Raw genomic sequence first — 69,584 nt, forward strand, 5'->3', positions numbered from 1 at the left:
AGCGTCGCTGCTGCTACGGGGTCTCAGGCTTGAAAGGAGAGGGCGCTGCTAGGGAGTTGAACCTTCCTGACGCATTCGTCAGCCATTTTTTTAAAAAAATATTTTTTAGGGGTTTTGTTTGTTTGATAAAGGGTCTCAGGTAGCGCGGCTGCCTTCGAGCTCACTTTATAGAGGAGGATGACCTTGAATTTCTGATTCTGCAGCTTCCACTTCCCAAACGCTTGGGTCGCAGGCCTGCGTTACACCTGGTTTTAGAAGGGCTGGGGGTGGTTTAGAAGGACCCCGAGCTTTTGGCCTGCTATGCAAGCTCTACTAAGGGAGCCACATCCCTAGCGTCGCATCTTTTCCCTCTCGCAATTAAATATTCATGATATTTATTATGCACCTATTCTGTAGAACTGCTAGGTGCTGGAGATGGTAACATTCCCAAAGAAGCAAGAGTCTGTTCTCCAGGGCTTACATTCTAGTTGCACAGAGAAGTAAACAAACGTTTTCCCTATGAAGGGGCAGCAGGGAACAATTAGGAAAGGCCTCCTTTGTCGATCTCGTTTCAACACAGACTTGAATATGCAAAGGTCTTAGAGACACGCATCTGCATACACTGTAAACCCATCCCGAAGCCAACTTTGCTGTGAAGTCCTAAGTGAATGTGGAAACCAAGGTTGAGAAAGGTGAAGTAGCCGGCTCCAGGTCGCACTGCTAAGCGCCTGGAGAGGGACAAGGAAGCCGGAAACCCTCACCAGAAGGTCCCATTGGTCACCTGTTGGGTGTTAACATCCCCACTGCATTCCCACTTGAGGAAGTATGTGGTCAGCTCAGGATTATCATCCAGTGCAGAAAACAGACGTGTGTACACCAGACTAAAAGGAGTCTGTTATAGTTCCTCCAGAACACAGAGGGACCAGTCTCTAGGCAAACTGGGAAGGATGACTACACAACGTACAAAGCTCTGCTCCCAGGGTTGGGCCGATGCTTGCTGCTCATGAGGCGTGTCTGTGGCATCGTACGGCGGCTTTCCCTGTCCCAATGCTGTACTTGCTTACTGAGGTGTGTCTCCAGGTTTCCATCCACCATACCACACCAGCCTCACGCTAGCCTTGACCTTACATATGCTGGACACATGCATCACCTCCCTAGTGTGGCACTGGTTCTTTCCAAGGCTGCTGGAGCCAGGCGGTGATGGCACACACCTTTAATCCCAGCACTTGGGAGGCAGAGCCAGGCAGATCTCTGAGTTTGAGGCCAGCCTGGGCTACAGAGCGAGATCCAGGACAGGCACCAAAACTACATCGAGAAACCCTGTCGTGAAAAACAAAAACCAAAAACAAATAAACAAACAACAAAGAAAGGGCTGCTGGACCCTCTCTCGTGTGGTCTCTCTCTCTTCAGAGCCTTCTTCTATCTCTCCTCTTGTTCCCACCAGTCAATCTGTCACTCCCTTGGGAAAGACTCCCCAGACTTCTCCAACCAGAGCCCTTCGGCTATAACTTTCAGAATGCCAAGTTTTCCAGCTATATGCCATGCCATTTGCCTTTGCTTCGCGTATCACATGACACAAATCGGCCTTTGGAAGCACAGACAGTATTTACTCTGCACTTCAGGCCACCGAAAAGCAATTTAGCTCTTGAGGCTGACTCACTTCAGAAGTGAGAATCTTTGGGTCTGAGTCTGCACTGTTTACCTTTTTGGGTGGCTTCTGCTAACAGGTTTGTAAAGACAGCTGGACATGGTACACCCCTGTAGTTCCAGCAGTAGGGAGGCTGAGGCAGGAGGATAGAGAGTTAGGGCCAGCTTGGGCTACATAGTTGAGATCCTGTCTCAAACAACAAGGAGTACCCCAGAGGTCTGAAACACCTAGCATCTGCCTCCCCGTTCTGAAAAGGGAATGCAGAATCACCCTTCATGCTTTGATGAAACCCCTTGACCATGAGAGGATGAAGGCACACCAGGAAAGCTGGCATTCACTAAGCCACGTACAAATCCCAGGCACTCCTAAGAATAGTCCTATTTTACAGTCGAGGAAAGGGAGGCTGGAGAGATGGCTCAACCGTTACGAGTATTTGCTGCTCTTGCCAAGGACCTGGGTTCCATTCCCAGCACCTACACAGCAGCTCACAACTGTCAGAAACTCCGAGTCCTTTTCTGACCGCTTAGGCATCAGACATGCATGCGTGTGGTGTATACACATGCATGCATACAGAAAATATTCGTAAGCAAAAGCAGCAAAAAAAATTATTTTAAAATAAGGGTTCAATAGGAAGTTCCAGGCCAGTCCGCCAGGGCTACAGAAGGATCCTGTTTCGGAAAAGAAAGATGAGAAAACGGAGACTCAGAGTCAGTAGGTGAAGTGAAGGCTAAAACACAGCCCTTTATCCCCTACGCTCACAAATGCTCTGCCAGCAGACACATCTTGCAAGCGAAAGTGAGCATGCAAATTCCCACGAGAAGAACGACGCAAGAGGAAGAGGTTAAAATTCACGCCCCGGGGCATACTGGTTATTGTAGTTCAGCGATGGCCTGCTGGGAGTTGTAGTACTCAGGGCACACGTTCCCGCGGGAAAACTCCGCCCCTTTCCTGACGTCACAGCGAGTCCCCAGAGAGGGAGTCCTCCTGCCACTCACCCAGGCTCAGTGCGTTTGAGCTCAGCTGATGAGAGAATGAGAGAATCCTGTTTATCGGATTGGTGGGAAGATTAAAGTTGTTAACTACCGAATTTAGACGAGTGCTCGGCACTAAGTGCTCTCCAAGTATTATTTAATCCTCAATGACCCTAGCAAAGAAGCTTCGCAGAGCAGCGCTTAATGTCTACATTTGTCAGATAAAGACACTTGAGGCGGGAGCAGTTAGTTTTTCCTGGGTCACACATCGAGGAGTGAAATCAGGTTTTGTACTTAATTTTAAAAAGTTTATTTATGGGGGTTGGGGATTTAGCTCAGTGGTAGAATGCTTGCCTAGCAAGCGCAAGGCCCTGGGTTCGGTCCTCAGCTCAGGGGGGGGGGAGTTTATTTATATATATGGATGTTTTTATCTGCATATATGTCTGTGCACACATTTGTGTGCCCAGTGCCTATGAAGGTTAGGAGAGGGCATCAGATCCCCTGGCACAGATAGTTGTGAGCTGCCAAGTGGGAAGTGGGTGATGCGAACAGAACCTGGGCCTCTGGAAGAGCAGCCAATGCTCTTAACCAATGAGCCGTCTCTCCAGCCCCTTATGTCTATTAATTTATTGTGTGTGTGTCCATATATGTGTGCAAGTGTGAAAAGATCATCCCAACCCTGGAGCAAGACTTCAGCAAGCTATCATCAGTCTCCTCCCCTGAGCAGTTGGGGCGGGGTGTGAACCTTGTCAGTTTCAGGAAATTTTGTAAATTGTTGAATGTCGGAGCCTTAAAAATTACATTTAAACCAGGAGGTGATGGTGCACACCCTTAACCGAGCACTTGGGAGGCAGAGGCAGGTGGATTTCAGTGAGTTCGAGGCCAGCCTGGTCTACAAAGTGAGATCCAGGACAGCAGCCAGTCAGGTTGAGCACACCTTTAATCTCAGTGTGGGGAGGCAGAGATAGGTGGATCTCTGTGAGGCCATCCTCATCTACAGAGAGAGTTCCAGGACAGTCAGAGCTACATTAATAGACCTGTCTCAAAAAACGAAAAATAAAAGTTACTTTGAGTTCCCCAACCAAAAGAAAAAAAAATAATATCACTTTTCCAGGCAGTGGTAGCACACACCTTTAATCCCAGCACTCAGGAGACAGAGGCAGGTGGATCTCCGAGTTCCAGGCCAGCCAAGGTTACACAGGGAAATCCTGTCTCGAAAAACAAAAAACACAGGCTGGAGAGATGCCTCAGAGGTTAAGAGCACTGGCTGCTCTACCAGAGGTCCTGAGTTCAATTCCCAGCAACCACAAGGTGGCTCACAACCATCTGTAATGAGATCTGGTGCCTTCTTCTGGCCTGCAGGCATACATGCGGGCAGAATACTGTATACATAATAAGTAAATAAATCTTTAAAAAATATTTTTAAAAAACCCAAAGGAGGAAAGAAAGGACAGAAACCAACCAAACGGGGAGAGACAGCTCAGCTGTTGAGAGCACATACGGCAGGGGACCTGGATTCAAGTCCCCCTATCCTCATGGCAGCTCACAGTTATCCACAGCTCCAGTTCCAGGGGACCCAAGGCCTTCTGGCTTCCATGGGCACCAGGCACTCACATGGTACACATATACACATGCAAACAAAAACTCATAAAAAAATTCAAAAAATAAAAATAAACAAAGGAAGACCACTAAGATGGTTTAACATGTCCCCTACAATCATGACACTAAACAAAAGGTTGCATTTTAAATGAGAGGCTAGAGAGATGGCTCAGTGGTTAAGAAAGCTTCCCACTCTTCCAGAGGACCCAATATTCATTCCCAGCATGCACTCATTCAAGTTAGGAGACTCGAGATCCAGGAAAACTGACTTATCTGGTTGTGGGCACCAGCACACACATGGCAGACAACATTCACACAGACATAAATAAAAGATAGAATTTTTAATAAAGGAAAAACAGGTTGGGCATATGTCACATGCCTTTAATACTAATGCTCGGGAGGCCAAGGCAGGCAGGGCTCTATGAGTTTCAGCCCAGCCTGGTCTACACAGCAAGCTCCAGGCCAGTCTGGTCTCCATATCTAGCCGGAGACCAGCCAAAGCCACATAGTGAGACCCTGTCTTAAAAAGGGGAAAAATAAAATAAATTCTGTTCTACCGAAGTGGGAAAACATGGGAGTCCAGGGGACTCTCTGGACAGGAAAGGCACATGTCACTTAAAATCAACTCAAGAAGTGATAACAAAGCTTATGTCGATAGCCACCACCTCATGCCCCAGCTTCTGCACACGAACTCCAGACAGGAAATCGAGCAGGCTATTTACAGACAGGCCATGGACACTAAGGAGAAGGAACGGGACCCTGCAAGAGGTTTGTGGTTAACAGCACATGTGACAAACCCTTAATGGCTTCAGATCCTCCCCGGGGGCTGGCTGAGAGTGTCTGGAAGACATTTTAGTGAGTGATGTCATTGGTCCACAGCCCTGCAGGAGTGGGAGAGGGTGGGTGGGGTGGGTCATGGAGCCATCCATCCACATCTCCACTGATGAGCATTCGGGGCTTTTCCTAGTTATTTCCTGGGGCCGGATTGAGCCCCAGCTCAACGCTGCTGCAGAGGCACACCCCGAGGCCCAGCCTGTGTGTGATTGTTGGTGTAAATCGTTCTGTGCAGTGTCTGGGTTTTGTGTGTGTCATTTTTGTGGCTGGAGGATAAGGAATGGCAGTCGAGGGGTCTAGAGCTGTGGTTGTAGAGCGCTGTAGAGCCTCTGTCTCATACGTATGATAGTGTGTGTGTGTGTGTGTGTGTGTGTGTGTGTGTGTGTGTGTGTGTGTGTGTAGAGAGTGTGTGAGAGAGAGGAAAGAAGGAAGGAAGGAAGGGCTGGAGAGGTGGCTTGGCAGTTAAGAGCACTGGCTGCTTTTCCAGGCAACCCTGGTTCACTTCCCAGCACCCAGATGGTGGCTCACAACCACCTGTAACTCTGGCTCAAGGAGCTCCAGTGCCCTCTTAAGGCCTCTGTGGGCATGGGATATGCACATGGTCGACATATGTGCAGACAGAACACTCACAACAAAAAACAAAATTTAAAAAGAAAAGAAAGAAGGAAAGCAGAAAAAGAAAGAAGAAAGTCGGGTGTCTGAGGTGCGGGACGGGAGAGCAGAAAGTGGGCTGGGTGGCTGCATTTTCCAGTAGGGTTCACTGAAGAGACAGGGCCGGGGGATCCCGAGTGGGAGGTCAGCCTGGTCCACTCCTGGGCTGGTCAGATGGCTCAGCAGGTAAAAGCCTTTGCCTGACAAATGGATCTGAATTCTACCCTGAAGCTGTGGTGGAACGGAGAAGACCACTCCCTTAAGCCGTCACTCAGTGACTGAGACCCGAGTCAAAGCCTGTGAGCAGTGGAGCCGTGACTCGAACCCCCAACCCCCCTTCTCTCTTCCCTCTCCCAGTCCCTCCCCTCCCCTCCTCTGTCTCTCCCTCCCCCATCTCTCTTTCTCTCTCTCTTTTATCTGCGAAACAGCCCAAGCTGGTCTCGAACTCATGGCAGAAAAGCATGTCGTGCGCCCAACAAAACTCAAGCTCGGTTGGCGTCCTGGTCTCACTGCTGGCCATCTTCCTTCCCTCTTCTGTTCACTCAGGCTGCAGGCCATGGGATGGTGCTGTGTACTCAGGGTGGCAGCCCTTAGCTAGCCATCCCCAGAAACGCTCTCTCTCTCACACACAGAGGTGCAGTTTACTAATATCCAATGTGCTTCCAGGATATGGTCAAGTTGACAATCGAGGAGGCATATGTCAATCATGCTTCCAGGATATGGTCAAGTTGACAATCGAGAAGGCATATGTCAATCATGCTTCCAGGATATGGTCAAGCTGACAATCAATTACACAGGGTATAGTGGCTCACACCCCAACACTCAGGAGGCTGAGGCAGGAGGATCATAGTGAATCTGAGGCTAACCTGCCCTACCCTGAGTTCCAGGCCAGCCTGGGCTATGTAGCTACAAAGTAAGACTTTCTCAAGACCTTCCCCACCCCCCAAAAGGATTAACCACTACCACACTACTGTTGCACTGTCTTCCGGGAAAACAGAAACGGTCACAAGGAATTGGAACACTTCATAATTCAGAGACCCATGCATCTATTTCTGGGACTCTAAAATGCATATTTTACACAGGGGCATCTGGGAAATCAGACATCTCTCAGGACCCAGGACATACCAGACTCAGAGAAACAGAGCAGGGGAAATGCAGATTTGAGCACCTATCAGATGGGCAGAGAACCGAACAGCTGATAACACTCTGAGCTGGCAGGGGTGTGGGGAGACAGGCAGCCGAGATACCGCACAGCCTGGGAGGAGGGCTTTTTGCTGACAGCAATTAAAATGGAGAGCACAGACACCCCTTGACCTTTTTTCCTGGGAACTGATCCTGCATGCCCTTTTCTGGGAACTGATCCTGCATGTCCACGGCACTCAAGAGCAAAGCCAAGGTCCTTTGCTGCACTGGAATATAGTTTATAGTTCCTGGGCCTGAACTGACCTCATCCCAAGACAGCTGGGTCTGAAGAATGGGGTGGGATCTGCGGAGATGGCTCGTTCAGAAAGTGCTGACTGTGCAAACAAGGGCCTGAGTGGGGATGGTCCCCAGCACCCCCCACAAAGCCAGCATGCCTGTAATTCCAGCGCTGGGGGACAGAGAGAGGGGCATCCTTGGGGCTAGCTGGGCAGTCAGTCTGCCATGTTCAGTGAGAAATCCTATCTCAAAAAATAATACAATGTCGGCCGGTAATGGCTTACGCATTTAATCCCAGCACTCGCAGGCAGAAGCAGGTGGATCTCTGTGAGTTTGGGGCCAGCCTGGTCTACAGAGTGAGTTCCAGGACAGCCAAGGCTACACAGAGAAACCTTGACTCTAAAAACAAAACAAAACAAAACAAACAAAAAAATCAGACAGGAAGACACCTGACATTGACACACACACACACACACACACACACACACACACACGAGTACCCTCCTGACATACACATAGAACTATAAAGATGGCCTGCCTGTGTGGTAACATATCCTGTCATCCCAGCACTTGGGAGGCAGATGAATAAGGATTGCTATGAATTCAAGACCAGCCTGGACTGTCTCAAAAACAAGATTGGTCCATTCTCTAACTGCACCCCCCATACACTCTATTTTTATTCTGTATGCGTTGGTGTTCGCCTACATGTATGTTTACGAACCATGTGCATACCGTGCTTGTGGAGGCCAGGAGAGGCACAGGATCACTGCTGAGAAAGGGCAGAGAGGGCGCCAGATTCCCTGGGAGCCACCATGTGGTGCTGGGAATCAAAGGCAGGAAGAGCAGCTAGTGCTTTTAACTGCTGAGCCATCTCCCCAGCCCCCAAGATGGGTCCTTTCTAGAACTGGAATATTATACAGCTCTAAATAGAAGAAAGAAACCTTTCTGATCACCAAACATAATATTTTCTAAAACAGGTCCTGTGAGGAAGGGGAGGGTAGAAATTCATTTTGTGTGTGTGTGTGTGAGTGTGTGTGTGTGTGTGTGTGTGTGTGTGTGTGTTTGTTTTGTTGTTGGTGTTGGAGACAGGGTTTCTCTGTGTATCCCTGGCTGTCCTGGGAACTCACTATGTAGACCAGGCTAGCCTTGAACTTGGAGATTTGCCTGCCTCTGCCTCCCAAGTGCTGGGATTAAAGGCCACCACTGCCTGGCAAGTTGTTCATTTGTAATGTCTTTCTAGAGACGGGGGAAGGTGTGGGGGTAGGCAGACTTCTATGCTCATACACCAGACTCCAAAGTCTTGTCAAAGTGATTGCCCTTGCTTTCAGAGGAACCAGTTTGGTTCCCAGCACCCACACCGGGCACTGCAGTCACCCACTCCACCCCACCCCACCCCGCCCGCCCTGCCACACACACACACAAAAAAAAAAACACACACAAACACAATGGGCAGGTAGGGTAGTTAGTGCACACCTTTAACCCAGCACTTTGCAAAGTCGGGCAGGTTTCTCTAAATTTGAGGCCAGCCAGGGCTGCAGAATGGGATGTTATGTCAAAACAAAACCAAGCTGGGTGGTGGTAGTGGTGGTGGTGGTGGTGGCGGCGGCGGCCGCACACACCTTTAATCTCAACATTCGGGATATAGAGGTAGATGGATCTGAGTCTGAGGCTAGTCTGGTCTACAAAGCGAGTTCCAGGTACACACACACACACACACCCTGGGCATGTGTGCCTTGGGAGAGAAACTGAGGGCTTGGGAAACTCAAATCTCAGGCTACAAAGGGTTCAAAGCCTTTTCTTAAAGGGCCACAGAGCAGCAATGGCATCTGGCCTTCTGGTCTCTGCTGCACACACCCACTTGAAGCTGGGAGGGTGTGGGGATGAACAGCATGGTGGGCGATGGTGGGCGATGGCTGCACTTCACAGTGGCTAGTGACGTGTGAACACTGTGTTGTGAAATATGCCCCCTCCTCACCCGCTACCATTTAGGGTGCTCTTGCGCCTTAGAAACCAGGCGGACTGGACGGGGCCCTCAGCTGAGGTCAGCTGACCCTGCTGGCCTTCCTACCTCCAGCTCATGGTCTTCACCATCCCAAGGGGAGGCCTGGGAAGTCTGGGTTCCACCTAAGGTGGTGCGAGTTACAGGTGGAAAGCAGCACATACCTAGATCTTCCTCAAGAGGTGGGCACAGATGCCTACCCTCCTGAGTCATGCTTGACCTGCACGTCACCAACCCGGCTCTGCCACCAGAGGGCAGCACAAGCCGCCTAAACCCAGGCTGCCCTCCACCCACCACCTAGGCACATGCTGCTATTTCATTTCAACGGAGCGTATTTCCAGCCACTTTTTACTTCTGAGACATTTGATAAATTACCAGGCTAGACTTGAACTCCTTCTGTCCAGAACTTGAAACCCTCTGCCGTGGCCTCTAGAATAGCTAGTGAGGTCCGTGCCACCATTTACTATCGTTCACGCAATGACAAATACTAACACCCCTTCCCGTGGATGTAGTGGCCAGTGGTGGGCAAACGTTAGGGACAGTGGCAAGATGGGTCACATCTGACGAATAAATGCTGGCCCAGCAGTTAAAATCACTCACTGAGCGGTCATTAACAAACTGGGTGTCCCACGAATGCCTATAACCCCAGGTCCGAGACAGGGAAGACACAAAAGATTGTTGGGGCCTGTTGGGATATAGCCCAGCCAAGAACATTAGTCCTAGATTCAGGAAATGCCCTGCCTCAAAGGACTAGGTGGACACCTAGTGCCCTCTTCTGGCCTACAGGTGCAAATTTACACAAATGTTTTCCAGAAAACTGTCATTTTGTGTCCTCAACTGGCCCCTTTTCTCCTCGTTAATATTGCAGAAATTACCCTGGGGCATTTTTTAAAGACAGGCTCTTTTATAGGCCAGGCTGGCCTCAAACTTGCTATGTAGCCAAAGATGATTTTCCTGCCTTCACCTCCTGAATTCTGGAATTACAGGCTTGGACGACCATGCCTGGAGCCACACAGCAGCCCGACTACATACACACTGTTGTGGGATAATCTTTTTGTACACTGTGAAGATGTGTCTCTGTGTAAGGCGCCTTTTGATTGTTTTAATAAAGAGTAGAATGGCCAATAGGTGTAGAGGATAGGCAGAACTTCCGGGGAGAGGACTCTGGGGAGAATCTGAAGCCCGCAGGATTAAGCCAGTGAGAGGAGGTCGGACGTACAGTATGGAGGAGAGGTAATGAGCCACGAGGTAGAAAGCAGATTAATATAAATGGGCTAATTTAATTTATAAGAGCTAGTTGTGAACAAGCCTAAGCTCAAGTCAAGCATTCATAACAAGAAGTCTCCATGTTATCTGAGAACTGGGGGTACAAAGACCGACCAACTACAACAGACCATAATATACATTCACTCCTGTATTCCGGAGGCTTGGGAGTGCTTGTTCAAAGGACAAATGGCTGACATGTTCACTGGTGGCATGAGGCTGTGTGACAGCCTCAGGACCACACCTCTCCCTTGTCCAAGGGCCAGCCTCAGCATCTCCTAACCTCAAGCTCATCCTGTCTCAGGGCCTTTGCACTGCTGTCCCCGAGGACTTTTCTGTTCAGCCCAGGTTGCCTCTGCCCCTCCTGCAGCTCTCAAAATGGCCTCCTTCCCCAGCAGCCTCCACTCTGCTTCTCCTGGGCCGCTTCAGCTGGTTGCTTTTCACAGATGACAGGAAACTTCACTGTGAGCAGGGAATGTTGGCGCACACCTTTGATCCCAGCACTGAGGACACAGAGGCGGATTTCTGAGTGCCGGCCTGAGCTCCACAACAGCCAGGGCTACATAGTGAGACCCTGCCTCTCAGAAAAACAAAAAACCCAAACAAATAAAAATTAAAAATAAAATAATAAAGCTGTGTGGTGGTGGCACACGCCTTTAATCCCAGCACTCGGGAGGCAGAGGCAGGTGGATCTCTGTGAGTTTGAGGCCAGCCTGGTCTACAGAGAGAGTTCTAGGACAGCCAGAGCTGTTACACAGATAAACTGTCTTAAAAAACCAAAATAAATAAATAATAATAAAGAAACTGCACTGTGTTCCTTTGCATTTATTCTCTTTTTCCAGGAGGTCAGCTCCCACCACAATGGTCCAGTCCTTGTTGGCCTGGTCCAGGCCATCGTCAAGACATACATTAGGTTGTTATGACCCCTAAAGGGGTCTGGGATGGGTTAGCCAGCACTGCTCTAGCATGACCTTGGTGACAGGTCACTGCCTTGTGAATGGTGGCACACACCTGTAACCCCAGCACTTGTGAGGTGAGGGTAGGGAGATCAAGAATTCAAGGCCACCTTGGTTGCATAAGAAGTTTGAGGTTGCCGGGGCGGTGGTGGCGCACGCCTTTAATCCCAGCACTGGGAGGCAGAGGCAGGTGGATCTCTGTGAGTTCAAGGCCAGCCTGGGCTACAGAGCGAGATCCAGGAAAGGCACAAAGCTACACAGAGAAACCCTGTCTCGAAAAAAAAAAAGTGTGAGGTCACCTTGAGTATATGACACATTACCTTAAAAAAAATCAGGCTGGAGCGGTGGCTCCACGGTTGAGAACATTCAGAGGACCTGGTTCAGTTCCCAGCACCCATGGGTGCCTCACAACCGTCACTACCCCCAGTTCCAGGAATCCAATGCCCTCTGTGACCTCTGTGGGCACCAGGCACACATGTGGTACACATACACCATGCAGGCAAAACACATAAAATATATGAATCTAAACAAACCGTCACTGTGACAGGGGACCAAGACCCCTCCCTGAGGCCAGAGCTAACCCCCTCTGTGCAGCCATTTGGAAACATCACGAGGCAGCCAGGGTTAAGGAGACTCTTCCTTTGTTATAAATATATTATATACATCCAAAACATGACATTAAAATATTACTCCATGTTACAGAAAGGTATTAAGGCTTTCTATTATTTACATGACAAGCAAGCACCTTTAAAAAAAAAAACCCAAAATAAAAAAGCCCTAATCTTCCTTCCTCCTCCGACACACTGGCCAGAGGGACAGTGTCCCTCCCCAGACCACCAAGCCCTTCACAAGAGCTGCGCCCTGTGAAGATGTCTTCGTACTGAAGACCTCGGATGTGGCTGGACACGTGGACAGAACTGGAGTGTGTGTGGTGGGGGAGTATCCGTATGTGGGCAGGGGATTCTGGCCTCTCCCTGCCAGCAGCCCTCTGACCAGTGCCCAGCTCTGCCTCCCCTGGATGGCAGCTGGAGTGGTCTGCCCACCTAGGCCCCCGGGGGTCGGTCTGCAGGGCTGAGGGAGGACCGTGATGCAGGGACATTTAAATGTCCTGGAGGCTCTCTGGATTACCGGGGCCAGACCAAGGGAGTCAGCGACCCCCATACCAGTGAGGGCCATGGCAGGGGGTGGGCATGCAGGGCAGGTGTGCAGGGCGGGGCTGGCCACCAGGCTGGGGCTCCCCTTCTGCAGTCAGGCTTGGCCTTGGGGCAGCTCAATGGCCAGGAAGGCCCAAGGGAAGAAAAGAGGAGGAAATGAAAACTCGGTGTCTCAAGTATTCTGTGGGGTGCCTGGGCCCAGCCCAGGGGACTCTTCTTCACTGGAGGGGCAGCGCAAAGAGGCTGGAATTTGGCAGATGGCTTCAGTTCAGGCTGGGAAAGGCTGGCGACCAGGCAGCTGGACACACTACTTGACCTTCTGGGCCCACTTCATGTCGTCCGCCCGAGGCTTCTCACCCGTCAGGCCCTGGATGAGGTCCTCCAAGCGACGCCAGAAGCCTACCACCTCTAGGGGGTAGTTGAGCCAGCCTGCAGCAGACACAGGGGGTTAAGTGAGGAGAGAGCCGGCCTGCCTGGGGTGGGGTCCTCAGGAGACAGGTGAAGAAGGTGGGGTACAGGGACCTCCCACGAGAGGGGCCCAGGGCACTCCCCCAACCACTGTTTTGTTTTGTTTTCTGAGACAGGGTTTCTCTGTGTAGCCCTGGATGTCCTAGAGCTCATTCTGTAGACCAGGCTGGCCTCAAAATCAGAGATCCACCTGCCTCTGTGCTGGGATTAAAGGTGTGCTCCACCTGGCAGTCACAAGGGCAGTCTGTTTTGTTCACTGCTGCTAGATCCTAAGCCCGGGGCAGAAAATAAGCCCGAGGAAATTGTCTGCTGGCTGGGTGAGAATCTGCTGTCACAACAGCCTGAAGTAAGGAAGGGACTTTGGTGTGTTCATGACCCCATCCTCAGCACCTAGAGCTCCCGGGACACAGCAGGTACTCAATAAATGTGCATTCTCAGAATACTGGTCAGGCCAAGGTTGCATGCCCCCTACCCTCCTGACTCTGGGGATGGTACCACGAACCTGTGGTGATACAGAAGTAGGTCTCATGGGGCGCCACATGGTGGATGCGATGGTGTTTCCGTGGCAGAATCACGTGCCAGTCCTGCAGGACGGTGACCCAGTAGGGCAGCCCCAAATACGTGTGTGACCATTTGTGGATCTGGTTGGTGAAGGTGCCAAAGATGATCAGGCAGAAAACGAAGCATTCCCAGGGGTACAGCTGCTCCAGGGTCTCTGCAGGGTGAGGGCGAGGGCATGGGCAACGGGCATGGCTCAGGCCAGTGCAGCTGCCCCACTGGCCAGCCAGCTCCTGTACCAGGTGGCACCCAGCCCCCACCCCCTCAGACTCCAACTGGGGCTGGGTTCTGATGCCTGCTGACACTTGTGGGTTGTGTGAGCTTGGGGCAGGGCTCTGGGTCAGGTTCCCTGAAGTAGGACCTGAGGACACGCATGTATTCAAGGGAGTGTCTCTTGAGGAAAGACTCCTTCAGAGCCAGGGACGCAGGGCAGAGTCTGGAACAGGGATTTCGTCTCCCTTGGGCCCTGTGGGCTTCTAGGGCGTCAACGGCTCCACAAAGTTCACTTTGGAAAGAAGCAAAGTCGGGGACCTTCTGAAGGCCTTCACTTGCTGGCTTCCGGCTCATGGGATGGGGGGGGGGGGAGTGGTTCTCTGGAGAAGGGGCTGCCGGGGAGACTGTCAGCAGGGGTGGGGCCCCGCAGCTCCTCAGCCCTGCCTGTGGGCAGACTCTCCGCCCTCTCAAAGGGGAGTGTCACCAGCTCTCAGACAGATGTGGCCTTGCCTTCCCTGATGCCCAGCGGTGAGCTGGCCAGCTTTGGGATTCCTTCAGAAAAGGGCATCGCTTGGCCTCAGCTCCCGGTCCCTACTTTTGTCTTTTTATTTGGGTGCCGGGCTCGAACCCAGGGTCTGGGCATGGCAGGCTAACTCTCGGCTGTTGGTCCCACCCCAGTGCTCACAGTGCACACTTTTCTTTAAATAATACAACGGGGGGGGGGGGGGGGGCGCGGCTAGCAGTGACTCATGGGAGTGTGTCGAATGAGCAGCTCCATGGGGAGGTGGGAAGGAGGCCCGGGGGCCACATTACCAGAGAGTGCTCCGAGAGAAGTCGGGAATGTGGTCTTATGCTAAATACCCAACTTTTACAGGCACCCTACTAACAGAGAATGCCTTCAATGACGCAGGTGACCACACATCCCCTGGAGGCTCCCAGGAGCCTCTGCCCCTGATGCCTCCTCTAAGAAACCCCGGCTCCAAGTCTCACCTGGGCTCTGGGTTTGGAACTTGTAGGCCATGTTCAGCAGCGGCAGGAGCGTCACCAGGCAGTTGTCACCATTGGTCTCAATGAAGTCATGCCTCGTGATGGCTGTGGGGTCGATGTGGTGCTCCCGGAATGGCCGGATGAAGGCCTGGGGTGGACAGAGGATAGGTGGTCTCCTGTCAGTCAAAGGCAGCCCGTGCCCTGAAGACCCCAGACACACTGCCAGGCTGGCTTGTCCCTGGCACAGACCTGCCTGGGCCGAGGTCTGGAGGGCTGTAGTGCAAGATGGCTTCCAACACTGGTGGAAACCTTCCCCAATCCTTCTGGGCCTCAGTCTCCGCACCCATACTGTGAGGGCCTTGGAGACAATATACACCCTGGAGCCGGTGAAGAGGCCTTACATAAACAAAGGGGACCCTGTCTACCTGTTGCTCAAGCCTCTGCTTCTGGAAGCAGCCTTCCGTATCTCAGTTCATTCTGCTAAATGGAGCCTGCTTTGAGTGAGCACAGACGGCCCAATTGACAGCTTAAAATCCGAACATGGGAGACTAAGCCAGGTCCCGGCTCAGGGCAGACTCCCTGAGTTCCCTGACCACCCATCTGACATCTGTGCTGCCACCAACCACAGGGACCCTCAGACCAGTCTAGGAGGGCATGAAGCACTGGCTCAGGCAACCCAGGCTCTGACAGGAAGGGGACTAACTCATGGTCACACAACCTGGCATACGCACCTTCCCCACAATGGGCAGATCCACAGAGCCCCATGTATCGGCACCCCAATGTACCAGGCCGGACAGGAAGTCAGCAACGAGAGCCCCGGCAACTGTGGGCAACAAGAGTGTGAGCCAGCGCAGGGACATGCAGAGACATCCCGACCCTCCCATCAGCGGCCAGTCCTCCACTCACTCTCTCGCTTACTCATTCATTCATTTATACGGGAGGGACATGTTGTAGAATATTATTTTAAGGTGTGTTACTTTTATTTATGTTGCATTTGTTTAACTCTGTGAAGCTGTGTGACTGTGCCTGTCTAAAACACCTGATGGTCTAATAAAGAGCTGAACGACCAATAGCAAGGCAGGAGAGAGAAGAAATAGAAGGAGAAATCTGGGAAGGGGTATTGAAAAGGAGGAGGACCCTAGGGGCCAGTCACCCAGTTACACAGCAAGCCACGGAGTAAGTAAGATTACAGAACAGAAAAAGCCCAGAGGCGAAAAGATAAGACAGGATAATTTAAAGTTAAGGAAAGCGTCAAGAAACTAAGCCAAGCTAAGGCCAGGCATTCACAATTAATAAGCCTCGGTGTGTGATTTATTTGGGAGCTGGGTGTCAGGTCCCCCAACCAAAGAGTAAAATACTAACAACAGGGAAGCATCCGCACCCCTTCCCAGTGGACAGAGAGACTCAGCATTAACACTCCTGGCCCTGGTCACACAGAGCAGACTCACCCGCTGAGAGTCTAGAGAGACTACACTGGGCATGCTCAGAGCAGACTATTTCTGTAGGGGAGGTGGGCGGTGGGTCTCTCTCCACCCACTGCAGCTCACTGGGCTGTGATGAGCTGCATAAACACCTTCCAGCTGAGCTGCCTAGAATCCCAGCACTTGGGAGGCTGAGGCAGGAGGATCCAGAGTTTAAGGCTAGCCTGGGCTACACCAAACAAAAGTAATACCTCACTGGCAAACAGGTATCTGTCCCACCTTCCCCACCTAGCTTTTATCAGCAGTGGACTCCATCCTTTGGGATTTTCCTCTGTTTGCTCTCAATCTGCTCAGAACCAGCCTGGGGTATCCGGTGAGACCAACGACATCACCACAGGCCTTAGATCTGGAACGCACTCCCACCTCCATCACGCATGAGCTGTGACATCATACATGCTGCTTAACATCTGTGTCCCAGCTGCCTCTTGTAAGGCGGGAGTGGGGAGGGCGATAAAGAATGCAGTGGTGACTGTTTACCGAGCACAGTCACAGCAGGACCCTGTCTGCGGGTCTCAGTGAATCCTTTCCCTGTTAGCTGGAGAAGCAACGGGCCCAGGTCAAACACACAGCAAGTGGTACAGCTCTTAGCCTGCCTTGAGAGCCAAATCTGGATCCATGTACATATGGGGAAACTGAGGCAGCAGAGTGACCAGCCGTGCCCCCCACCATTCTCCCCTCGCTTCCTGCAGCTTCTTGTCCTCTGAGCCTTTGCCCCATTGCTCCTCTCTGCCTGGAACATTCTCCTTTTCTAGGACGCAACGCAGCGGCTCGCTCTCCTCCTCACTGCTTAGAGTCCCCCCTCCGTCCCCTCCCTAAGACCCAGACTCACTGGGACATCATCTCCTGCCTCCATCCAGCTCTCATCACGCTCCTCCACGCACACCTGTCCTCTGCCATTTTTTATGGTCAGCTCTGGGCTGGCGCTGTGGGCTCTGGGCTGGATCTTGGCTCTGAGACAGCCAAGGGCTCAAGGATGCACGAGGTGCGGTGCTTTGGCTGAGGTACACACTGTGGTCCACACACAGCCCACTGAGACAGTCTTTGAAAACCCGCTGGGCACCAAGCTCAAAGGCCAGAGCTGCACGGACCCACAATGGCAGCTGGGAATGCGGATCTGTGCAGGCTTGTGCCCTCCCCTCCGCCTCCCTGTACTCAGTTTCTCACTGTGGACTGCTTGTCTGAGGCACCGTTGCAATGGTGTCCTCAGACTCTTTCTTGTTAACAAGGACCAAGGCCTTGGGGTACTGTGCAGACTGCAGGAAAACCCCTGGATACCTCCATGGAGAGTGAGGCCATGACCCAGGGGACAGAAGTAAGGGTGCAGGTCACTGTGGGAATGGAATTCTAATGTCTGAATCTGTTTAAAGGCAGCAGCTAAGGGTAGGTCTTCAGAAGCTAGGGGTATCTGTCCATCTACCTATCGCTCTATCCACAAATCCACCTACCCATCTCCCCACCCATGTATCCATCCACCTACCTGCCTAATGTCTATTCACTGTCCATTATCACCCCATTTACCCATCTATTGCTCATCTATCTACTCACCCATCTAAGCACAGGGCGGTGTGTGTGTGTGTGTGGGGGGGGACATTGTGCATGTGGCGGCAGGGGGTGTGGGGGGGGGGGGGGGTGGTTAGCACAAAGTCACACAGGCATTTGCAAGTTCCTGTGGCAGAGTGTATGGGAGGCCAAGGATGTGCAGAGCAGCTGTGCGGGCTGGCATGGAGAAGCCAGAGGAAAGAAAGGTGCCATTGCCCGGTGCTAGTGGTCTTGCTGCTCGGTGGAGGCATGGTGGCAGGCGGAGGACCTGCTGCTCCCCTGCATCCCTGTCAGCCTGGGGCAATACTGAAGCACCTACTGTGTACTATGAACGGTGTCTTAGAGTTCCACATCAGGACCCACAGGAAGAGGGTGCCTCAGAGGGCGTGGCTTGAACATCTGAGACCTCAAAGCCCACTCCCTAGTGACACACCTCCTCCAACAAAGCCACACCTAACAGTGCCACTTCCTCCGGGCTTGTGGAGGCCATTTTTATTCAAACCACCACATTCTACCCCCGGGCCCCCATAAGCTTGTAACAATATCATAATGCAAAATGCTTTTAGTCCAACTTCAACAGTCCCCATAGTCTGTCTCAACCCTGTTTTAAAGTCCAAAGTCTCTTCTGAGATTCATGCAATCAATCTCTTAACTGTAATCCCCTGAAAAATCAAAATAAAAAGGCAGATCACATACTTCCAACATACAATGGCACAGGATATACATTACCATTCCACAAGGGTGGAAAGGGAGCATAGTGAGGAAATACTGGACAAAAACAAGACCAAAAACCAGCTGGGCAAACTCCAAACTACATCTCCATGTCTGACTTCAAAGCACATGTCAGATCTCCAACTCCTTTCAACTCTGCTGACTGCAACACACTTCTTTCTTGGGTGTTCCACTCCCTGTTAGCAGCCCTCCTCAGCAGATTCTTCTTCCATCTCCAACATCTTGGGGTCTCCAAGGCAATCCAGGCTTCACCTTTACAGCTTCACACAATGGCCTCTCTAGGCCTCCATTCAGGGACATCCCTGATGTTTGCCTGGCCTCAGCAGCTTTCCTTAGTCTCAGAGGAAGATTCCACAACCACTTTATTGTATCCTTATGGCCGAAGCTGCCAAGTTCTGCAGCTTGCTGGGGCTGGAACATGGCCTCCTTGTTCAGCTACATGTTCACCAGCTTTCTGTTTCCGCTGGTTTCCTTCACTGCCTAAGCCTGGCTGCTTGGGAACTCGCTCTGTAGACCAGACTGGCCTCAAGCTCAGAGATGCACCTGCCTGTCACTAGAGTGCTGGGATAAAGATGTGCACGGCCACACCCAGCCCCAAGCTTTTCTTTAACCCCTTTTCAGAAGTGGAAGTTTAGCTGGGTGAGATCTTGTCCTGGGTCACCACTCCCTGTATTTCATTTAGTAATCTGTTAATCTCCTTGAACACAGGATTCAGCTCCATTCCACTTCCTGGTCCCCCTTTCTCCTTGAACCATACATTTTGTGTTTTTCCTTGCTCAGCTTGATCCTTTTCATTATAAATCTTCATTAGAGTTGACACTAGTAACCACACCACAGAGTCAATACTAGGCTGTTTTGAGATTTCCTCTGCCAAGGGAATTAATCCAAAACTCTTCATTTTTAGCCTTAGGCAGACTTTTTAGATGGCAAAAAGCAGCCACACTCTTCACTGAAATATCACAAGAATGGCCTCTAGGCCACATAAAACCTCTTGAGCCAGGTCCTCACCGTTCAAATCACCCCCAGCACCACTGTCTTGCAGGCTCCTACTAGGATGGTCCATTAAGCAGCGCTTAAAGCAGTCCACTGCTTTCCTAACCTAAAGTCCCAAAGTCCATATTCCTTCAAAGAAAAGCACGGTCCGGCCTATCACAGCAATACCCGAGTCCCTGGTACCAACTTCTGCCTTAGGGTTCTATCACTGTGAATACATCATGACCACAGCAACTCTTATAAAGGAAAACATGTAATTGGGGCTGGCTTACAGAACAGAGGTTTAGTCCACTATCATCATGGCGGGAAGCATGGAGGCAGAGATGGTGCTGGAGAGGTCGCTGAGACGTCTACATCTGGATCCACAGGCAACAGGAAGAGCCTGCCATACTGGGTGTGGCTTGAGCAGTTGAGACATCAAAACCGGCCCCTAGTAACAAACCTCCTCCAACAAGGCCACACCTCCCAAGAGTGCCACTCCCCGTGGACCTACGGGGCCATTTTTATTCAAACCACCACAACCGGTGTGGACACATTGCCTCTGAGCAAGAGAAGGTTGGCGGGAGGGGGGTGGGTGTGCTGTGCCTCTAACCCGTTTGCCGCGCCTCTTGCCTCCTTTGGGCTCAGCATCCTTACTTGCTTCGTGACAGCGACTGTGGTGTCGCTCCAGAGGCCTGTCTCGGTGTCATTAGTCAAAGAAGATTTAAACACTGTCTTCATGACAAACTGTTGTGGAGAACACTGGATGCTTGTGGGTGTAGCATGGTAGGGAGCCAGAGTGCAGATACGACAACTTCTTCCCTCCCCAGCTGTGGCTCACATCTGGTTATAACTGCACCAACCTGCACACACTGCAGTGCAGGCTTATGTGGCCAAGGCCTCCTCAAGGCTGCACCTCTGACCATTCAAGGTCACCGCGTGGCCTCTGCTCCATGTGGAGTCTAAGGGTCAGTAAACCTTCTATACAGAGCTAGACATGAAGGCTGTCAGGTTCTGTGACCACAGTCTCTGCTGCTACAGCTCAACCCTGCCAACAACCCTGCCAACATCACAGGGCAGCCACAGGCAATGTGTCAGCACACGGGGTGGGGGGTGGGTGGGTATGGTATTCCCACAATACCTTGTTTGCAAGTCTCTGGGGTTCCCCTTGCTTCAATGGGGTAGCTCATGCGGTGTCATTCATGTGTCATGTGCACTGACCATTTCCCCTCTTGCAGATGAGTACTGCTCTCTCATCGGGTGGAACGCACAGATCCCTCCACTGGACTATTACTGAACTCTAGCTGCACTGCTCACTCATGGAGAAGCCTGTGTGCTCAGATTCCTCCATTGCTTCAGCTGAAGATGGCAGAGACATTGTATTTTTGAGACAGAGACTCATCTAGCCCTGGCTGGCCTTGAACAACTTCTTCTTCTTCTCTTCTTCTTCTTCTTCTTCTTCTTCTTCTCCTCCTCCTCCTCCTCCTCCTCCTCCTCTTCTTCTTCTTCTTCTTTTTTTTTTTTTTTTTTTTTTTTTTTTTTTTTTTTTTTTTTTTTTTTTTTTTTCTTCTTCTTCTTCTTTTTTTGGTTTTTCAAGACAGGGTTTCTCTGTGTAGCTTTGCGCCTTTCCTGGAACTCGCTTTGGAGACCAGGCTGGCCTCCAACTCACAGAGATCCGCCTGGCTCTGCCTCCCGAGTGCTGGGATTAAAGGCGTGCGCCACCACCGCCTGGCCTTTTTTTTTTTTTAAATGATTTATTTACTTTTATGTTCATTGGTATTGTGCCTATATGTATATCTGTGGGAGGGTATCAAATACTCTGGAGCTGGAGTTACAGGCAGTTGTGAGCTGCCACATCAGTGCTGGAAATTGAACCTGGGTCCTCTGGAAGAGCAGACAGTGCTCTTAACCACTGAGCTATCTCTCCAGCCCCTGGCCTTGAACTTCTGATCCTCCAGTCTCAACCTGTCAAGTACTGGGTGCAACCACACCCAGACAGGCACTGATGCTGGGATTCCTATGTGGCTCTCTATGTACTGAAGCTGACCTCTGTGTGCACACAAAGGTGCAGCTGTGGCTAGTCTATCAGGCTAGCTTGCCCTCGGGATCCCATTTCCACTTTGTAAGGGCTGGGATTACAGGCAGGCTGGTGCTGGGATTTGAACTCTGATCCTCACACTTATACAGCAAGCACTTTATCCACTGAACCATCTTTCCAGCCTCCAGACCGACACTTTATTTTCTTTCTTTTTTTGAGACAGGGTCTTACCACTTAGCTAGCCTGGAGCTTGCTATGCAGACCAAGCTGGCTTCAAACTCAGAGATCCTCCTGCCTCTGCCTTCCAAGTGTTGGGATTAAAGGTGTGACATATCTCAAAAATGATTTTTCCCCCTTTTGTCTTTGTTTTTGTGGTTGACACTTTTGGTTTTAAACCGGAGCACACCAGACTTCTATGTTTCTCCTCCGTTAATCCCTGTGGGCCAAGGCCAGGCTCGAGGGGTTAAGCTCCTTCTCCTTAACTGTCCTCGGCAGTTAATCCTCTGTGATCAGAACGCGGTGGAACAGTATTAGAAAGTCAGGACAGGGCGGCCTTCAGGAGCCTCTCTCATGGATCCGGCGCTGTCGAGGGAACGTGCACTGTGCGGCCTCACTCACATTTAAGTTCAGGCTGAGACTGCCCAGAAGTGTTCCCCAGAGCAGGACAAAGTGACCTCACAGTGGCAAGTCACACTGACCTGCTCTGCTGATGCTCAAAGGACCCTCAAGAGCACTGCCACCTCAGACCCTGCGTCATCCTAGGTCATTCCAACCAGTGGCCCCCAATCAGCCAAGACCGCTGGTGTGGAGCCAGAGGAAGGCACTTTGCCTGTGCAAGGGCCCCAGTTCCACCCCAGCATCACTCAAACGCAAAGCAAGAGGCCAGCTGTGCCGGCGCACCTCTGGAACCCCAGCATGCAGGAGGCAGAGGCTGGAGGGCCAGGAGTTCCAGTCCAGTCTTGGCTACACAGTGAATTCAGAGCTAGGCTGGGTCATGGCTGAGAAACTATCAGTGGTCCTAAATGAGGGCTATGACATGTAACCAGACTGTGGTAGCCTGAGATGGGACCCTAGGACAGGAAAGGGACACCGGCTAAGAAACCAAAGTCACATGGCCACCGGGAGAGTACCAGGATAGCAGCCCCACTGGGCACTAGCCTGCTTCCTTCCACAGTTCTGGTAAATCTAAATTGGCCTAAAAAAAAATGACTGCTGGACTATAGCTCGGCTGGCAGCGTATTTAAGTCACACGCACAAAGCCCTGGATTCCCCTGGGTTGATCCCGATACTGCAGAAGCAGCCACCAAGTAACCCTAGAAGATAAAGCAGGGAGATCAGGAGTTCAAGGTCATCTCCAACCACACAGAGCAAGACTAGCCTGGGCTACGTGACCCTGTCTCAAAAACAAAGAGAACCATCCACTAAAACAGTGTAATCTCCCTTCATGTCCAGTGATAGGCCCAATCACCCCTGACCTGCCAGAGGGTGATGGAGGCTGAAGCTGGCAGGGAAGGACTGTCTGAGGTCACCCGTGGAGGGGGCAAGAGGTCCGCACTCAGCTTCACGTCCAGGTCTGGGAAGTGGGGAGTCACACAGGACTCATGTCCCTTGACTAGCAGAAGCTAGCCAAACAGGCGCAAGGGTATAGCCTCTAGCGGCAGCTGCCTGGAGTCTGAGCCTTTCGTCCCCGGGAGCCTCGGTCTTACCATCACGTGGCACTCGGGGACAAGGCTCTGGACTGATGTCAGGAATAATCTGAGGGAGACTATTCCTTCCCACCACATGAGGAAACTGGTAGCTGTTTCTAGGGTACCCATTCCAGGCCACCCAGTTGTCTATGAGGCTCCTTTAATGGGGGCAGGGTGGCAAACCCAGGCATACAGAAGTCTCTTTGTTCCGGTCTTGGTGATGGCTGGCGGCTGGCTCACCCAGGGAGCGGCTTCGGCCTGGTCACCACCCTTCCCTGTAGACACTGGGAAGGGGACAAGCATGGCTTTACCCAGTGACAGCAGCGTGAAGGCTGGGTGGGGGTGAGGCCAACACACTGTGTAGACACAGACCCTGAGCGTCTCCATCATCTAGGCTCAGTTCAATCCAGAAGGCTTAAGCAGCATGACCTCCTGACCTCGGTGCTGATCCGTACCTTCCTCCATCGCCAAGCTGCTCCTTCTAGGACTCACTGCAGCTCCAAGTGTGCTGAACTCCCTCCCAAAGGACAAGCAGCTTGTTCTTCAGTCACCACACACTGTCCTTGCCACAGGCACCAGGGGCCTTGAGTCAGGTCTCTTCGCTGTACCTTTAGGCCAGCCTTCTCTGCCTCAGTTCTCTGCCTTCTCTGCTGTCCTCAGTTCCCCCCATCCCCATGCTCTACCCTGTACCTACTCCTGCTCTCCAGCCAAGGTCTCCCCCAGGCTGCTCTCCTCTGCCACCCGCTCATGTCTTGGGAGGAACCTGGAATTAATCCCTGACCCCACCACCGGCCCCACAGCAGCCTGACTGTGCATGGAGGTCAACTGCACAGCTCCTCTGAGCTTAGGAAACCCATCACCATCTGCTCCCTGGCTCCCAGCACCAGAAATCATCTCCCCAGGGGAAGTTCACCAGTGACTCCCCACAGATAAACCCACTGTCCAGACCATAGCTCCCAAGGTCCTGTACCACTTGCCCATCCACATCAATGAACTGCTGCCAGGCCGCTCTGACACCAGCCTCAGGGCCCTTGCACGTGCGTTCTACCCCAGGTACAAGCCTCCTCTGGCATCTCCTTCCCCTGGGCTGTAGCAACCGCGACCTCATCTTGATAAACATTGCATCACACAAGCCCGGCTTCACCCACTGGAAACCTTTCAGCTTGAGTTCTGATTTCCGGTGCTGCCTGGGGCATTGGGAACCGTTGAAGAGACAGGAAGAAGCTGGCACCGTGCCCTAGGCGGCAGCTACCCAGTGTTAACAGACAAATCAGGACGGCTATTTAAATCGATTGAGGGTTGTGCAAACACCGCTATCAGGGGATTACTCGCCCTTATCAGCCCAGAAGCCGGTGCAATGGGAGAGCTGGTCACATCGGCCGTGAAGATGAGGCCGGACGCTGAGGAACTCAGGTCCCAGGCAGGGAAGGGAGAGGGGGCGGCCTGCCTGACAACACACAGCTGGGCCTACTACAGAGTGTCCACCCACCATTGGCCAGGGTGTGGCCAGAGAGCCTAGGTGAGGGCCAGCGGGCAGAGGCCAATGCTGGAATCTTCTGTTCAGTACTGCTCCCAGGAGTGGAGGCCTTTGCTCTGCACAATATTGCTCCCAGGGAAGTGGCCAGCTCAGGGAGTGACCCAGCAGGCCACTGGGTCTGTCAGCCTGAGCAGGGGCTGAGGTAGCCTTGGTCAGTGGTTTAGCAGGCAATGCTGCCCCCACGCCTCTCCCCAGTCACCAGCCCTCTCAGCAGAGTCCCAGGAGGCCACAGCGCCACAGCCTCCATGTTTATGACCAGCCGGGCCAGCCAAGGCTGGAGGAGCCGCCCAACTCTGGGGTAGGGGCTCCTGTGAGGAGGGATTAGGAAACTCCTGCAGGTGGGGTCTAGGCCCCCCAGCACAGAGCGGACTAACCTCTCCCCTGTGATAGCTCTGCCCTAGACTGAGAGATGCCTTGATTAGCGGCCTGCACACTATTGGCTTAGGCAGACAGAATGCTTATAATGAGATTGTGGAAGCAAAACCTGAGGGTGAACCAAGGGTGCCATGGCCCCCTGACCAGTCCCGGAGCTCAGCAAATGGAGAGAAGACACACCTGAGCCAGAGGGCTGGAAAGGAGGGAGACCCAGCCAGCTGGAGCCCGGGATGTAGCTGGACATCACAGCCATGCGTGCGTCAGCAACAGGACATCCAGACACTTTGCAGGTTTCTCCTCAGAGCCTCCAGTTTCTCATCAAGAGGATGAGCCTCAGGCCCTACGCCTGGCCAGAGAAACACCAGGACTTCCTAGCACAGTGCCCCATTCCAGGCTCAATACTTGGAATTCACTCACTGAGTTCTGGGCAGCTGCCACGAACCAGGCCTTGTGTCTGAGGTTGGCGATACAGCAGTGGATAACACAGGAAAAACAATCTGACTTCCAAACTGAGGGAGCTCCAGCAGGGTCGGGGAATCAGTGTGTTTGAGGCAGGGTCTCACTTCGTAACCCTGGCTGGCCTGGGTTCACAGAGGTCCTCCTCAGCTTCCCAAGTACTGAGATTAAAGGCCAGCACCACCACACTCAAGGAGGGCTGTTTTTGAGGGGCCATCACAGAGGGCCTAAGCATGTGGCCTCTAAGTAGATGTTGGGGATCAAATGTGTGGTGTTCTGTGAAGGGCTCCGGGCACATTGAACAGCTTGTACAAGGGCCCTGAGGTAACAGTGGTGTGTGTGTGTGTGTGTGTGTGTGTGTGTGGTGTGTGCTAAGAGTGTGTGGCCAGTGTGGCTGAACAGTGACAAGTAGGGAATGCTGAGGTTGGGGCTGTCAAATGGCCACCATCGAATCAGGACACGGAGCAGGGCAGTGGGAGGCCTGGAAAACAGCTGGGAGGAGAGTGGGGGAGGGGCGGCCGAATTCTAGAAGTATGCTCAAAGAAGACTGCTGAGGGCGGAATGTAACAGACAGGAACTGGGGGCGCTGTCATGGTGCTGGGACTGGGATGCTCTAAGATGAGCAGGTGGGACTCTCATAGCTTGTCCTTGACGCAGGACCACCCCGCGCACTCACAGCACACACAGTGCACACACACACACACACACACACACACACACACACACACACACGCTCCCGTGCACAAAGGCGAGCAAACTCCAGAGGGACCCTGCACTCACCAACACCGAGGATGACGAGGGGTGTGTGCTCCCAGCGGGCCAGCAGCAGGAGGTGAACCGAGTTGTGGGCGATGAGGCTGAAACACAGGATGACAGAACACCACTCCTGGAGGCGCTTGCCTGTGGAGAGAGGAGGACCGAGTGAGCACAGGCTGTGGGGATCTTCAGGGGGGGTTGGCGTGCACTGTGCCAAGCGCTCCCATCCATCCATTTCACCGACAGCACCAGAGGCCCAGAAAAAAAGCAAAAGCAGGACACTGGACACAGGGTGCGTGCCCGAGTCTGGGCCTGCACGTGCCAATTCTTTACAGATAGGACTGGGCTTGCTGGGGACTCCTGCAGGAACTTGAATGACCTCCTTGCATTTTAACAGAAGTTTCCTGGCACCATGTTTCCAGGTTGGTGACTAGGTAGAGGCCATGGCCAGCCTCTGATCCCTCAACCCAGGGACGCCCAGAGCCTGCCCAGCCTCCACGAAACAGGACACAGGCCATTGGCCTCAGGGTCAAAGAAGAAGAGGGTGTTGAGTCACAGAATAGGTATTGGGGACATTAGGCCCTTCCAGGGTTGGCACCTGGATGCCTACAGCCAGGCAGGAGCGTGACCTTCCCCACCCTACAAGGCTGCAGCAGGTGACCGAGGAGGCACCAGACCTGAGGACTCGGGTGTGAGCATTCCACTAAATGCAGTCACAGTTTATAGAAACGCAAGCTTAGACAAGCTTGTCATTCTTGTGGCTTTGGTGGAGGTGTTAAAACTCTGGACATCGGCAGAGCATTCACGGCCTGGGGATGAGCCAGAATCGGCCCATTCATGGCCTTCTGTTGCCCAGGTACAGAAAAGCAATGTGCTGCTGGCGGGATCAATAAAGAAAAGAGGCTGGTGAGATGGCTCGGCCGGCCAGAAACGGAGCTTGCCACCAAGTGCGATCACCTGAGGTCAGTCCCTGGGCCCCACACGGCAGGGGGAACTGACTCCTGAGAATCGTCCTCTGTACTACAACATGTACCACACGCACACACCCACTAAACAAGGAGGAAATACGCGTAAACGTTTTCTAAAAGAGAAGAAAACACAAAGGACAGGAGTGTTGCTCAGGAGCGGAGCACTAGGATGTTTGAGCCGCTAGGCTTATGTTTGGCATCAGACAAAAACACAAAGGGACAGCAAGATGGTTCAGGAGGTAAAGGCGTCTGCTGCCAGGCCTGATGACCCCAGTTCAGTCCCTGGGACCCACATAATGAAAGGGGGAACCAACTCCCACGAGTGTCCTCTGATCGTCACAACACGCACTATGGCACACATACACACACTAAATAAATAAATGTCAGAAAAAATGTAAAGAAAGCCTCTAGACCACCCGAGACTGCCTTTCCATGTATTCCCTTTGGTATACTGCATCGAATTATTTTTATTTATTTATTTTTTTTTTGTTTTTCGAGACAGGGTTTCTCTGCGTAGCTTTGCGCCTGTCCTGGATCTCACTCTGTAGCCCAGGCTGGCCTCGAACTCACAGAGATCCGCCTGGCTCTACCTCCCAAGTGCTGGGATTAAAGGCGTGCGCCACCACTGCCCGGCGAGTTATTTTCTTTTGACAACTAATTTTGAAATTTTTTTAAAAAAAGAAATAAAAACACCATGTGAGCGGCAAGCCTTATGTCTGTTTCCCTGGCAGCTGGTCCCAGAGGCTGGAGACCCTTATGTTGACAATGTGACTACTGTCGGTCATAGTAGCATCAACCGAGCAATTGCCAGGCACCAAGGACCTGCCCAGAAGCAGAGGTGTGGACAAGAAGATGGAGGGTCTTGCACGTGGACATGTCTGCTCCTCTTTTCTTTGGGAGTAGGAATGTATCCCTAACATGCTACGCTGATTAAGGGGTTATCAGGGCTACCAGCCTTACAGGAGAGGTTGAGTAGTAGTATATTTCTCCTACATTACACACACACAAAAAAAACCAAAACAGGGTCAGAAGTCACGGAGGCAGCCCAGGTCAGCTCAGCGGGCCAGCCAGAGGGACGCTGTGGTCTCCTCTCATCCACCCACCGCCCTGCTCGGATGCCCCTGCGTTCTCTCTTCTCTTGTTCTCTACCACGCCATCGTCCTGATGGAGGCCCCTGATGGGGTCAGCGAAGGCCCATGCCAGGCCTGCTGCCCCTCCCTGCTCCTGCAGACCAGAGTCTAGACACCTCTACCACCCTCCTCCTGCTCAGTGATCCTGACATCCCTCCACCCCCAGGGCTACAGCCCTACCTGAACGTGAACTCAGGGTATGTCTAGCGCCCTCACCAGGGCCCTGCACTCAGTTGGTGTTCAATGAATGCTCGTGGAGTGAACAGTCTAATTGCAAACCGTAGACCATGTCTCCAAGTCCTATGCTTAGCACTACATAGGATGCAAAGATTAGGCTCCATCGGGGTCCACACAGCAGCCAGCTGCTCCCGATGGCTGGAACCGGAGCTAAAGCAGCTGTCCCCAGAAAAGGCTAATGTTGGGGGAAGGGACCTCAAGGGTCACACACCCTTTGCTCATATACAGAAGAGGACCCAAGGCCAAGGAAGGGCAAGGCACCCAGAGGTCACAGGAGCAGATCTGGGTCCAGGGATTCCAGTCCTTCCCAACTGTGCCATCTGAGCTCTGCTTAGAGTCACGGCCTGCCTGTCTCTTCCAGTTCCTTTGTTCATATACAGAAGAGGACACCAAGGCCAAGGAAGGGCAAGGCCCCCAGAGGTCACAGGAGCAGATCTGGGTCCAGGGATTCCAGTCCTTCTCAACTGTGCCATCTGAGCTCTGCTTAGAGTCATGGCCTGCTTCCGGTTCCTGCCTGTGGGTAGGGCCCAGGACTGAGAAACAGGAAGCCCAGGGGTGGGGGAATGAACACAGGAGGAGACAAAGGACAGGTGACTCTCCTTGCCAACCTGCTTGGTTACCTGTAGGGATTGAGAGACAAAAGATGGGCAGTGTCACAGCCAAGGATTAGACTCAAACAATGCACTAAAACATTAACGAAAATGATGACAATGGCCAGTGTCCACTGATGGGAACCAGGTGTGGCTGCAAACAGAGCCTCTGGTCAGGTTTGCTCTTAGGTTTTAAAAACGTGATCTAGCCGGGTGGTGGTGGTGCACATCTTTAATCCCAGCACTCAGGAGGCAGAGCCAGGGGGATCTCTGCGAGTTCAATGCCAGCCTGGTCTACAGAGCGAGATCCAGGACAGGCACCAAAACTACACAGACAAACCCTGTCTCGAAAAGCCAAAAAAAGGGGGATCTAAACTTAAAACCACATACATCCCAGTTCTTGTTAGCCCTGAGGACACAGGGCTGTCACTACAGTCATGGGTTCCAGGTTCCCCAGCTGCTTTCAGGGCTGTCTGGCTGGCCTCTGTGGTCATGAGTTTTGGAACCCAAAGTGAGACTCGGCCAAGGAAACTGAGGTACAGAGTTGGATGTGGGTCCTTGCCTGGAAACGGTTAGATCTGGGCTCACAGCTCCTGAGCTGGTCATTTCTCACCTTGTTGGGCAGAATGGCCCTGAAATCTGAGTATTTCTCTTTAAACTTTGGACCTGGGTCCAACTGCAGATGGACCTCAGTTCTGATCTACAAAAGCATGTACAACATGTTAACATGCTGCCAGCACCTCACACCACCCCTGGGAGAGCCAGGACGGTCTTCGCAGTGCCAGGGAAACCAAATAAGTGTCTAAAGTCATGGCTAGGCCATCAGCCTGGCAGGCCCATAAAACAGTCAACTTTACAAATAGGCAGGCTATTTGGGAGTTGGGGAGGCCTTTACTCAGGAATCAGGGGGTCCTGGGGGTGCTTTACTCAGGACTCAGGTGTCCCAACCTCCGCCTTAGAGCCTGTCCCTGGCCTGGAGTGGTAGGTGCAGATAATCTAGGCCAAAGTGCAACAGTGACTGGCCTCCTGCTGGCCTGGGTCCCCCCTGCTGGCCTGGGTCCCCCCTGCTGGCCTGGGTGCCCCCCTGCTGGCCTGGGTGCCCCCCTGCTGGCCTGGGTGCCCCCCTGCTGGCCTGGGTGCCCCCCTGCTGGCCTGGGTGCCCCCCTGCTGGCCTGGGTGCCCCCCTGCTGGCCTGGGTGCCCCCCTGCTGGCCTGGGTGCCCATGAGGTGGGGACGGAGCCTGGGAGAGGAGGAAGACCCACCTACTTCACAGGGCAAACTGAGCACCCCTGCCTCTTCCTGCCTGCCCCAAACAACCTACACTTGTGCTGGCCTCTGGCCACCAGGAGATCCTGTGCACCACAGAGAGCGGACAAGAGGGACAGAGAAGACAGGACCAGACACAGGGACAAATGGGCTGAGGAAGCAGACACCAGGGACACACAAAGATAAGACCCAGAGGGAGAAAGACGAGGGAGAAAGCCAGACCAAGCGAGGACAGAGAGAGCTCAGCCCAGTGCGGTGGGGCCAGGCCTGGCCAGCGACATCGAACAGTGGCCCCATGCCCCAGAGCTATGGCTTAAGGCAGACCTCAGGCCTACAGGCCAGGCCACTGGGCACTTCCAGAGCAGAGGGCACTCCCAGCTGCCCCGGCTGGTGGACAGACGGTTGGATCCAGCACCCCTCAGGCCCTGTCATCTTTCCAGTTCGGCACCTGTGAAGTGGCTCACGTGGCAGGTTGCAGCCGGCACCTCTGAGAGCTGCCATCTTGGCCAAGTAGGTGGGAGGGAGGATCCGGCAAGGCCACTAGGCTCCTTTCAAACGCGGGCTTTTGGCTCATCGCTGGGAAATCCAAACCCACAGAGGCGCACTGCTCAAGACCTTCAGTGGCTGCAACACCGCACAGGTTAAGAGCTCAGCCCAGTGCCCGAGCCCCAGCAGTGACGTCACTGTGGTCACTATTGCCTCACTCCTGACCACCCCCTTCTATCCCACCCACCCTGTCCACAAACAGGCTCGACTGCTGTCCTGGCACTTCTGGCTCACTTACACAGCCAAGGTGAAAGAAAACCAGCAAACAGGAGACGCACCCACTTCATCTCTGTCCCGGTGCCGCCGGTGACCCACACAAGAGCAGGGCGGGTTACCATCCTAAGCCTCTCCACAGACATGGACAAGGTGGTCCTGGGGTGTCATGGGTTCCCCGAAAGCCAGCCTTTCTACTGCGGTGACAGCAGCCTAACCCCAAACAGGACTGGCGTTTCAAGACATGAGAGCCTGTGGGGAAAATGCCTACACAAGTCAGTCTCCAATAAACGCCATCTTTGTTAATTTACCACTACCAGCTGCCAAAAGACGACAAACCACCTTCGGCCCCAGGAATCTCAATAACTCAGTCCCGGGACCCTGGGGCGGCTTATTGTGTTCCAGCCCACAGGTTCCTCGTGCTCCTCGGCTGTGCCAGGCACACTCCCACCTCAGGGCCTTTGCACTTGTTCTCTGGACCTCACACTCTCTCAGATCCCTCCTGCTCTTCCCCTCTTCAGCTGGTCCAACGCTGTCCTTTCAGTGATGGCTGATGCGGCCGCTCTGCATGCCACCGTCTCCCTAATACCTCCCCTGCCACTTCTGCTTCACAGCCCTTGTGGCCCCGTTTCCCTTATGTCGGGGCTCATCGCCTGTCTCCCCAACCCAGACGACGGTTCAAGTCCTGCCTGCTGCTCTGCCGTCAGGGCTGAGAACAGAGACTGGAATGAATATAATATCAGTAGGTGCCCAACATACATCAAGCCTGTTCTCTCTGTTTACAGGTCAGGTCCAGAGGGTCAAGGTACCTCTGAGGCCACAGGGCTCAGGGGACAGAGACAGACAGAGGGAGACCTACTGAAGTTGGAGGAACCAGTTCGACCAGTCTCTCCCTCTCTTTCCAGGTCAGGGGAGAAGGCCTTGACTGAGGGTTTGGGGCCCCCAGAGGCTGTCTGAAGCCTTGGGCTTCTGTACACTATTCTAGAACAGCAACCAAGGACTGATACAGAATCATGAAGGAGGGGTGAGAGGTGGCCTGCAGGGGGAAGAGGAAACAATTGGAACCAGCAGAACGGAGGCTGTGAGGACAGCCCAGCCAGAGGCACTCTGGATCCCTCCTCTCCCTTCTTAGGTCCTAGGCCTGAGGACCAGCAAGACAAAGCTTGCTCCAAGCTCAGAGAAGGGAAGAGGGCCAGGTGAATCACAGGGACCGCCTATTGTACACAGGGCTTAGTGCGACACAGTGAGTGTCCTTACAGTGGGTGATTGGGTGATCGTTGTGACGCTGAAGAAGAGAGACTTCACCTTGCCTGTGGGGGAAGAAAGGAAACCCAGGCTGGGGAGTGAGGAGGCTTGGCCCAGGCCAGGCAGCTAACCACTATGAATGCCACCAGACTCCCCAAGGAGAGCAGGTCCAGAGGCTGGCTGTTTGTGTGGGCCACGAACCCAGCAGAACAGACCAAGCACCCAAGACAAGCTGGAAAACCATACATACAGACTGGAAATGCAAGACTGGGGCAGCCCTTAGGGAACCTAGGACCCAAAGAGGAGAGGCAAATGGCCCTCCGTCACATGCTACTTATAGTTAAAAAAGCACCAAACTCATGCCAGCCAGGGCACGAAGCCAAGGGAGTAGTGGCCTCAGCCCCACCCTGGCCAGGGCTCTGCCCTGGAGCTGCCCAGCCAAAGGAGGCAGAACGCCGGACAACAAAGCCGACTCATGGAGACACCCCAGCAGAGGTGCCTCAGGCTGTGACTCTGGAGTGAACAGGCATTTCCTCAACCCCTGGGGACACCCAGTCGGAGAGTGGAATTCCTGAGGCGCGCTGGGGAACAGGATGGAGCCAGAGCGTGTTAGGTAGGGTAAAAGCATGGCTAAGAGCAAAGAAACCAGAGAGCCTGGCCTTGAGGAAAGGGGTAGAGCAAGGGCAAGGGGCTCTGGGTTGTGATAAGGGATGGGGAACCAGGGTATCCCACAAAGTCCTAAGTGGCTAGTGTGTGGGTGTGAGAGAGGACAGAGCCAGACGGGAACTCAATAGGGTCTGAGTAGCTACCCAGAACCTCCCAGGAAGAGGTGAAGGCTTGGTCCCAATGGGAAAGGCAAAGTTTACGGCAGCTACTGAAGCAGGGACCATGGTAGGGCTTGGGGGAAGAGCTCCTGGCATACTCTGCAGTTGAGATCCAAACTGGGGGCCTCGCAGCTGGAGGGCTGATAGTCCCAGATTGGGGGTGGGCCAGTGCAACCCAGGGCCCTAGCTAAAATGCACAAGGTGCAGAATCACAACGTGTGTTGGGGGCTGGGGGGAAGACCTAGGACATCATGTGAGTTTAGGTCGCTAAGGACAGGGCCTAGTGGCTGAGGAGCTGTCTGAGGCTTGGCTGCCTGAGAACCGGAAGCCTTGGAAAGGGTCCTGGGCACACAAGGAAGGCCACGGTGAGGTTCCTAAGCTGCCCAAGGTGCCCTGGGGCTAGGACTCCGGATGTGCATTTGCAATGAGGCTGTTCCTCAATCTAGGGACGTCTCTGCAGCCCCAGTGCCTCACGGTTCTGGGTAAGAAGGGGTCTGGGTGGGGTCGCTAGACCTGGGGTTGCTCTTTGCAAGTTGGAAGCCCCGGAGTTCCGCTTTGAAGGTGGAAGCTGGGGTTGGGATGGGGGGAGGGTTCGGATGGCGTGGGGTTCGGATCCAAGGGCGTCCAAATGGGCTGGAATTTGTATCTGAGTGGAATTCGGATCTTGGGAATTCTGGTGGGCTGGGGTTCGGATCCGGGGTAAGGGGCTCGGATGAGTTGGGGTTCAGGTCAGGGTGAGGTTCGAATAGGCTGAAGTTCTAATTCACAGGCTCCGGATGGGTTTGGGTTCGAATCCGAGCCTTCGAATGGATTGGAGTTCGGATCCGATGGGTTGAGGTCCGGGCGTTCAGACCGCCTGGGGTTCGGTCAGGGCGGGCCCGGCGCCGAGCACCCATCAGCCCGCAGGCCCGCCGCCCCGTCCTACCTGGCGAGTAGAGCGCCGCCAGCTCACGGGCACCGGCGTGCTGTGCGCCCCAGCGCCGGCTCTCCGCCGTCTCGTCTTCATCCAGCTCCGGCTGCCGGCCCGGCGCGTCCTCGGCGCCCGCCATGGCCCGTCGCCCGGCACGCCCGCTGCGCTCTGCCTGCGGCGGCGGCGGCGGCGGCGGCCGCGGAACCGCGGCGAGATCACGCCGCCCAATGACCAGCCGGCGCTGGGCGCGGCGACCGGGGCGGGGCCTCGGCGGGGCCGCGCGTCACAGCCAATCGAGACCTGCGCCCGCGCCGCGCCCGGCCAATCGCAGGCCGCCGAGCCGCAGCCAACCGCGGCGCCGTGGGGCGGGGTCGCAGCTGGACTCAGCTGGGCGCGGAGGGGAGGGTGGGTGTGCGCGTCCCCGCTGCGCCCCCGCGAGCCAGGCAGGACGCGCCCGTGCAATGGTCCACGACTTGACTTCTGCGCCCCGCGAAGCGCCCACTGAGTTCACGGCGGCCTCGGGACGCGCATTCGCGGGGAAGCTGCTCGCTGCGCGCACTAGGTTTCATTTCACTACTCAGGAGGGTCTCGCGTTCGAGGCCAGCCTGGGCTACATTGCAAGACTCAGTCGCAAAACAACTAGTGATACTGCCTGCTGAGAAGGCTGAGAACCCCCCCCCGCCCCCGCGCCATGACCACTTGCTGGGGTGCCCCCTCCTCCGGTCACTGTGACATCACCCTGACGCTTGTCAGCGCTTGTCATGGGTAACGTCTCCCTACCAGGAAAGGATCTGGAGGGCTCTGCCTGGGCCAACAGCTGGCAGATGTTAGAAGCTAAACGGGTTGAACGAATTTGGGCTCAGCAGACTGTCCTGTCTTTAGCACATCAACATTAAGAGAGCTGCAGGCTTATGTAAAGTCCTTAGAGCAAGATAAACAGCGTTTGCCCCGTGGGCTGCAGGACTGAGGTGCCCGGCAGAGGGGATATAAGATCTGAAGGATCTTTCCAAAGGCTCCATCTTCATACTGAGACTAAAGCTCCACCCCCACCCCCCCACCCTCCACCCCGTGCTCCTTCCCTGGGTGGTCTCTGTCCCTAGTCAGTTCCCAACTTCCTCCTTGCCTCCTTCAAATGCCTCCTCCCTCAAAGGAAGAGCCAGGCTGCCGCCCAAGTTCCTGCCGGTTCCGATGAAGCTGGTGGCCTGGCACCTTGTATTAACCGCACAATTAGATTTGGGGTGTCAGGGGTTTATTCTGACTTATTTAGGTAGGTGCTGGGTCTCAGACCCTCCCAAACTACACGGTATCCTATTAGCAAGCAGGCTGACGGTGCAGATTACCGCTGATTCAGGTGATCTCTGTGACCTGCAAGGCCAAGGAACCCTGAACTGTGTCACTGTTCTTTCAACTCATGAAGCACCAGCCTGGACCTACACAGAGTCTCTGATGTTTGCTAGAGATGGCTGGGGGAGGTTCCTTCCTGTAGTTTGTTTTGTGTGCACTGGTGGGAGTGTGTGTGCCATTTTACCATGGTGCCCGTGTGGAGTCAGAGGACAATTCTTGGGTTACTCCTTCAACCATGTGAGTCCCGGGGATTGAATTCAGGTCCTCAGATGTAGCAGCAGGTGTTGTGAGAAATGGCGTCCTGTAGGGTTTTGCACAGCAGAATGACAAGATCTGATTTACATTAATTTTTCAGGGAGGCAGTGGTGGCACCTCTAATCCCAGCAGTTAGATCTCTGAGTTTGAGGGCAGTCTGGTCTACTAGAACTCACTCTTGAGCTTACAGAGATGACAGCTTGCACCACACCTGCCTTTTATTTATTTATTGGTTGTTTGAGGCAGTGTTTCTCAGTGTAGCTTTATCTATTTTTAGACCAGGCTGGCCTTGAACTCACAGAGATCCACCTGCCTCTGCCTCCTGAGTACTGGGATCAAAGGTGTGCACCACCACTGCCTGGCTCTGGCTTTTTATTTTTTTAATAATTTATTTGTTTTTATTTTATGTGCATTAGTGTTCTGCCTGCATGTATGCCTGTGTGAGCATGTTGGATCCCCTGGGACTGGAGTTACAGTTTTGAGCTGCCATGTGGGTGCTGGGAATTGAACTTGGGTCCTCTGAAAGAGCAGACAGTGCTCTTAACCATTGAGCCATCTCTCCAGCCCCCTGGCTTTTTAATTTTTAAAGTAAGTCATTCACATGCTTTGAAAATCAAAGCCGTATAACCTTCCCCGAAAGAAATCCTATCCCCTGCCCGTTTGCCGCTCTTTTCTTTCTGTTGATTACAGATTTTTATTTATGTGTATGTGTCTCTGTGTGTATATGACACATATGTTCTGGTGCCCTTGGAAGCCAGAAGGTCGGGGATCTCCTGGAGCTGGAGTTACAGGTGGCTGCGGCCACTCAGGACACTGATCTGGGAAAAAACCATGTTCTCTGTAGGAGCAAACACATTCTCTTGACAGCTGAGCCGTCTCTCCAGCCCCACCCACATACACACTTCTTACCCGATTCTTCCGCACTCTTTCTGTGCTTCTGTGCAGATGCAGAGTGAGCACATGTTCTGTGTGTTGTATGCATGTGCATGGATGTTGTGTATGTGTGTGTTGCATACCCATGCATGCTCATGTAGAGATCAGAGTCAGTCCTTGCCACCTTATTTCCCTGAGACAGGTATAACCTGAAGTAGCCTGGCCTTCAGCAAGCCTGTGATCTCCTGCCTCTGCCCCCACGTTCTCCCCTCCAACCCCAGTTTTCTGTTTCTAGGCAGGTGCTGGATCTGAACTCGGGTCCTTATGCTTTTGCAGCAAGTGTTTTTCCTTCTGAGCCATCTCTCCAGCCCCATGAGCACATATCTTTACTGTCCTTCCCTTTTTAACATAAAGAAATGGAGTATTCTGTTCTTGGGTTCTTGGTTTTAACTTGTCCTATCGGCAACAGAAGGCTTCCTGACAGACAAACAGACAGACAGACAGATAGCCTGGAATAACAATGAATTACATACCATTTATTTATTCATCTGTTCTTTGAAACGGGGCCCATGTATACCAGGATAGCCTCAAACTCCTCACTATTTAGCTGAAGGTGATCCTGAACTCTTGACTCTGCTGTCTCTATTTCCAAGTGTTAGGACAACAGGCACGTAGCACCTCCCAGCCTTTGTTGTTTGTGAGATGGGATCTCACTGTGTAGCCTGCTTGCCTCTAACTCATGGTAATCTGCTGGTGGCCATGTCAGAGGAGCTGCAGGCAGCGATGGAGCTTATGGAATACAGCCCAGGGGATAACAGAGCTGCTCGGGGTCCATCATGGAGAGGCAAAGCCCCAGCAGATTGTCTCCAGAATGTTCCTTTGCTTCTGCCGTGCATCCTCCAGCTTCCTGCTGCCATGTTCCTGCTGTGGTTGACATGCTGTGATTGCTATATGAAGGGTGCCACTGTATCTAGTACGGTGTGACTCGGTACACTGTATGAAGGGTCCCACTGTATCTAGTACAGTGTGACTCCAGTACACTGTATGAAGGGTCCTGCTGTATCTAGTACGGTGTGACTCTGGTACACTGTATGAAGGATCCCACTGTATCTAGTACAGTGTGACTCCGGTACACTGTATGAAGGGTCCCACTGTATCTAGTACGGTGTGACTCCGGTACACTGTATGAAGGGTCCCACTGTATCTAGTATACAGTGTGACTCTGGTACACTGTATGAAGTCTGTATCTTTACTGTGTACACTGTATGAAGGATCCCACTGTATCTAGTACGGCGTGACTCCGGTACACTGTATGAGTCTGTATTAGTACGGTGACTCGGTACACTGTATGAAGGGTCCCGCTGTATCTAGTACGTGTGATTGGTCTGTTGAATCTCTGTTTGTACGTGACTGTCACTGTATGAGGTCCACTGTATCTAGTATAGTGTGACTTACCTGTTGGTACTTATCTTGTAGTATGATGAAGGATCCACTGTATCTAGTACAGCGTGACTCTGGTACACTGTATGAAGGTCCCGCTGTATCTAGTACGGCGTGACTCCGGTACACTGTATGAAGGGTCCCACTGTATCTAGTAGTACAGTGTGACTCTGGTACACTGTATGAAGGTCCCACTGTATCTAGTACAGTGTGACTCTGGTACACTGTATGAAGGATCCCACTGTATCTAGTATAGTGTGACTCTGGTACACTGTATGAAGGGTCCCACTGTATCTAGTATGGTGTGATTGTTAGGAAAACCCTCCTCCTCACTGGGCACTCTACTTGCAGATCATAATGAAGATGGTTTTTATAAGAGTGATGATTAGTGAGAACTATGATTTAATTGGACTTTCTGGGTTAGCCTAAAAGATACAGTGATTAGGATAGTTAGTGAAGATGATTAAGGAAATGGTTCAGGTTAGAATAGGAGATAAAAAAAAAAAGGCTGAGAGGTAGATAAGAAACTGCGTTCTCAGAGTCTGAGTTCAATCCAGCACCCATATGTCCACAACATCTGTATGAGATCTCTCCTCTTCTGGCTGCAGATACACGCAAACAGAACACTGTATACATAATAAATAAATAAATCTAAAAAAAAAAAAAAAAGGCAAGAAGTCACCTTTCTTTTCATTAGATGTGAGATTTGCAGAAGATGGAAAACAAGAACATGGAAGTGTTATGCATTATAGACCCATGAATTTGCCTGTGGGAAAACAGGCTGATAATTAAAGAAAGCAATTATGTTCCTACACCCAAGATTAGGCCTTAGTTCCTTGGTCATGTAACTTACAGAATTAATCAGAGGCCCTGGCATGCACCTTGCAAAAACAAAGTTGTGAAAGGAAATTAAATGACCCTATTGTGTGTAAAGAAAAATAGATGTTTAGCTGACCACTGGTTTAAAGTTTTTTATAAAATAAAAATCTGCCACACTGAAAGCACAAACAGCTGCCTCCAGGACAAAGGAAGCGGCTGAAATAGACTTGGCTTGCTTAAAACTTTGTTAATCAATCACAAAAGAATCATTGCTTGGGGTGAAGATGGTATGGAGGCAAAATTAATACAAAGGAAAAATGTTTAACTACTTGTGGGCTTCTAAGGAAAACATGTAACTTGTGATCATAATGTGATTTCTTATGTAAAGATTTTAATTGTTTTTGGAAAATATGTAACTTGTGGTTGTGAGGTAATCTTTTCTTGTGTAGACATCTTTGTATTAGGCATAAGAGAAAAATAAGAGAGAAAAGGAAAAAGATGTAGAAGAAAAAGCATCAGGAAAGAAAGAAATAGAATGGAACCATCAGGGAAGAAGTAGAAGAACATCAGGAAAGATCTAGAAAAGCTGGGAAGAAGAAGAAAGCATGGGGCAGAAGGACAGAACAGAAAAAGAACAGAGTAGGAACAACTAGCAGAGAAAAACTCAATGAAGGATTAAGCTTTGGCCCCCAGATAAAAGTTCCAGTGTGTGTCTGTGTGTCCGTCCAGTAGTTCGCCCACTCCACATCTCATCTCCAGTTTCTCTGACCTGCTGGGGGCTGGGCCCCTCGGCAGCAGTAATCCACCTGTCTCAGCCTGCCAGATGTGGGATCACAGGCTTGTGCCCGTCTCAGTGTGCCCGTGGCTCACAATTCCCTAATGGCTCCTTGTACTCATTGGCCACTCGTGACTTCTCACATAAACATTTGTTCAAATCCTTTTACCATGTAAAGAGTGGGAGTTTGTTTGTTGTTTTTGAGAATGGGTTTTACTGTGTAGTCCTGGCTGTCCTGGAACTCACTATGTAGACCAGGCTGGCCTTGGACTCAGACAGATCCTCCTGCCTCTGGCATTAAAGACAATTCACCAACACACCTACCTCTTTTCACTTTCTTTCTTCCTTCCTTTCTTTTAAAGAGGCCATGCATTTAAAAAAAAGATTTATTTATTTATGTATATTAGTGCTCTATTTGTATGTATGTCAGAAAAGGACATCAGATCCCATTACAGATGGTTGTGAGCCACCATGTGGTTGCTGGGAATTGAATTCAGGTCCTCTGGAAGAGCAGCCAGTGCTCTTAACCACTGAGCCATCTCTCCAGCCTCTCACTTTATTGACAGCACCCTTTTATATACAGAAAGTTTGACTTTTTTGAAAATTTGACTTTTGATGGATTCAGGTTTATCTATATTTTTCCTTTTGTTTGCTGTGTTTTAGATATCACTGGGTGTTGCTTCTTCTTTGCACATTATAAGCCTCCTGTATAATGTCATTTTTGCATGCACAGATAGATCCACAGGACACACATGGGACATGGCATTATTATTATTATTATTATTATTTTTTTTTTTTCGAACAGTTTCTCTTGTTTTGCGCTTTCTGGAACTCACTGTAGCCAGGCTGCTCGACTCACAGGAGCTGCTTGCCTGGAGTGCTGGGATTAAAGGCGTGCGCCACCACCGCATGGCATTATTATTCAACAATTTATGTTGATTTTTTTTTTTTTTTTTTTGAGAGATGCTGTCAATCAAACTGGTAGCAAGGAAGACCCGCCCCTGGGTGGGGGATGCTGGTTTACTCTTGCACCAGCCAGGGCCTTGCTGACAGTAGGGCTGGCTAGTCAATGAATTACAGATGTTCAGAATTTAATCCTTCTGTTATGCTAGGCTCACGTCATGTGGTGGCCTGAGGCTGGTGGCTGAAGATCTGGAACATGTCCTTCAGGACAGAAAGAACCTTGGGGCAGAATGACATGGGACTGCGGTGACCACAGAAGAGCAAAGGCAGGCAGGAGAGGAGGGGCGGTGTCCTGGTTTGCCTCTCTGTTGCTGTGATAAAACACCATGACCAGAAGCAACCTGGGGAAGACAAGGTTTATTTCATCTTATACTTCCAGGTCACAGTCCATCTTTAACGGCAAACAGGCAGGCATTCAAGGTGAGAATCTGGAGACAGGAACCACAGAGGAATGCTGGCCACTGGCTTGTCCCCTTTCCCAGGTCACTTTGGGTTATGTTAACTATTAAAAACTGACCAGGATCAACTCACTCCTTGTCAACTTGACACATAAACACATCACTGTCAAACATAACTTTTCCTTGATTGTCTTCAAGGTCTCATATAAATATAATATAAAACAATTCAACTTTTTTTTAACATTTATTTATTACGTATGCAGTATTCTGCCTGTATGTGTGCCTTCACACCAGATCTCATTATAGATGGTTGTGAGCCACCATGTGGTTGCTGGGAATTGAACTCAGGACCTCTGGAAGAGCAGCCAGTGCTCTTAACTCTGAGCCATCTCTCCACCCCAACAATCCAACTTTTAAAAATTCCCAGTATCAAAAAATTCCAGTGATGGGAGTGGGTCTGTGAGGAGTTAGAGGGATCAGACACCTTGTGTGATCCAGGGATAAGTCCAGCACCCGGGAGGCAGAGGCAGGCAGATCTCTGTGAGTGTGAAGCCACCCTGGTCTACACAACAAGTTCAAGGACAGTCAGAGTCACACAGTGAGAGCCTGTCTCAAAAACAAACAACACTGTATGAAATTCTCAATTAAAACATTAGATAGAACATTCCAATACTTTAAAAGTCCCATGTTTCTTTAAAATCCCAAAGCCTCCTAACTGTGGGCTCCTGTAAAAAGGGAAAAACAAATGACATGTTTTCTTCTCTCAGACAACCAGGCCAGAGGATCAATCAGATCAAAACCAAACCAAATGACAACAGTGAAAATTCCAATCTGTAGCTCAGTGTCTGACATCTGGGACTCATTCATGATCTCCTGTGCCCTTAAAGCTCGGGCCACTTACTGCTCTGGCTTTGCCATCCACAGCACACACTCTGTCTCCCAGGCTGGGGCTGCTCCACCTCACACTCGCCACTGCCCGTCATCGTCGTTCCGTAGTCCTGCCTCCCCTAATGTCCTGGGATCTTCACTGCGACTGAGGCTTTGCCGATACCAATGGCCCCTGGGCCCATCTACAGGGATTCCATCCGTGCTACATGGTGCCAAGCCTGAGCTTTTCTTCATGAATCCTTCAATCCTGGGGTTCCCACTGCAACTGAGGTCACACCTTCCCCAGTGGCCTCCTGGCCTCTCCTCTGTGAGGCTCCCATTCTGTCATAGTGCCAAGTCCCCACTGCTCTCCAGGATTTCCTCATGTCTTCAAAACCAGCACATGTGGGAGACTCCTACACATTGCCACGTTTGGCTGTCATCTTGAGATGCATCCTTGGCCCCCTCTGGACCACGGCCTCTGTGTGCTGTCTCTGAGGAAACACTTCCCAAAAGATTTCACCTCAGTGATGCTGGTCTCTTCCTAATCACTGCTGATCTCATGCTCCATCTGACCAGCATCGATTGTCCCAGCGAAGCAAAGGTTTTATGCCCACAGATTTTCTTTTTAGATTTATTTATTTATTTATTTATTTATTTATTTATTTATTTATTTATTTATTATGTATACAGCATATGTGACTGCAGGCCAGAAGAGGGCACCAGTTCTCATTACAGATGGTTGTGAGCCACCATGTGGTTGCTGGGAATTGAACTCAGGACCTCTGGAAGAACAGTCAATGCTCTTAACGTCTGAGCCATCTCTCCAACCCCAGCCCACAGATTCTTAATCATATGAACAACTCTGACAACCTTTGACTCTCACATTTCCTGAGCCTTCACAAGCCAGACCTCATTGTCTGCATTGCTCTCAAGTGTTCTTCTAGACTGCCACAGAACAGCTTGTTAAACCCTGAGTGCTCAGTAGTGTTTCCACTCCAGAATCTTTGCACAGTTCTCCCCCAAACCACAAAGTCCAGTCCATCACAGCAACCCCCTGCTTACTCTAATTGGTATTTGTTGATGTGATAATACACTCTGACCAAAAGCAACTTGGGCAAGAAAGGGTTTAGCTTACCTTATACTTCCAGGTTACAGCCCATCTCTGAGGAGGTCAAGCAGGAACCACAGAAGAAGGCTCACTCTCCTTTCCCAGGTGACTATGGGTTGTGTCCAGTTAGTAACAAATGACCAGCTCTGGTAGAATCATGCACCTTCTGTGAGAGCAAAGGCCAGGGGCAGGGAGGCTGGCCGAAGGTGCTGCTGCACACTGAGCAGTGGGTGACAACTGAGGGAATTTGGTGACACACACAGGGATCCGGACTCAGCAAAGGAGCCTTGTAGGAAAGGTTGGATGAGCTTTTGGAAGAACCTTCCAGCTGCAGAGGCACTGGGTGCCTCTCACCACCTGCATCTGTTACACTTGACCCACGGACCCACACTCTCCCCCGGCATTCAAGGCCTCCATGATCCTACCTCTGGACATCTCCTACTTCTAAAAGATACTTTTAACACTTAAGCCACACCACGTGGAGGTAAGAGGACATTTCAGAAGAGTTGAATCTCTCCTACCACATGGGTTCTGGGGATCAAACTCAGGTCGTCAGGCTTGGCCGCAAGCACCTTTGCCCACTGAGACATTTCACGAGCCCCAGACTATGTGTGTATCGGGCAGTTTTAGATTCATGGCGCAACTGAGACAAAGTCCCAAGATACCTGCAGGCACTCCCAACACACACACTCAGCATGTTCTCTTTACCCTCATTGCTAGGGTGGCCCGTGTGTCACACCTGATGAGCCTACAGGGACACTATTAACACTCAGAGGCCCCTGCCGACACCAGGCACCTGGCATTCCTCACTGGGGAGACCTGGACCTAGGTACAATGACAGCGTACCAGTCAGAGTTCTTTTTCAACATTACTAATTTACTTGTATGCTGTGTGTCTGTGTGTGCAAATATGCCACAATGTGCCCGAGGGACTGGGTGGGGATGCTGCTTGCCTGGAACATGGCAGTCTTCTTCTGTTTCCCATCATTCACTGCAAACTGTCTTATGTCCCCAGGGGCTGCCGCCCAGTCCTCCTCTGTCCTGGCTGGTTCTTCTGTCCTCTTGACACGAGTTAGAGTTATCTGGAAAGGGTGGACCTCAGCCGGGTGGTGAGGCAGAGGCAGGTGGATCTCTGTGAGGCAAGCCTGGGGGGACATTTCCTTGATCAATGACTAAGGGGGAAGGTCCAGTTGACTGTGGGTGGTGCCCTCTGGGCAGGTGGTCCTGAGTTGTATATAAAAACAAGCAGGTTGAGCAAGCCCTGGGGAGCGAGCCAGTAAGCAGTGTTCCTCGATGGCTTCTGCTTCAGTTCCTGCCTCCAGGTTCCTGCCTTGAGTTCCTGCCCTGGCTTCCCTCAGGGATGGAGACCTGAGAGTTGTAAGCTGAGATCAACCCTTCCTCTTCATGCCTTTCTGACCATGGTGTTTATTACAGCAATGAAAATGCTGACTGAGACATCCACCTTGGTGGAAACGGTTCCCTGAAGTAATTAGAGGCATCTTTCTTGTTCCTTCGCAGCTTGTGATCAGCACGGGATTGACCCTCCCTTAGTATAAGCTAAGGAACATCCTCCTCTGGTCCCTGGGGTCACGGGATTGGGTAAGAAGTGACTATGTGACTTCAGATGGTTCAGTCACGGTGAACTTCAGGATCCTGGGGTGTGAAGGTCTCAAGAGGACCCTGCCAGCACAGGACTGGGGTGTGGTTCAGTGGGTGGAGTCCTTGCCTAATCTGTACCAAGCCCTGGATTTGGTCCCAGGTACCACAGAGACCAAGTAAAGTGGTACACACCTGCGATCCCAGCACTGGACATCTTCCTACTTCCCCTCCTGAGGCCGAGGTGGAGTTCGGATGGCTGAGGTTCTCAGGTCTACACGCGGCCTCTGTCCCAGGGGCTGGGGCTGGACCCAGGGCTGCACCTGCTACTGGTCAGCAGCCTTTGACCTGACTGAGCCGTCTCACAGGCTCACTTCCTCCCTGTGTTGACCCAGGCAAGTCAAACAACCCAGGAGCTTCCAGGAACTGCTCCTTATTTCTCCTTGGCTGAAACAGTGCAGTGGAGGTTGCCCTTTGACCCTTGGGCCCTCCAGGGAGCTGGGGACTGACAGGTCTCAGCCTAGAGGCACTGAGCTGCTGGGGAGGGGCTGGCTGCTGGAGCCACAGGAACCAGCAAGACTACTGGTCCATGGAACTGTCTGTTTTCTTTCTTGTCCCCTCCCTACCTCTCCCCTCCTTTCTCTTAAAGATTTTTCTTACATTTATTGATGTCTGAGGACAACTTGCCTGGAGTTGGTGGGCTCTTGGGAGTTGAGTTGGCTCTCATTCCACCCTGTTGGTCCTCGGGAGCAGACATAGGTCCTCGGGCTTGGCGGCCAGCAGCTTTACCAACGACCATCGCAGTCTGCTCTTCCCTTGTCCTACCCTAACTTGAGGCAATCCCCTGGCCTCTGCCTTCCCCGGACAGGGATGACAGGCCTGTGCTACCATGCCCAGCTGGTCCCAGTTTTCACGTGACCCTGGACACTCTTGGTGTTTGGGCTGGCGAGGGTCCGGTGCCACCACACGCTCTTCGGGTTATTTCTAAAGGCCTTGGCCGCACGGGCACTACATGTCACTGATAATTCCTCTCCATGGCCTGCATCATCTGGTTTTCACACCAGCAAATTGAACCTTGGCACCAAGTTTTATCCGCTCCCTATTCCAGTTGCATTGATTGAACCCACAGTGGAAGGAGCAGACTCCCCAGAATTGTCCTGACTCCACACGCACACCTCCCAATAATAATAAAATAGTGAGGAAAGAAGGAAGGAGGGAGGGAAGGGAGGAAATGGACTGCGTGTCCCCACGCATGCCCCCTCTCAGTGTCCAGCCCGGGAGAAAAAGTGATCATCCAGAGCCCAGTGACGCAGCACATCCGCTTCTGGTGTGCCCCACCCCCAACTCAAAATGCAAAGCAGGATCTCAAAACAACACAAATCAACTGCTCTGCTTTGACAGCAGCTGAGGAAGGGTCCCTTGGGAGCCCTGGGCAGCTGGCAGCTGTCTAAACTGGCAGCTGAGAGAGAGGGAGAGGGAGGGAAGAGACTGTGTTGGCTGAGTCAAGCTGGAGGCACTAGGCTGGGTACCAGCTTTATCTACAGGGCTGTCCCAGAAGGTCCTGGTCTGGGGAGGGCGGGGCCTCTGCTGAGTCACCACGTTAGGCTCCGTGAAAACAACAACCATTTCTTTTTCCCTAGGGCTTTAAAATTGTGGTGATATGGGGCTGGGGATGTGGCTCAGTTGGTAGAGTCTTAGTCCTGGGTTCCATCTCCACAACTGTGGTAATGCTCACCTATCACCCCAGCAAGGGAGATGCCTGAAGATCAGGAGTTCAAGGTCATCCTCAGCTAGTAATAAGGTTGGGGGTAGCCTGGACCACATAAGATCCTGTCAATAACAACCACCATCACAACAACAATAAATACTAAATCTATGATAAAATACACAGAAAATTCAGCATTTTAACATTTTTTTTAAAGATTTATTTTTATGCTATGTATGAATGAGCCTTGCCTTCATGTATTTAAAGTGCATTTTGGGCGGGTCTGGTGACTGAGGAGGCCAGAGAGGGTGCTGGGTCCCCTGGAACTTTAGTTAAACAGAGGGTTATAACCAATAACCGCCATGTAGGTGGTAGGAATGTGTTTTTTTTTAAATTTATTATTATTATTTTTTACGATACAGGGTCTCATGTAGGCCTGACTGGTCTTGAATTCTATGTATCTGAGGATGACCTTGAACTTCTGATCTTTCTGTCTTAGATCATCTAAGTGCTGGATTAAAGGCATGCCCTTTGAAGTTTCAGGCTGTCTTGAGGACCGAACTCAGGGCCTTGTGCATGTTAAGCAAGCTCCCTATCAACTGAGTGGAGTCCCCAGCCCTTTTCCATTAGGAATATATATATGTATATGCATATATATATACATATATGTATATACATATATATATATATATATATATATATACACACACACATACATACATACACACACACACACACACATCTGGGATGGGCCTCACCACCCATTTCCAAAAATTTACTTTTATTGAGACAGGGTCTGGTTATATAAGCAAGGCTGGTCTTGAACTCACGGCCCTTCTGTTACCAGGCACCACCAAACCTGGCTCTACAGCTGTTTACACCTTGATCCCCACTGAGCAACATTCTGCCCCTCTGTGACACTGACCCTGTCCTGCCTCTGAGGGAGTCACACCCGGCCTGCTGGGCCCGGCCTGGCCTCTGGGGTCCTGTGTGGGGTCTACACGCGGCAGCCTGGCCCGGCCTCTGGGGTCCTGCGCTGGGGTCTACACGCGGCAGCCTGGCCCCACTTCTCCCACCCGAAGGGGAAGGGCTGGGCTCAGGTGAGGGCTGCTCTTGGCTGCTCAGGTCACCTGGCAGGGAATGCTGGGAGCGTCCATGCTTCGGTGTCGTGAATGTGGGCGTGTCAAGCCCTCCAGTGTGCAACTCTCTGGGGGACCGGAAGGGGAAACGCTCAGTCTGGGGGGTGCCTGGTTTCAGTGTTTGAGGAACACCCACCCTGTGCTGCCTGCTCAGGAATCCATCCCTCCCTCCCACCTCCTCTCACAGCTCAATGCTCACATCACATCAACACCTGTTTTGGTTTGAGAGAGCGTCTCACTTAACCCAGGCTGTCTTCACACTTACCATGTGGTAGCGGGTGACCTTGAACTCCGAGCCTTCTTCAGGCTGGGGACACTACACCTGCCTCTTTCTTGTTGTGAGTTTTGAATTCAGGATGCTTTAACCCTGCAGCATTTTCCCTCCTTCTCCTTCTCCTCTTCCTCCTCCCTCTTTCCCCCTCCCCTTCCCCCCTTTTGAGGCAGGGTCTCTCTGTGGAGCCCTGGCTGTGCTATAGAATTCCTGTAGCCCAGGCTGGCCTCGAAATCACAGAGATCCTCCAGCCTCTGCGTCCCGAGTGCTGGGATTAAAGGCGTGCACCACCACCACCTGGCTTCCCCTCCTCCTTTATTCGGCAGGGTCTCACTCCAGCCCCAGCTGGCGTACCAATCGCTGTGTAGACCTAGCTGACTTGAAATGTCTAGTGATCTTCCTGCCCCTGCCTCCCAAGCGATGGGACCACAGTGTGCCACTCCCCTGTTGCAGAATATTATTTTAAGGTGTGTTACTTTTGTTTATGTTGCATTTGTTTAACTCTGTGAAGCTGTGTGACTGTGCCTGTCTAAAATATCCGATGGTCTAATAAAGAGCTGAATGACCAATGGTGAGTCAGGAGAAAGGATAGGCGGGGCTGGCAGGCAGAGAGAATATATAGAGGGAGAAATCTGGGAGGAAGGAGAAGTAGCCAGAGAAGGAGGAGGACTCCAGGGGCCAGCCACCCAGCTACACAGCAAGCCATGAGTAAGTATAAGATTTACAGAATTAAGAGAACGGGAAAAGCCCAGAGGCAAAAGGTAGATGTGATAGTTTAAGTTAAGGGAGGCTGGCAAGAAACTAAGCCAAGCCAAGCCAGGCATTCATAATTAAGAATAAGCCTCCGTATGTGTGATTTATTTAGGAGCTGGGTGGAGGGCCCCCTCAAAAGAGTAAAACACCCCAACATTTTGGGGTTTCAACGTGGGCCATATTTCCATAGGGCCTGAGAGAGCTTTGGGGGGGGAGATAAGGCTCCTTTAAGAAGAGGCGCTGCTGTTCAGCCGGCAGTGCCAAATAAAAACCCGAGCCGAGTAAAAACCGCCCGTGGCAGCACAGTGCTGGCTTCCACAGCTAGGAAGGTCGAATGCAGCTTAGTCACAAACCTCTGACCAGGACGTGAGCTTTAGGCTTGGCTTTCCCAGCCCAAGAAGTGGGAGGAGCCAGATGAGAGCTGCGTGCGTGCGTGCGGAGAATCCTGAAGTCTAAAGGTTTGCTCATGTGGTCATAAAGGCTGAAGATAAGCAATAAAAGAGTCCAGACAGAAAAACCTCTAAACAGGTTACCATGTGTTTAACAATGTGTGTAGGCTTAAGAAAAGGAAAAGGGCGGGGGTGACACGCTTTAATCCAGCATGGAGCAGAGCAGGGATTCGTGATGAGCAGCTGTACCAAGTGAGTTCAAGAAAAGACAAAGCTACAAGAGAAACCCGTGGAAAAAAAAAAAAAAAGAAAAGGAAAAGGGTATGGTCATAGAAAAAAATGAATAGTTTACAAAATAAAGTCTTTCAAGAGAGAGTAAAAGAAAAGCCATTTAAGATGAGAAATACACAGGTAGTCTGGATCCTGTATGCTATTGTGTTGACTTTGAATTTTGTGTTGAAAAGCAAGGGACAGCTGCAAAGAGACCTGGAACTGAAAGAGGGACTGTTGAAATAAATCAGCCTATATACTTAGGAATGCCTTAAAAGTCAAAAAATATATTTGTCAAATGGAAATCAAACATGCTTGGAGTTTTGTCCCCACAGGAGATGAGAGGCTGTAGATTCCATCAGGTTAATATGGATCAGGTTTGATCAGGCAAGACCTCCTGAAATTTGACAAGTGATAGCTATCAGCAAAGGTTACTGCTGGCCTTCCCAGGACTTGGTCATTATCTCAAAATTTTCTCTCTGAGACCCTAAAGATACTTTGTCCACAGACAGCGGGAAGAAGTTTGGGGAACATGTTCACATTCCCAAGAGGTGTATGGGAGGCTATTGGTTATTTGGTGGGTTATGGATGTTTGTTATCATTTAGGGGAATATAGAATATTGATACAAATTTAAAATTATTTTTGTTATACTGTATGTATATTTCTACGTTTGTTTAAAGGATTTTTGTATATTGACAAAAATTTAAGGTTATTTTTGTCACAACATATTGTATATATGTTTCTACTCTTGTTTAAGTTTGTACCTATGGGGGGCTGGAGAGATGGCTCAGAGGTTAAGAACACTGGCTGTTCTTCCAGAGGTCCTGAGTTCAATTCCCAGCATCCACATGGTGGCTCAAAACCATCTGTAATGAGATCTGGCTTCCTCTTCTGGCCTGCAGGGACACATGCAAACAGAACACTGTATACATAATAAGTAAATAAATCTTAAAAAAGAAAGTTTGTACCTATGAAGTTCATTAAAAAATGTAAGGTAAAATTAAAGCTGTTATTATAAACTATATAAGATAATCAGGAACATACGTTAGTGGTTAGTCATTTATAACTATTAAAATTGTAGATGTTAGGTTTGCTTTCCAGATCATATAGAGATATATTTTAGATAGATAGATAGATGGTCTTCAAACCTTTCAAAGAATATAAAAAGTGCCACAGAATATAGCACTTAAAGTGTTTTGTTAACTTAGGGTTTTTCATGACAATGAGACACATCTGCTCCTGGCAGCACCCATTTACTTCAGAAATGATGGGCATTGAAGAAACTCCTTATGGAGTTTGCTTTCATTGTGGCAAGATTAGCCACTGGGCAAAGAAACTGCTCTTGCCTTTGACTGCTGACAATGTGCTGTGCAGACTGGACATAAGAACACACAGGAAAAAGACAGTTAAACTTTGTCAAAACAAGGCAGGGCAGACCTTTAAATTTCCTGCTTCACTGAGAAGTCTGCCAGACTATGGACCTGTAGGCTGAAGATGGATGCCCCAATGTTGCAGAAGGAACTTTGGGTGACTGTCCAGGTAGCCAGATATCTCTATCATTGCTGGAGTTTTGGAAGTTGTTTGCAATGCACTTTTTGTTTATTCAAATAATATTGTCCTCTGGGGCCTTTGATGGAGTTGAAGACTAGATAGTTACAGGTGCAGTTTTCCTCAGTTATAAATCAGGTATAAAACTTTAGATTCATTAAGATAGGATCTATAATGGAGTATTTTAAGTTGCCAGACTCAAATGAACTGAATTCATTACATTGTGAATGTAATCTTTACTTTGAGGATTGTTCTTATTGTGTAGTCTTATTATGTTAAAGTTAAAACCTATCTTTGTTTAGACAAAAAGGGAGAAATATTGTAGAATATTATTTCATGGTGTGTTACTTTTGCTTATGCTCCGGAACGTTTATTTAATGATGCAAAGATGTATTTGATTAAATAAAATTCACCTGTGGTCAGGAACTAGATGACAGGAAGTGGTAGGGAGGAGCCAGGTGAGAAAGGGTTTGTAAGGAGGGGCGAGGAGAGGCAGGAGGGCTTTTGGGGAGATAAGAGCAAGGAGAGGATGTGAGAAAGGAGAGGAGGTGAGCGGCTTGCTATTCAGCCTGTCTGAAGAGCAGAATTCCACCTTAACCTTTGAATCCTGAGTTCTTTAGAGGGAGAGAGGTTTAGTGAAGTCCCCTTCGTAGCTTTGCGAGAGTTGGAGCCTGAGGGAATAGACGTGTCCCCCGCCCCCCATGGCCCTTGCAGCGTAACCGTGGCTGGTGGCCACAGGACTGCAGTAGCTGATTTGGACAGCTGTGGCTTAAAAGGCAGCAACATTTTAAAAAAGGACAACTCTCCCCTGCCCAGCTTTTCTCTTCTTTTTCAAGGTTGTCGAGGCTGTATGGTATCCCTTGACATTCCATATGACCTTGAGGACAGCTTTTCTATTTCTGAAAAAAAGAAAAAGAAAGTCACTGGGACTCTGGTGGAACAGTAGGGTCTCAGGTCAGTCCAGGCAGCTGCTCCTTGGGCTTCTGGGGTGTCCATCTCTCTCTCTCTGTGAGTTAGTAGTTAATGTCTCCACTTTCATGGTGTCACTCTAGCTTGGGCTAGCCCAAAACTCATGGCAAACCTGTCTGACATACCTTTACTTCTGATCACTCCCATTCCTTTCCTGTTGAGGGTGTGTGGTGCAGACATGGGCCCATGCATTCTCTCACTGTCTCCATGTTACAAACAAGGAAACTGAGGCCCAGAGAGAATCCTGACACACAGCTGGGGAAGGCAGGATCAGGACTCACCCTAAACTCCTGGCTGCACTATTCCTAGGGTACTGACCCACACGGTAGACCCTCCCTGCAGCACGTGATTGGTGGAGAGTGGGTACCATCTGTTTTGGAACTTTGTTTAACTATGTGAAGATGTGTTGATGTTTCATCTTGCCTGCCTAAGGCACCTGATTGGTCTAATAAAAAGCTGAATGGCCAATAGTGAGGAAGAAGTATAGGTGGGACTTCCAGGCAGGAGAGTAAGTAGGAGGAGGAATTTTGGCTGGAAGGAAGAAAGAAAAAGATGCCAAGGAGACACCAGGGGTCAGCCAGCCAGGAGGAAGCAGGAAAGTAGGACACAGAGAATGAAAGGTAAAAAGCCCCGAGGTACAAAATGTAGATGAAGAGAAACAGGTTAAATTAAGTTAAAAGAGCTGGTGGGACAAACCTAAGGTAAGGCTGAGCATTCATAATTAATAATAAGTCTCTGTCTTTATTTGGGAGCTGGTTGGTGACCCCAAGAAAATTCCATACACTACAGCCATCTTCTCTGGTGAAGGGACACTCTACGGTGGCTGCCCTGCTTTGGAAGTTAGTGACGAGGATGCCTGGCTTAGCTTATTCGGAGACAGAGTTTCTCTGTGTTACCCTGGCTGTCCTGGAACTACTCTGTAGACCAGACTGGCCTCTGGAACTCACAGAGATCTGCCTGTGGAATGCTGGGATTAAAGGCGTGGGCCGCTGCCACCACCACCCTGGCTCTCCTTCCCAGTCTTGATTTCAGAATGGTTCATGCACACATGGGCTTATCAAGAAGCTAATTTCTTTTGCTTCTCATACACTCAAAGGTAATTACTATGGTAGGTGCTAGAGCAGCCACTTTGGACCAGAAGGTGGAAATTTCCAATTGCACACGAGACAGAAGGAGAGGGGTCCCTGAAAGCAGAAATACACCATTGCATTCTAGGCCATGTTCTTTTGTCTATGAACGAATGGACAGGAGTGGAGGCGCCGTCCCGCCCTGCTGCAGACTGCCGCAACTTAGTGGGGAGCAAAATCTACATGCAGGAGAAATCCACAGTTAGAGAGGGGCAGTTCTCAGGTGTCCTGCCTCTTACCTTGCTGTGTGTCCTTGGCTAACCTCATGCCCTCTCTGGGTCCTATCTAAGAACCTTAAGGGTGGCTTTTACTCTTTGAGATTCTGTTTCTAGCCTGTGAACAAAGGTGCAGAAATGCAGCTGCAGCTTCGTTTGAGGTGCAACATCTTGCAAACTGCCTGGGAGGTAAAATCCGCCCTCCCCCAAACACACACACTACAAACACCCCGAGTATTTGCGTGAATATTTGCGTTGGGGCACGCTTGTCTGACTGCGGTCAGGGAATTCTGGCGACACCTGCTGGCAGATTTCGGTACTGCCATCTGCGTGGTTGTAAGGAGTTTTCAGACCCAGCTTTTTGGTTCCTTAGGGGCAACTGAGGAAAGAGCCGGGGAGTCGAGATTAAAACCAGGGATCTGAGATGGAATTCTAGCCTCCACACTGGGTGTGCGTGAGCGAACCTAGTTTATCCTACTTCTTAACAGGAACGGGGGTTTCTGAGACATGCCTCTGCTCTGGGCTGCTAGAAAGTATTCATTCATTGATACTTTACTGGGGCAATAACGGGTGCCTGGGACCCGAGGAGCTTACCAAGGTGCTAAGGATGCAAGCCTGGGTCCTGCCCCCTAGAGAACAAACTGATGAATGTGCCTAGTGGGACACTGGAGGTGGGTGACAAATTGTCAACTTTCTTAATGCTGTGACCCTTTAATACAGTTCCACATGTTTGTGGTGACCCCCCCCCCACTATACAATTATTTTGTTGCTACTTCGTAACTGTAATGTTGCTACTGTGAATGTAAATATCTGTGTTTTCCCACGTCTTAGGTGACCTCCACAGGGGTCACAACCCATAGGTTGAGAAATGCTGATCTAGAATCATCTGAGAATGTTTGTGAGGGATGTCTTGATCGAATGATTGATGTTAAAGACCTGCCCACTGTGGGTGACACCATTCCCTGGACTTGGGGTCCTGCACTGTGTGAATGTAGAGAGGACCCAGTCAGTGCACACGGGCAAGCATTCACTGCTCTGCTGACTGTGGCTGTGATGTCCCCCTGTGACTTCCCCAAACGACGGACTGTAACCTGGGATTGTGAGCGGCCTCTGTCAGGGTTCTGAGGAGTCAGACTCCATGGTCGGCCTCCAGACAGGGAGAGGGGCCACGGCCAGGTAATGAAGGTGGTGGATTCCCAAAATGGCCTGCCTCTTCCTCACCTTCCTGACTTGAGACAAAAAGCCTGGGTTTCCAAAATATGGTCGATGCCAGGCCCTGGGAGGGTGAGGCAGGAGAGCTGCCCTGAGGACAGCAAGACCCTGTCAAAAAAGAAAAAGAGCGAGCAACTGTTCTCAGACACAGGGCAGTGAAGAGGCAACAGGGACAGGCAGGCCACACCGCACCTTAGAGGACATTGCTGGGCCAGCGGTGCCACCTGAGGGAGCGGAAGGCACTGGGAAGCCTTGGTCTGTGTTAGTGAAGCTCTGTTCTCAGCAAACCTATCGAGGGATTCAGAGGTGCTGACCCGGCCCCGGGGCTCAGAAACAAGAATAAAGAACCTGTGTGAGATTAAACTCGGCAGGTAATGACACAGACACTGTTCTCTAAGCCTCAAATCATTTCCTAATTAAAACATTTAAAAGGTGATGGGTCCATCCCCAGCACCACATAAACTGGGTGTGCTGAGGCAGACCTGTGATCCCAGCACCATGGAGGTGGAGGCAGGAGGATCAGAAGTTCAGGGTCATCTTCAGCTATATAGTGAGGCCAGCCTGGGCTACACAAGACCTTGTGGTCAGGCCTGTAATCCCAGCTATAGGGTAAACTGAGGTAGAAGAATGGAGTTCAAAGACAGCTTGGGCAGTTAGAGGGCTGGAGAGCTGGCCCAGCAGTTAAAGAGAGCTTGCTCTTTTTGCAGAGGATCCTGGTTCGATTCACAAGTGCGCATCTGTAATGAGATCTGGTGCCCTCTTCTGGCCTGCAGACAGAACACTGTATACATAATAAATAAATTAAACAACAACCACAAAAAAACCTTGTTAAAAAACAAAAAAAAGTTAGGGCTGAGCAACATCACTCAGTGGGTTAAAAACTTATTTGTTGCTAAACTTGAGGACCTGAATTCAATCCCCAAGACCCATATGATGGAGAGAGCTGACTCTCACAAGTTATACTCTGACCTTCACCTGTCCCCCTACACAAATAAATAAATGCAACTTTTAGAAAGTTCAAAAAAGTGGTTTGGAGCGGGTCCTAGGTTCCATCTCCAAAGCCAAGATATGATCAGGGTGGGCAGTGGACAGAGGGTTAGTACACAGAAAGCCACCCCCTTGCAGGATGCTTGCCTATGTAGGTGGTGTGCACAGAGACGCCCAGCTGGGTGGGTGCTGGCTCCTTGGGGCAGGGCAGCGTATTCTTACCTGGTGAGCATCCTCAGGGCCATCAACTGGGTGTGATCTGATGTCAGGCGACAGCGGGTGGATGCTCCCCCTAGTGGCAGCTCTTTGCACTGCACCTGCAGGTACACCCAGGGTGGTGGTTGACCTTGAGGGACCACACAGAAGGGGTGTGTGGGAGTTTGCCTTGGCTGACCAAGGACAGGTAAGGGTGACAGAGGGGGAAGAGAACGGGCAAAGACTGGTGGCAGGCTTTCTCCTGTTGTGGTCTGTATTTGAAGTGTCTTCCAGATGGTGGTCCATGAAGGCTTGGTCCGAGGCGGGGACGGGGGTAGGGGGCAGCGTTATTGGGGGGCTGGACATCACCAGGGCTAACCCATGGAGTTCAGGGCTGTAAGGGGAAGTGGGCACCGAGGGCATGTCTTCTCTGCCTCTGCATGCCCACAGCCTTGTTTACCTCCCCTCCTCAGGTCTTTCTGCCATAATGCTTCAGTCTGGACTCAGGCCACAGCAGTGGCGCTGCTGACTGGGAACAAGATCTCTGAACTGTGAGCCGGCACAGAGGTTCTTTATCCTCTTAAATTCATTTATGTCTGTCTGTCGTCTGTTTCTCTCTATATATATTTTAAGATTTGTTTTTATTTAATTTTTTTTTTTGATATAGGGTTTCTCTGTGTAACAGCCCAGGCTGTGCTGAAACTCTCTTTGTAGACCAGGCTGGCCTCAAACTCACAGAGATCCTCCTGCCTCTGCCTCCTGAGTGCTGGGATTAAAGGTGTGCACCACTACTGCCTGGCTAAAGATTCATTTTTTAAAATTTGATTTTTTTTTTATGTGTATAGGTATTTGCCGGCATGTCATGTCGGCACACCAAATGCATGCAGTACTTGCAGAGGCCAGAAGAGGGCATCGGATCACCTGGAACTGGAGTTCTAGATGGTTGTGAGCCACCATTGGGTGCTGGGAACTGAGCCAGGTCCTCTAAAGGGCAGCAAGTGCTCTTGACCATTGAGAGTGTCTCTCCAGCCTCTCTGGAGCTCTCTCTTTATTGTTGAGTCTCATATAGCACAGGTTGGCCTCAAAGTCTCTATGTAGGCACAGGCTGGCCTGAACTCCTGGTCTTTCTGCCTTCGCCTCCTGAGTGCTTCCATTACCTTGGAAGTTGTCTCTCCTTCCACATGAGTTTCAGGGATTGAACTGTGGCCCTGAGTCTCAGCATCGGTGACCAGGTGGGTCACGTGATCACTACCCTTCTTCCTTTAGGTCTTTTCTCTCAGGCATTCTGTCAGTGATGAAAATCTGACAGGAAGGGTGGAGGTCTTCCACTTCATCCTCATCCTGGTGTGCAGGGTGGACGAAGGCTGTGACCTCTGTCCTGGGGCCACTCTTGGATTTAAGCTCATTTCTGTGTCAGAGGCGTGTGCTGGGAGGCACAGAGATCGGGCCACATGAGGAGGACACTGGGAGAGCCCATGTGGACCATGTACTAAGGTGACATGAAAACCATGTGGGAGACCACACGGGAGCTGTTGCAACATCTCCCTGGGGGACAACTGAGGAACAGAGGCTGCCGTCACAGACGTCCATCAGCCATGCGCACCACCCTAGCTGAGGGCCGCACTCAGGGATGAGGGAGCCACCTGGTAGATGTCCCAGTGGGCAGCTGGCCTGCCATGCCCATGTTCTTAAACTCCTGGGAGCCTAGAAAGGTAAACGATGTGGGTTTTTATTATGCTCCCTCCCTCATAAGGCCTTACTCTGTAGCTCAGGCTGGTCCCAACCTCATGTAGCTGAGGCTGGCACTCTCTTCAGCTCAGTCTCCTGAGTGCTAGGTTTATAGCCGATGAGCCAGGCTAAAATAAAGGTGAAGCCAGTGGGTTTTGGGGTACACTGCCTGGCCCCCCTCTGCATGCTTTCTCATGTCTCATTCAGGCAGGAGCTGTCACCCTCCCAAACACAGCAGAGTCCTGCTCCACAGCGTTTATTCATTTAACAGAACACCGTAGAGGGGGCCGGACAGACGACTCAGGGGTGGCTTTTCCAGAAGACCCAGCTTCTAGTCCCAGCACCCACATGGTGGCTCACAACCATCCACAACTCCGGCTCCAGGGGATTCGACACCATCTTCTGGCCTCCACAGACACCAGGCACAGACATACGTTAAACACAAAACAGAACAAATCAAAACAATAGATTTCCAAACAATAGACTGTAGAGATGATTACCACCCAGTACAATGGTCACCAGCCACAGAACTTAACTATTAAAATCCAAGGCCGGGGTGGTGGCTCACACTTGTCCCCCAGTGCAGGCAAAGGGGATCAGCTCGGCAGGGCTACTTGAGACTGTTCCAAAGACAAAGCAACTTACAAAAATGCAGTAAAAACTCTTCTCTTCAAGGGCATCACCCAGGCTGCAGGTGCTGGGGAGCCACATGTGGCTGAAAGGACACAGGGAGAGGCCGTTCCCGGCATACCAGAGAGTTCAGTCGGACGGCACCATCCCGTTCTTCCTCCGCAAAGCCACCTCATCCTTTCCCATCCTCTGCGGGACCACACCTGCGTGACGTCACGAGCACTGGTGCATGGCCACCTGTCAGAGTCTTGTCAATTAACTGGTATTTCTAGGTCAGAAATATCAAAAAACATCTTTTTTAAAGTCAGGGTCCCACTGTGTAGCTCAGGTTGACCTTGAACTTGGAGAGATCCACCTGCTTCTGCTTTGGAGTGTGTGTGTGTGTGTGTGTGTGTGTGTGTGTGTGTGTGTGTGTGTGTGTGTGTGTGTGCGCGCGCGTGCGCGCACGCGCTGGTATTAAAGGTGTGTGCCACCGTGAACCCTTGATCCTTCTGCCTCCACCTCCTGGGCGCAGGGTCACAGGCCTGCGTCACCATGCCTGGTACTTGCGGAGTTAATGAAATCCTTTTTCTCTCACGGTTCATGATTCCCTTGTAAAGAAGGCCACAAACCTGCTATGACGTCCGGATTTAGTCACCCTCCAGTGTCAGTGCTTTAGAAGAAAAGATACTTGCCATTATAGGGATGGTGACGTTCAAAGGTGTGGCTGTGGTCTCTACACAGGAGAGGTGGACCCCAGGTCTCAGAGACCCCGAAGATGAGAGGCAGGCTGGGCCATGAGCTCAAGATGGCTTCTTCACTGCCATGGCTGACTACTGAGTTCAACAGAAGGATGCATAGTCTCTGTCTTTTGACCAGAGTCTCATGTGTAGTTTTCCAGACTGCCTGGCAAACCCAAAGCGGCCCCCTCCTGGCTCAGCCTTCTAAGGCTGTGATTGTAAGTCACAGGCACAGAGAGGAACAAGAACAGTCAAGAACAGACAAAGCAGTTGGACCTTTGTGTAGTCACTCATCAAACCCTTTCTGGCTGTGGTTCAGACCCCAGAGGCACAGTAACCCCACGCCCCCACGCCCACTTCATCAGCACATCTCAGTGGTTGCATCTTCAGTAGAGGTCCTGAAGGTGACCTCGGCCCACCAGGTCCACCCCCACTTCCTGCCTGGTGGATGTCTTTCCCTCACTGGTTTGTACCACAGACCATGTCCCACAGGGAGCCAAGGGGTCTGTTACGGGTTCTGTTCCATCTCCTAGCCCCCATAACATCTAGTCTCGTGGACGCCGGCCAGCAAAGCTGTTTGTAATAAGCACAGCCCTGCAGAGGTGGACTTTGCCTGGCCGTTTCTCTGCCTGGCACAGACCTATAGGCTTCTGTACTCATGTCACCCCCCCCCCTGTACCTGGTGACATTCAGATCCCCTGGCATTGATCCCCATTCCCACAGTATCTTCCCAGAGCCTGACGTGATGCATTGTGTCTCTAGGATTCGACCTATAGTTTAAAAAGTTTGATGAGTAACTACATGAAGGCTGAACGCCTTTTGCCCATCTCTTGGACATTTGTATTTCTCTTAGTGGCGCGCTCATGTCCTGTGGGTGTGGTACCCACAGCGCCAGTCCCTCCCAGCAAATCACTGCACCCAGCTGGATTCTCACCCAGAAGACACCAAGTCACTCCTGCAGTTCCAAGGCCTGCCACATGGTGGCAGCATACACACAGGCAAGTTTCACAGAGGGCGGTTGCGCTGAGGGTGCCAACCTGGGATTGACGGCAGAGCACAGTGGGGAAACTGAGGCCTCAGGAGAGGAGACGTGGTGTTTCCTCCTTTGCTTGCTTTTCTTGGTTGGGAGTGAAACCCAGGCCCTGGTACCTGTGGGGGAGTGCTCTACCCCAGCAAAGCGCCGATGTGGGGCAGGCTCTGAACATCACCTGTTACGTGGGAGACGTCCTGAGGTCCCGAGGCCTGTTTCCTCATCTGCCCGCTGTGTGCGTCCTGCTTGCCACCATCAGGGCCTGTGTGGGGCTGTGGGGTGGTGTGAGTCACCCCCACGTGTCAGAGAAGGCCATAGGGGCCAGAGATAGGACATCCCACATCCCATGCTATACGCCAGGGACCCATTATGAGGAGGGTCCCCATGGGAACAAAAGGGGTCCCCTGACCCCCCGACTAGAGACCCACCTGATGTCGCACCTGTACTGAGTCACGGCTGCTGCCTGCAGGCTGGGGCGGTGGCTCAGCTTCAGTCTCCCCTCCTGCAGGTGGCGGAGAGAGTCCAGGGGCAGCAGAGGGTATGCATCCCATGCTGGCAATGCCCACTGCCTTAGCCACCACCATGGCCACGGCCACCGCACCAGAGAGGCCAGTTCAGGGCTCCAGGTTTCAAAGCACTGGACGTCGCAACTGTGGTGTGAAGTCTTGCTTTTACGTGTTAGGAATGAATTCACTGAGAGCGACCGCTGAGCCTGTGAGCAAAGGGCTGTCACCCCAGCTACTCTGGAGGGTGAAGTAGAAGGATCCCAAGTTCAAGGCCAGCCTGGGCAACTTATCAGGGCCTGTCTCAAAAGGAGTGTGTAGCTCACTGGCAGGGCATGTGCAAGACCTAAGCTTCCAACTCCAGCACTGTGACAATAACAAAAGAACTGAGATCCCAAGCACATCGTGGTCGATGGTGTCGGGCTAGCCCATTTCTGGGCTGATTTGGCCACATCGGGACCTTGGCAGCCTGGGTTCCTCCAAACATGCAGGTGGGACAGGGAGAGGGAAGGAGCTGGCCATGGACGGGGAAGGCCAGCTGTGTGCCAGCTGCTCGGCCTGGTGGGGTCCCGGGGCCCCGGGGAAGGGCTGGCAGTGATTGTGATGGCGGACGCTCGGCCAGCTGAGCAGGGAGCCTGGGAAAAGTGTGTCACAGGGAGGCACACTCGTCCGGCCTCCCTGTGACACACTTGGGTGGGCCGTGGGTGGGTGAGCCCCAGCAGGGAGGCTGTGAAGAGGTCAGCTAGGCCAATCTGGAGGCCAGAGAGCCAAGCTCTCTGATGAGGTGGCGTGTGTTCTCTGGGTCCCGAGTCACCTTGGTCTAGACCTGAGTTTACTGTCAGGACTTTACCCCAAGGGAAGACTTTCTCCATTGCCATTGCTTCTGTGCGACCTCAGTTTACTGTCAGGACTTTACCCCAAGGGAAGACTTTCTCCATTGCCATTGCTTTCCTGTGACGACCTCAGTTTCCTTACCTGTAAAGCACAGACAGTAGGACCCACCTACAAATGACCAGGAGGATGAGTATGAAATGTGGCTCAGAGAGGGTGCAGGACTGGCTAAAGACACACAGCAGATGCCTGAACTACTGGATAACCCTCCCCAGGTTCTGGCAGCGTCTTCCCAGAACCCAGAAAGGCAGGAAGCTAAGGCTCGGATCGGGGAGCCAGTTTGCCCGAGGCCACACCCAGCTGAAACAGTGAGCAAAGAGAAGTTGGGCCAGCGAGATGGCTCAGTGGTTTGAGGTACTTACTGCCACGCCTGAAGACCCGAGTTCAGTCCCCAGGACCCACACATGATGGAAGGAGAGAACTGACTGCCCTAAGTTCTCTGGCCCACGTCCACACAGCAGGTCAATCAAATGTAATAATTAAAGAAGTCCCCCCCCCCCCCCAGGGGCTGACATGGGGAGGGGCAGGTGAGATGGGCAGGGGGATCGGGGGCAGGGCTGAGGGACAGCCTTCAGGGTCCGGAGGGAACAGGAAGTGTGCTCATCTGCTGGCCAGTGGCCAGCGTGGTGGGCTCAGGACTTCCACTCTGCTGAGGCCAGCCCTCCTGGAGGCCGGGCTGGGGGAAACTGAGGAAGGAAGACATTTAGGCGACAGTGGCTGGGAGGCTGGGGGAAGAGTCACCAGCGGCGGATAAGGGAGGGCCCTCAGCGGAGCCCCAGTGTCCCACTTTGCAGCCAGGCCCGGCTGGGTGGCCTCAGGGATGTCACCACGCCTCTCTGGGCCCTGATCCCTTCCTGGCCCAGAGGCTGCCGGGAAGGCCAGAAAGCCGCAGGCAGGGCAAGTGTCTTATCCCTCCTCTCCCTGCCCCCCACCCCCAAGGGCACAGGGAGATGTCATTTCTCCAGCTCTTGGGGGCGGAGGTCACCCCAGCTCAGCAGATAACGCCGAAGGTTGAGCAACGCCCCGCCAGCCTGCTGAGGCCAGGGCTGGGGTCAATGGGTCGGGGGTCAGCCCCAGGCAGGCTGGCAGCCCCTGCCTGACGGGCCCGGCCGGGAGCGGCAGAAGAGGGGGCCCCAAGAGCTGCCCTGGGCTGCTTTGAAAGGGTCCCGCCAAGGAGGGGGCTGGCGGTCCACGCCTGGGCCTGTTTCATGCACGGAGGGCTGCCCCCCAGTCCTGCAGGGTGAGCGCGGGGTTCTCAGGGCTGGAGTGGGGTCTGGCTCCGACCCCAGCCCCTGAGCAGCCTGCAGCCTCTGTGCAGGGCTGTGCAGGGCTGTGCGCACGGCTCTTAGGAAGGCATCCGTGTCCTTGGTACGCTACTGGGGGCGTCCATTTCTCTCTGACACTGGGACACCGCTGCTTTTAACAACACCAACAACAGCCTCCACGGAGGAAGCTCAGAGAGGCGAAGTGACTCACCCACAGACACACAGTGTGGCAGAACCCCCGCCCCTGCCACCTTCGCAGAGAAGCGCGGGGAGTGGCGTAGGCAGGTGCGGAGGGCGGGCCATGCATAGGGTGGAGGGTTGGGATCTGGGGGCAGCAGGCATCCTGGGGGTGGGCGTGCGCCGGGTGGAGGGCTACACTTCCCAGGAGTTGGGGGCCCGAGAGGTGGGCAGCACCTGGGTGGGTGGGGGACATGCACCGGGCGGAAGACTGTTTCCAGGGAGTTGGGGGCCAGGGACAGCGGGCAGGGTCGGGGTTTGGGGTCGTGCACCGGGTGGAACGCTCTGCTTCCCAGGACTCGGGGTCCCGGGACAGCGGACGGGAGCGGGGACTGGCCACCGCGTCCTCCAGCAGAGGGCGGGCGGCTGCCGCGCTCCTCCGAGTTCCCGAGGGGGCGGGAAGGGGGCGGGCCGGCGACTCCCGCGTCCGCGGCGATCGCGGGGCTGGCGGGGCGCCCGGGACACCGCTCAGCACTCCGCGCGCGGACCCCCGCCGCGCCCCACTCCCCGCCGCGCCCTCTCGCGCTCCCGCGGCCAGGCAATGACGCGCACCGGCCGGGCGGCGGGAGGGGCCGGGGCGGCCCCGGCGTGACGCAGCCCTGTTGCCAAGCGCCGCCTTATAAACCTCCCTCTCGGCCGCCGCCGCGCCGAGTCCGAGCCGCGCACGGGACCGGGACGCAGCGGAGCCCGCGGGCCCCGCGTTCATGCACCGCCTGCTGGCCTGGGACGCAGCATGCCTCCCGCCGCCGCCCGCCGCCTTTAGATCCATGGAAGTGGCCAACTTCTACTACGAGCCCGACTGCCTGGCCTACGGGGCCAAGGCGGCCCGCGCCGCGCCGCGCGCCCCCGCCGCCGAGCCGGCCATCGGCGAGCACGAGCGCGCCATCGACTTCAGCCCCTACCTGGAGCCGCTCGCGCCCGCCGCGGACTTCGCCGCGCCCGCGCCCGCGCCCGCGCCCGCGCACCACGACTTCCTTTCCGACCTCTTCGCCGACGACTACGGCGCCAAGCCGGCCAAGAAGCCGGCCGACTACGGTTACGTGAGCCTCGGCCGCGCGGGCGCCAAGGCCGTGCCGCCCGCCTGCTTCCCGCCGCCGCCGCCCGCCGCGCTCAAGGCGGAGCCGGGCTTCGAACCCGCGGACTGCAAGCGCGCGGACGACGCGCCCGCCATGGCGGCCGGTTTCCCGTTCGCCCTGCGCGCCTACCTGGGCTACCAGGCGACGCCGAGCGGCAGCAGCGGCAGCCTGTCCACGTCGTCGTCGTCCAGCCCGCCCGGCACGCCGAGCCCCGCCGACGCCAAGGCCGCGCCCGCCGCCTGCTTCGCGGGGCCGCCGGCCGCGCCCGCCAAGGCCAAGGCCAAGAAGGCGGTGGACAAGCTGAGCGACGAGTACAAGATGCGGCGCGAGCGCAACAACATCGCGGTGCGCAAGAGCCGCGACAAGGCCAAGATGCGCAACCTGGAGACGCAGCACAAGGTGCTGGAGCTGACGGCCGAGAACGAGCGGCTGCAGAAGAAGGTGGAGCAGCTGTCGCGAGAGCTCAGCACCCTGCGGAACTTGTTCAAGCAGCTGCCCGAGCCGCTGCTGGCCTCGGCGGGTCACTGCTAGCGCGCCGGGGGTGCCGTGGGGGCGCCGCGGCCACCGTGGGCACCGTGCGCCCTGCCCCGCGCGCACCTGCCCCGCGCGCACCGAGGCCACCGTGCGTGCCCCGCGCGCACCTGCACCTGCACCGAGGGGGCACCGTGGGCACCGCGCGCACGCACCTGCACCGCGCACCCGGTTTCAGGACTTGATGCAATCCGGATCAAACGTGGCGGAGCGCGTGTGGACACGGGACTGACGCAACACACGTGTAACTGTCAGCCGGGCCCTGAGTAATCACTTAAAGATGTTCCTGCGGGGTTGTTGCTGTTGACGTTTTTGGTTTTTTGTTTTGTTTTTGTTTTTTTTTTTTCTTTTTGGTCTTATTATTTTTTTGTATTATAAAAAAGTTCTATTTCTATGAGAAAAGAGGCGTATGTATATTTTGAGAACCTTTTCCGTTTCGAGCATTAAAGTGAAGACATTTTAATAAACTTTTTTGGAGAATGTTTAAAAGCCTTTTGGGGGCAGTAGTTGGCTTTTGAAAAAAATTTTTTTCTTCCCTTCTGACTTTGGATTTATGCGAGATTTTGTTTTTGTGTTTCTGGTGTGTAGGGGGCTGCGGTTATTTTTGGGTTGTGTGTGGTGGTGGGTGGGGGTGTCGCATCTGGGTTTTTCTCTTCCCCCGGCAGATGGAGTGCCAGCCCCTCCCCCCCAGGAGAAGGAGCAGAGTGCTGGGTCAGGAAATCAGGGTGACTCAGCACCCATGGGTGCTGGGGACCTTGCTAGAAACCCTGCTTGGGCCCGGTTGCCTCTGGGTGCCAGGCTTGTGTTGGGGACCAGGCAGGCAGTGACGACTGTAGGAAGGGCTGGTCCAGACAGCTCGGGTCAGGCAGGTGTTTTGGTAAGTACCATGTACAAAGTACTGTGTGTGTGGTGCTGCAGAAGGGCGTCTGCACGTCTGTCTGAGTTGTATGTCCCCGTGTGAAGAGAGACGGGTCTGAGTGGAGGGTGCAGGGGACAGTTCCTACTCTGCTTTCCCTTCCAACCCAGGTGGGACACGGAGCCTCCCTTGCCTGGCTCAAGGTGGCCGAGCCAGGACTTGAACTCAGGTCCACCGCTCAGACTCGCCGGGGCAGCACTGATTGCCACAGCCGGGCTGCATTAGTGAGAGTTGAGAGTGTCCAAGGAGTAGTGGATATATGCCGTGTCCTGCCGTGCCTGGCACGCCAGAACTGTTACATAAGCATTTGTTCTTGTTATTATTTTTGATGGGAGGCTCCTGGCATTTGGCTGTGTGAGTGTGGAGCGTCTGCCCAGGCCCAGCGTCCTGCAAGCCCTGGGCCTGCCCGTATCTCCTTCAAGCCTCATGGAAGGTGGGCACTCCTGTGTCCTTTGCTTTGTGGATGTGAATGGCTTGTGGTTGTCAGGTCCCTGTGAGCACCCTGCCCTGAGGAATTCTGGGTAGCGGGTAACAGAGCAGTTTGCCAGAGGCCTAGAGGAGCCTGGGGTCTTGGGAATGACCAGTGACACTGGCTCGGGAATAGGGGAGGCTTTTTCTTCCCTTTCTCCGTGGGAACCTGCAGTGTTGGGACTGGTGACCCTTGGTCTTCCACTGTTACAGGGCCAAGGGTGAGGCTTTCTCCGCCCCTCTACTGCTAAAGTAGCTGGAGGCCTGTACAGACCCTCAGACACTTGGCTTCCAGTCGGCTCCCTTCTAGGCCTAGATAGGCGCTTGACCTGGTGGGCCCTGGAGCCAAGGTCAGTGCAGCCCCATGGTCCAGTGTCCTGATGACTTTGATCCACGCCAGTGGCTGTCGGTCAGCTCTGATGCTCCAGGATTTAACCTCTTAGACTCAAAGCCTGGACTAGACCTAAGAGGTGGGGGAGCGGGGAGGGCTCCATCTTTCCAGGAATGGAAAACTTTAATGCACCTGTGCGGCCAGGCTGGCCTTGCGTCCATTTCTCAGCATAAGTCACAGAAGTGAGACTTCCACTCAGGTAGAAGGGCGGTCTCCACGGAGTTTGGGGTTGGTTTGTAGTCCTGTCCCTACCCCAAACCCCTGCCCTTGATGGAAGTTTCATTTCCTGGCCCCAAGATCAGGTACCCAACCCCAAGTTGTAGCACAGACTGGAACAGAGCGGGAAGGGGGTGTGACCCAAGGCTCATCTGATATCTCTGGGATTGGGAAAAACAGTAAGGAGGTCAAAGGCTTTGCCTGCCATCCATGTGGCCCAGCGAAGGAGCCCTGTGGATAGGAGATGTTACAGATGAGGTGACACACCCCACAGATCCGGTCCCCAGGCCGCCAGGGGTCAGGGATTGCCCAGAAGAGGGACCAGCTGGACCGAAAGCCTGGGGGCAGAAGAACAAGATGGGGAGAGAGCAGCGGCTTGAAGGATAATTCCGGTGGGGGGAGGGGGCAGCTCACAGAGCTGAAGCGTCTCTCCAGGCCCTTGTCACGGGTGGGCTGCTGGGTCCTCCCGCTGCCAGGGCTCGTCGGCCATATTGCCCACAGCCCCACGGAGTGGTCGTCACGGCTGAGGCTCGCCTGCAGGTGGGGGGGCGGCCAGCGCCCTCCCCACGCCTGCTCAGGATGGGGGCGTTCACAGAATGTACTCTCAGCTCATTGTCTCATGCAGCCAACCCACAACCCGGTGACTTTACCCAGGAGGAAAGTGGGTGTCAGAAAGGGAAGCTGGAGGCGTGGGTGCCCGCCCTGCGTGGAGACCCCCACTCGCTGCCGTGATCGGCTCAGCCTGGTCGCAGCTTCGGCTGCAGGATTCTTCGGCCTGGCCAGGAAGCTCCGAGCGGAGAAGTGACTTGTCCGAGTTTGCGCAGCTAGGAAGGGTAAAAGTTGGCATGGGAGCTGGCGTTGGGGGGATCGCGTCTTCCAGCCATCTGAGGAATGTTCCCCTCCCCCACATCCGGTTCAGACTTGTTTGCTCTTCTCCTCTTAGATATTTGTTTGCCCGGTTCTTTTTCATGTATGTGACAAGCATTTATTGAGCACCAGCTGTATGCCAGCTCCCATTGCTGGTGCTGGAGTTGGGTGGTGACACAGAGTGACCATTAACAAGGAGAGAAGACACTTAAATCCTCAGCCACTGGAACAAGAGAATGACAGGTGGGATGAAGACTCCGAAGGAAGAAAAGTGGGGCAGGAAAGGAGCAAAGGGCAGGGAGGAGCGGGAGGTCCCTGAGGGCTTCCGAGAGGAGGTGTCTTCCCTGGGCTAGCCTAAGCTAAGTGGAGAGCCCAGGATACTGTGTGCTTCGTTTATCAGCAATCCCCCTTGAGACCAGCCCTGGCTCCCACCTCCTTTCCCGCCACGGGGGAAGCCGGGCACAGGCAGAGTCACTGTCCCCAGAGCTGCTGAGCCGATAAAGTGAGATTTGACCCCCAAAACTCACCGCCTGCCCTGCTGTGACCTCTAACTGTCCTCTCCCTCCCTCGTAGAGACCCCCCACCCCCGCCCCATGGTGTCCCACCAGCCACTCCTGCTGTGGGGTTTCAGATGTTGCTGTTGGGTGAGGACTTGCTTGGGGCTGGGCAAAGCAGGGGAGGCCAGGGTGGGCCAAGAGCTGGTGACCCAGCCCTTCTTGCGTCCTCTGAGGCAGTAGCCAGGAGCCCTGTTTTGTGATGTGTGGGGACCCAAGACCTTTCAAGGGAACATTCTTTTCTCAAGGAGCAGTTTGGCTTTTTTTTTTTTTTTTTTTTTTTTAAATCCAAGATTATGGGGTAATTTAGAGGTGCAGGATTTGAATGGGATTTAAACCAAGCTGGGAGCTGTGGTAGGTGGAGGGTGGCTTTGCTGTCGCTAAAAAGGTGGGCAGTGTGTACGTGCTGGAAAACACCGGCAAAGTTCCCTGCCGGAGGACCAGAGCTGACGGAGCTGTGTTTGAACCCAGGTCAATTGGTAGGTAGGTCAACAGGCCTGGCCCTGCCATGGGGCTGACCACAGGTGCGCACAACCTCTGAGGGGTGAGGGGTGTGCCAGGATTCATGGCTCTGAGCTGGTCTCCTGCTGGCTGGAGACATCAAGGAAGACTTTGGCCTCTCTGTGCTTGGCCTTTTGCTCCACGGACAAAGAGTCCATCTGGTCAACCAGGGTCAAGCAAACGCTGCCGCAGGCCCAAAGTGAGGGGAGCCACATGCTAATAGAAACAGCATGTCGAGTGATCCCTGGTGGGGTGGCACATGCCTGTTACCCCAATACGTGCGTGGGAGGTGGAGTCAAGAAGGTCAGGAGTTCAAGATTATCCTCGGCTACATAAGAAGTTTGAGGCTAGCCTGGGCTACATAAGACCCTGTCTCAAACCCTCAAAAGGAAGCAGTAACAAACTGGTACATTCATTCAAACAGTGATAACAGCCTTGAGAAAATAAGTCTGGGGAGTGAGTGGCAGAAGGTAATCGAGGAGGGGCCTGAGGGGGGCAGTCAGCAGGTGCAAAGGCCCCGAGGGGTGGCAGCGAGGGCTGGAACCGGCAGAGGAGGGGGGTGGGTTCTTTCGGCAGGGCTTCTGAGGCCGTTTGAGGATGACTGGGTGTCCCTGCCAGAGCCTGGCACCCACATAGTCCTTGATAAGTCTGTTGACGAATGCAACAGGCCCCTGGGCCCTGGGGGCTAGGTAAAGAGCAGTGGGCGAAGGAGCAGAGCTCCTGCCTGGCCCAGGAGCCCTGAGGGATTCGAGCCTGTGACCCAGGGCCTGGAGCCATTTGAGCTGAGCCTTGTGCCAGGCAGGAAGAGGGGCCAGGCTGGCCAGGAGGGACAGGAGGAACGAAGGCTGAGAGCCAAGCGGGAGGGGGAGGCAGTGACTGCGGGACAGAGGGCAGAGATGGGCAAGACTGCGGAGGGAAGTCGGGCCTCCTGTGGCCTCAGGACTGGGGGACAGGCAGGAGGCTGGACTTCCAAGGCCTCTTGTTTTTATTTAATTTCCAGAGAATTACTAATGTGGAGTACTAATAAAAGATGGAAGTCAAAAGCACCCATGATTTTAAGACCCAGAAATAAACCTGTTAACTCTTGCTGTGTGGCCTTAAGTATGTTACTTTGCCTCTCTGTGCTTCCCATTCATTGCTTATTAAGTGGGTAATAATGAGCTGGCTTCATAAGGATAAGGATGTAGTGAGGACTGAGTTGGTTCACGTGCTCTATTGAAAATGATCCCATCCTGGTACAGGGTGGGGGTTAGCCTTGTATAATGCAGATGAATCCACTGTGTCCTGGACATGAATTGGGCAGACAAATAGTCCTTTTCCCTGGCTGTGACAAGAAGATAGCAACATTCCTCAGAGTGTTTTGAAAAGATTTGACAGGTTAGTTCATGTAGAGACCTCTGGAGATGGCATTTGTTAACTTCTAGAATTTTCTTCCACAGACTTTCATTCCATCCCCTTTCATCGTAGCTAATGTTGCCAGTCCCGTGTACGCACCTCCCCGTTTCCCTTAGCAGTGGACTGCCCTGTTTCTGGGAAGAGCCGCCTTATGGAGAGACCACATTTCCCCAGCTTCTCTTGCAGCTAGGAATGAGCTGTGAATGGAACCACAGGAGGGGCTGCCGGGAATGTCTCTGCAAG

General features: G+C 52.6%; 3 protein-coding genes and 1 non-coding gene across 7 annotated transcripts; 2 read left to right on the forward strand and 2 right to left on the reverse strand.

Moving 5' to 3' along the window:
• Positions 1 to 11,943: 11,943 nt before the first annotated feature.
• LOC114692668 (plasmanylethanolamine desaturase) lies at positions 11,944 to 34,388 on the reverse strand. The gene is made up of 6 exons (XM_028868576.2): positions 34,218 to 34,388; positions 26,298 to 26,417; positions 15,431 to 15,522; positions 14,703 to 14,847; positions 13,444 to 13,656; positions 11,944 to 12,902 (listed from the first exon to the last, which is right to left on the reverse strand). Exons 1-6 carry the CDS (start codon positions 34,339 to 34,341, stop codon positions 12,781 to 12,783), a joined length of 816 nt encoding a protein of 271 aa, XP_028724409.1. The 5' UTR covers positions 34,342 to 34,388; the 3' UTR covers positions 11,944 to 12,780.
• LOC114692717 lies at positions 28,104 to 28,238 on the forward strand. Its single transcript, XR_003734459.1, has one exon. It is a non-coding gene; the product is annotated as a small nucleolar RNA U109 (small nucleolar RNA).
• A 16,754-nt stretch (positions 34,389 to 51,142) lies between the features above and the next one.
• On the reverse strand, positions 51,143 to 56,086 carry LOC119087926. 4 transcript variants are annotated; one of them, XM_037205573.1, is made up of 3 exons: positions 55,451 to 56,086; positions 54,251 to 54,349; positions 51,143 to 51,617 (listed from the first exon to the last, which is right to left on the reverse strand). In XM_037205573.1, the coding sequence occupies exons 1-3, from the start codon at positions 55,844 to 55,846 to the stop codon at positions 51,612 to 51,614; spliced, it is 501 nt and encodes a 166-aa protein (XP_037061468.1). In that variant the 5' UTR covers positions 55,847 to 56,086; the 3' UTR covers positions 51,143 to 51,611. The 4 variants fall into 4 exon arrangements, 3 of the variants coding, with proteins under 3 accessions (XP_037061468.1, XP_037061467.1, XP_037061466.1); XM_037205572.1 differs by lacking the exon at positions 51,143 to 51,617 and adding an exon at positions 52,379 to 52,871; XM_037205571.1 differs by lacking the exon at positions 51,143 to 51,617 and having other exon boundaries at positions 54,121 to 54,349.
• Positions 56,087 to 63,029: 6,943 nt separating this feature from the next.
• Positions 63,030 to 64,576, forward strand: Cebpb (CCAAT enhancer binding protein beta). Its single transcript, XM_028868578.2, has one exon. It carries the CDS (start codon positions 63,131 to 63,133, stop codon positions 64,031 to 64,033), a length of 903 nt encoding a protein of 300 aa, XP_028724411.1. The 5' UTR covers positions 63,030 to 63,130; the 3' UTR covers positions 64,034 to 64,576.
• The last annotated feature ends 5,008 nt before the right edge of the window (positions 64,577 to 69,584 follow it).

Source organism: Peromyscus leucopus, chromosome 4 (genome assembly GCF_004664715.2).
Source record: "Peromyscus leucopus breed LL Stock chromosome 4, UCI_PerLeu_2.1, whole genome shotgun sequence".
Classification (NCBI taxonomy): domain Eukaryota; kingdom Metazoa; phylum Chordata; class Mammalia; order Rodentia; family Cricetidae; genus Peromyscus; species Peromyscus leucopus.

What these genes read in the sequence shown, in the direction of transcription:
- LOC119087926 (XM_037205571.1), bottom strand. Translation starts at nt 55,846, where the DNA reads ATGCCCTCGGTGCCCACTTCCCCTTACAGCCCTGAACTCCATGGGTTA. An exon ending in GCCCTGAGGATGCTCACCAG is followed by an intron (nt 54,350 to 55,450) that starts GTAAGAATACGC and finishes CTTTTTTGACAG; the next exon opens with GGTCTTGCTGTCCTCAGGGC.
- LOC114692668 (XM_028868576.2), bottom strand. Translation starts at nt 34,341, where the DNA reads ATGGCGGGCGCCGAGGACGCGCCGGGCCGGCAGCCGGAGCTGGATGAA. An exon ending in GGCGGCGCTCTACTCGCCAG is followed by an intron (nt 26,418 to 34,217) that starts GTAGGACGGGGC and finishes CTCTCTCCACAG; the next exon opens with GCAAGCGCCTCCAGGAGTGG. An exon ending in ATCTGCCCATTGTGGGGAAG is followed by an intron (nt 14,848 to 15,430) that starts GTGCGTATGCCA and finishes TGTCCACCCCAG; the next exon opens with GCCTTCATCCGGCCATTCCG.
- Cebpb (XM_028868578.2), top strand. Translation starts at nt 63,131, where the DNA reads ATGCACCGCCTGCTGGCCTGGGACGCAGCATGCCTCCCGCCGCCGCCC.